General features: G+C 50.2%; 1 pseudogene; it reads left to right on the plus strand.

Annotated features, from left to right (window-relative positions):
- The first annotated feature begins 8135 nt into the window (after positions 1-8135).
- On the plus strand, positions 8136-36585 carry LOC123935803 (annotated as a pseudogene).
- The last annotated feature ends 35504 nt before the right edge of the window (positions 36586-72089 follow it).

Raw genomic sequence — 72089 nt, forward strand, 5'->3', positions numbered from 1 at the left:
GCCGGTTCATGTCAGTACCGAGCACATGGTATTTCCACTGTGCAGCATCTGACACGAGATCTTCAGCACCTGAGTCAGGGCACGTGACTCACACTGGAGTTTGTGTCCATGATGGCCGACGAGTGGAAGGGTGGCCTCATGAGGCCATGGAGGTCATCCCAGACTAGGCTTGGCAGCTGCTCTGAACAGCAAGCTTTACTTCTGCAGGAGAGGGGGAGTCCCTTTGCATGTCACCAGAGTTCCCCTATGGAAAGACATCGTAGCAGAAGTCACCACATGGATGCCTGGAAAGCCCAGCTCCTCTTAGGCTTCCAGCGCAGGTCAAGGCCCTTTGGATCTGGTGGCTCTGTGGCAAAGTACCCACGGTACTAAGGTGACAGGGAGCCTCATTCTGATGGGTCACAATGCTGGCTTGTGTCCAGGGAGACTTTAAATGTGGTAGGGACTCTGGCGCCATGCAGGATTCTCTTCCCCTGAGGGTTAGACACAGCTCCCAAGAGCCAGGTTGCCTTTTGGAGGCAGGCGTGTTCTGTTTTGTGGCTCAGGGATCAAGTGCTGGACCATATGTAGGTATTCCAGAGTTTGCCTCTGGAGGCAGATGCCTGCAAGGCTAATCTATGGTTCCATTGAGGTCTTAGGGGTATGTCATGTTTGATTTTCTGACTCAGGGACATTGAGTTAGGTGTCTGTCATGTGTCTGGATGTTTTCCAGACATCTATCCATCCTGTTTGTTTTCCAAAGCGGCCAACAAATTTGGGGTGGGCTCAGTGGCACTGCATGTGTCTGCCAATCTGGAGTGTTTGTGCTAATGTGACAGGCATAATTTCCTTCGGGTGGGCAGGAAGAGACTGGCGTTGTGACTCCAGAGGCCCCATCCTGGAAGGCCTCTCTGCCAGGCCTTGGGGACAAAAGTCTGCAAACACAAACTCTGGATAGGGTTCGGGGTGAGGTGACAACAGTCCTGATCTGCAGACTGTGAAGGCATTGCCGTGGGATCTGAAATGAGGGTGACAGGGAGGCGGGATTGCAGGCTTTTCTGTCTCGGTTGTGTGTCTCAGTAGGCCACGGAATGTAGTGGTAACATCATGGGGCCCAGCTCCCAAGGGTTTGGTGTCTTTCGGGGGAAGGGAAGAGTGGTGTTTTCCATCTCCGGGGTCCTATCTTCTGACTCAAAGCCATTGCCCTGGGTCTCTGCCTGGAGGTAGGTTTCTGGCCTGTGTCCAAATGCGCCTGTTTTCCAAGGCAGCCAACGAATTTGGGGTAGGCTCATGGACAATGTAGGTGTCTCCCAATCTGGAGGTTTTGTGCAAAAGTGACGGGCAGAGTTTCCTTTGGGTGGGCATTCAGAGTCCTGTGCTGTGCCTCCAGAAGCCCCATCCTGGAGGGCCTGTCAGCCAGGGCTCCGGGGACAAAAGTCTGCAAACACAAACCCGGGATTGGTTTCTGGGTGAGGTGATGGCAGGCCCGATCTAGGGACAGTGAGGGCAGTGCTGCGGGATCTGAAATGAGGGCGATGGGGAGGCTGGAGTGCAGGCTTTTAGGTCTGGGTTGTGTGTCTAAGTTGGCCACAGAATGAATTGGTGGCCTCACGGGGCCATGGGATATTGTGCCTCTGTTAGGATTCTGCCTGACTCCCAAGGGTTTGGTGTATTTCAGGAGGAAAGTTTTCTGTCTCAGTGTTCCCACTATAGCAGGGATTCCAGAGTCAGCTTCTGTGTCCTGGCACCAGGAGAAAGCTACCTGGTGTGAGGATTTGTGCCTAGGGGCATGTCAGTCCCAATATGCGAGCCCATGGTCCAGGTAGCGAGGGAGCTGGTTTGAAAGCGGGCAGAGGCTGAGGATCACAATGCCTGTTTGTGTCCAGGGCAGCCTTCCTGGGTGGGCGTGGTCTCATGGGTTATTCTGAGGGTTAGATCCCCTTCTCTAGAGCAAGCTTTTCCCATCATGGGGAAGGAGGACTGCTCTTTTATGCTTGAGGTTCCCCCATATGCAGAGATTTGAGCTATGATCTTTGCGGAGATGCCTGACTACCCAGGTTTGGGTGAAATGACAATCTCTGGCCATGGCAGGTCGCACTGGAAGGATATAGGGGCAGCTACCTGGAGGGCTGATTGGAGGTCGGGGTTCAGGCTGCATTGGATAGAGGATTAGTGCACTGGGTGGCCTAGGACATTGGGGTGCCATCAAGGTCCGTGCAGGTTGACCCTCACATAGATATTCTCGGCAGACACCTAGGGCCCTTCTTCTTACTGGAGGGCAGGCAGAAGGCTGCGTTGTGGCTCCAAAATGAACAATCTGGGGTTCTTGCTGTCCAGGAGGCTGAGGACAGAATTCTGAACGCACCAGCGCTGGTTCAGTTCAGTGCAGAGCACATGACATTTCCACTGCACAGGGTCTGATCAAGATCTCCAGCATCTGAGTCAGGGCACATATCAGATGGTTGCTCACACTCAAGTTTGTGTCCATGATCGCCGACGAAGGGAGGGTTGGCCTCATGAGCCCATATAGGTCTTCCCAGGCTGGGACTTGTGAGCTGCTCTGAACAGCAAGCTTTCCTTCTGTGGGACAGGAGGAGTCCATTGTGATGGCACCAGGGTCCTCCATATGGAAAGACGTCAGAGCAGAAGTCACCACATGGATGCCTGGAAAGCCCAGCTCCACTTAACCTTCCAGCCCAGGTACAAGGCCGTTTGTATCTGGTTTCTCTGGGGCAAAGTGACCAAGTGGCTGAGGTAACAGTGAGCCTTATTGTGATGGGTCACAATGCTGGCATGTGTCCAGGGAGACCTTACAATGTGGCGTGGGCTCAGGTGCAATGCAGGAATCTCTGCCCTTGAGGTTTGGACCGAGCACCCAAGAGCCAGGTTGTGTTCTGGGGAGAAGAGGTGTTCTGTTTTATGGCTAAGCGATCAAGTGTTAGACCATATATAGGTATTACAGAGTTTGCCTCTGGAGGCAGATGCCTGCAAGGCTAAGCTACAGTTCTGTTGAGGTCCTAGGGGTATGTCAGGTTCCATCTTCTGACTCAGGGCCATGGACCTGGCTATATGCCAGGTGGTAGGTATCTGGCATGTGTCCAAATGCGCCTTTTTTCCAAGGCAGCCAACGAATTTGGGGTGGGCTCATGGACATTGTAGGTGTCTCCCAATCTGGAGGTTTTGTGCAAAAGTGATGGGCAGAGTTTCCTTTGGGTGGGCATTCAGAGTCCTGTGCTGTGCCTCCAGAGGCCCCATCCTGGAGGGCCTGTCAGACAGGGCTTCGGGGACAAAATTCTGCAAACACAAACTCGGGATATGTTTCTGGGTGAGGTGATGGCAGGCCCGATCTAGGGACAGTGAGGGCAGTGCCTCGGGATCTGAAATGAGAGCGATGGGGAGGCGGGAGCGCAGGCTTTTCTGTCTGGGTTGTGTGTCTCAGTTGGCCACAGAATGAAGTGATAGCCTCACCGGGCCATGGGAGATTCTGCCTCTGCGTGGATTCTGCCTGGCTTCCAAGGATTTAGTGTCTTTCGGGGAGAAGGGAAGAGTGCTGTTTTCCGTCTCATGTGTACCACCATAGCAGGGATTCCACAGTCGGCTTCTGGGTGCAGATGCCTGGAGAGTCTGACCGAGGGTGAGGATTTGGGCCTAGGGGCATGTCAGGCCCGATATGCGGGCTCCTGGTCCAGCTAGCGAGGGGGCCTGGTTTGAAAGTGGACTCAGGCAGAGGGTCACAATGCCTGTTTGTGGCCAGGTCAGCCCTCCGGGTTGGGCGTGGTCTCATGGGCCATGCAGCTGGCTCCTACTCTGAGGATTAGACCCCTATCCTCACAGCAAGCTTTTCCCGTCATGAGGAAGGAGGAGTGCTCTTTGGTGCTTGAGGTTCCCGCATAGGTCAGGATTTGAGATATGGTCTGGACACAGAAGCCTGAATACCCTGGTTGGGTAGAGATTACAGTTTCTGGCTTTGGCAAGTCCCACGTGCAGTATATGGGGCGCACTACATGCATGGCTGATGGGAGGTCAGCTCTCAGTCTGTGTCAGACAGAGCATTATAGCACAGGGCCGCCTAGGACATTGGGTGCTGTCGAGGTTCCTGCAGGTTGATCCTCACATGGGCATTCTGGGAAGACCCTTAGGTCACTTCTTCTTTCTGGAGGGCAGGCAGAACACAGCTTTGTGGTTCCAGAATGAACAATCTAGTGGGCTTGTGGGCCACGAGGGTGAAGACAGAAATCTGAAAGCACAAGCGCCTGTTCACTTCAGTGCCAAGCACATATCATTAAAAATGTGCAGCGTCTGACTTGAGATCTCCAGCACCTGAGTCAGGGCAACTGTCAGATGTTCGCTCACGCTGGAGTTTGTGCCCATGGTGGCTGACGAATGGAGGGGTGGCCTCATGTGGCCATGGAAGTCATCCCAGTCCTGGGCTTGTGAGCTGCTCCGAACAGCAAGCTTTCCTTCTGCGGGACAGTGGGAGTCCATATTGATGGCACCAGTATTCCCTGTATGGAAAGACATCATAGTAGAAGTCACCACATGGATGCCTGTTATGCCCAGTAATACTTACCCTTCCAGCCCAGGAACAAGGACATTTCGATCTGGTGGCACTGGGTCAAAGTGTGCAGGGGGCTGAGGTGAAAGGGAGCCTCATTCTGATGGGTCACAATGCTGGCTTGTGTCCAGGGAGACCTTAGAATATGGCGGGGGCTCAGGTGCCATGCAGGATTCTCCTCCCCTGAGGGTTGGATGCAACTCCCAAGGTCCAGGTTTCATTCCTGGGACAGGAGGTGTTCTTCTTTGTGGCTCAGGAATCAAGTGTTGGACCATAAGTAGGTATTCCAGAGTTTGCCTCTGGAGACAGTTGCCCGCAAACCTCAGCTAGGGTTCCGTTGTGGTCATAGGGGTATGTCAGGTTCCATCTTCTGACTCAGGGCCATTCTCTTGAGTGTCTCCCTGGAGGGAGGTGTCTGGCTTATGTCTGAATGCGCCTTTTTTCCTTAGCGGACATTGAATTTGGTGTGGGCTCCAGGGCATTGCAGGTGTCTCCCAATCTGGAGGGTTTGTGCAAATGTGACGGGCAGAGTTCCCTTTGGGTGGGCAGGCAGAGTCCTGCGCTGTGGCTCTAGAGACCCATTCTAGAGGGCCTGTTGGCCAGGGCTTTGGGGACAAGTCTGCAAACACAAACTCGGGATACTATCAGGGGCTAGGTGATGGCAGCTTAATCTGTAGATTGTAGGGCAGTGCCTCGGGATCCAAAATGAGGGCGATGGGGAGGCGGGAGTGCAGTCTTTTTTGTGTGGGTTGTGTGTCTCGGTTGGCCATGGAATGTAGCCATAGACTCATGGGGCCATGGGCGATTCTGCCTCTGTGAGGATTCTGCCCAGCTCTAAAGGTTTAGGTGTCTTTACGGGGGAAACAAAGAGTGTTGTTTTCGTCTCAGAGGTACCGCCATAGCGGTATTACATAGGGATTACATGGTCGGCTTCTGGGTCCTGGGCGCCTGGAGAACCCAACTGAGCATGAGGATTTGGGCCTAGGGTCATGTCAGGCCTGATATGCGGGCTCCTGGTCCAGCTAGTGAGGGGGCTGGTATGAAAGCAGTCTCAGGCTGAGGGTCACAATACCTATTTGTGCCCAAAGCAGCCTTCCTGGGTGGGTGTGGTCTCATGGAAAAGGCAGCTGGCTCCCACCCTGATGTATAGACCCCCATCCCCACATCAAGCTTTTCCCGTCATGGGGAAGCAGGAGTGCTCTTTATGCTTGAGTCCCCCCCACTCCCGTATACTGGGATTTGAGCTATGGTCTGGCCACAGACAGGTGAATATCCAGGTTGGGCAGAGATGAAAGTCTCTGGCCATGGCAAGTCACACCTGCAGGATATGGGGCCCGCTACCTGGGGGGCTGATGGAAAGTCGGGTCTCAGGTTATGTCAGACAGAGAATTAGTGCACAGGGAGGCCCAGGAAGTTGGGTTGTCATCGAGATTTGTGCTGGTTTATCCTCAGGTGGGGATTCTGGGCAGACCCCTAGGGCCCTTCTTCTTTCTATAGGGCAGGCAGAAGACTGCGCTGTGGATCCAGATTGAACAATCTGGCCAGAAGAGTGAGGATGGAAATCTGAACACACAAGCGCTGGTTCAGTTCAGTGCTGTGGACATGGCATTTCCAATGTGCAGCCTCTGACTCCAGATCTCCAGCACTTGAGTCAGGGCATATGTCAGATGGTAGCTCACGCTGGAGTTTGTGTCCATGCTGGCTGAAGAATGGAGGTGTAGCCTCGTGAGGCCATAGAGCTTTTCCGGGCAGGCGCTTGTGGGATGCTCTGAACGGCAAGCTTTTCTTTTGCGGGACATGGGGAGTCCATTTTGATGGCACCAGTGTGTCCCATATGGAAGGACGTTGTAGCAGAAGTCAGCTTGGGCAAATGTGATGGGCAGAGCTTCCTTCAGGTGGGCAGCAAAGTCCTGCTCTGTGGCTCCAGAGGCCCCATCCTAGAGGGCCAGTTGGCCAAGGCTTTGGGGACAAAAGTCTGCAAACACAATCTCGGGATAGGGTTAGGGGCTAGGTGATTGCAGGGGCGATCTGCAGACAGTGAGAGCAGCGCCACACAATCTTAAATGAGAGCTATGGGGACGTGGGAGTGCAGGCTTCTCTGTCTGGGTTGTGTGTCTCTGTTGGCCACAGAATGTAGTGGTAGCATCATGGGGCCATGGGAGATTCTGCCTCTGTGAGAATTCTGACCGGCTCCCAAGGGTTTGGTGTCTTGCGGGAGGAAGGGAAGAGTGCTCTTTTCCTTCTCAGGGGTCCCACCATAGCAAGGATTCCAGAGTCAGCTTCTGGGTCCAGGCATCTGGAGAACCCGACCAAGGGTGAGGACTGGGACCTAGGGTCATGTCACGCCCGATATGCGTAGTCTTGGTCCAGCTAGCCAGGGGTGGTTTGAAAGCATGATCAGGCTGAAAGTAACAATGCCTGTTTGTGGCCAGGGCAGCCCTCCTGGGTGTGTGTGGTCTCATGGGCCATGCAGCTGGCCCCCACACTGAGCATTAGACCCCCATCCCCACAGCAAACTTTTCCCATCGTGGGGAAGGAGGAGTGCTCTTTTATATTTGAGGTTCCCCCATAGGCTGCTATTTGAGCTGTGGTCTGGGCACATACACCTGAATACCCAGATCAGGTGGAGTTGACAGTCTCTGGCCATGGCAGGTCCCACCTGCAGGGTATTGGGCCCACTACCTGCCGGGCTGATGGGAGGTCAGGGCTCAGGCTGTGTCAGAGAGTGCATTAGTGGACAGGGAGGCCTAGGATATTGGGGTGCCATTGAGGTCCGTGCAGGTTGATCCTCACGTGGGGATTCTGGGCAGATCCCTAATGTAGGGACCTGGTTGGGTGGAGGGAGCCCTTTTGTTGTTGGCTTGGATTGACCCTGTCCTTGCGGAGGAACTTGCTTGCAGACCCCAGACGTAGAGGCAGGCCAGTTGGATGGAGACGTCCAATCAGTTGGGCGCACACATATTTACTATGGTAAATTGGAATTCTATTCGCCACCTGTACTGATGACGGAGCGTGACTGTGCAGGTTTCCCTGTGTGCTGAAGTCCTATTGGCCACCTGTGAGTGGGCCGGGCTCTGCCATCCCTATGAAGGTCAGTTTGTGAGGTAGTGTGGGGCCGTTTTTATTTTATTTTTTTTTATTTTTAATTTTTGCATTTGTCGGTTCATCAGGAGCAGCATTTCTTGGTTTGTCGGGAGCAGCATTTGTCAGTTTGTCGGGACCAGCATTCGTCGGTTCGCCGGGCAGTGGCCTTGCCAGCCTGGCAGCAGCCTCTCCAGCCAGGGAGCATCCTCGCCAGCCTGGCAGCAGCCTCACCAGCCAGGGAGCGGGATCGTCAGCCAGGGAGCGACCTCGGCAGCCCAGCAGTGGCCTCGCCAACGGGGGAGCAGCGCTGCCAGAGCGTCATGAGTGTTGCTGGGCAGCGGCCTCACCAGCTGCGGAGCAGCCTTGCCAGCCAGGGAGCGGCCTTGCTGGCGAGCAGCGCTGCCGGAGCATCATCATCAGGAAGTGGCCTCATGGGGGAGCGGTGCCACCAGTAGTGCCATCATTGGTCTCGTTCCTAACAGTAGGAGACTGCTCTCCCCTCTCTCTTCATCTGGAAGCCACCCTTGTAGTCCTGCATCACCATGGTGCTCCAGGGTGGCCTACTAACCTGCAGAGAGGAACCAATACCCCTGAAGAGCATCTCTGTGACCTTGTCCATTCGTGAGTTTGTGGCTCGTGTGTCTGCTACCTTAAACTACAAGAATGAGGAGGAAGTTCCTTTGGAGACCTTCTTTGTGTTCCCCATGGATGATGACTCAGCTATCTACAGCTTTGAGGCCAAGTTGGATGGGGAGAAAATTAAAGCAGAATTAAAGGAGAAAACAAAGGCCCACAGCATCTATGATAGTGACATCAGCAACCGCCGCCATGTTTTCCTACTGGAGGAGGACAAGTACTCCAAGGACGTCTTCTGTTACAGTGTGGGGAACCTGGACCCAGGGTCGAATGTAGAAATCACCCTGAAGTATGGGCAGGAGCTCCCCTTGGAAGTAGATAGAGCCCTGCACTACGTGCTCCCAGCTGTCTTGAATCCTTGATACCGTGGCTCTGGATCATTTGAGGACAGTTGCCTTGATATGGTCCTGTCGTTCCTTTGGAGGACCTAACCTCTACACTCAGCATGGTTGCCACCATCAATTCCCAGCATGGTATTGAGAGGATCCAGTCCAACTGTCCCTTCAGTCCTACCAAGTACCTTGGAGAAGATAAGACTTCTGCCCAGGTTTCCTTGGCTGATGGACACAAATTTGATCAAGATGTGGAAATCCTGATTTACCACAGTGAGGTGCATACCCCCACTGTAGCTGTGGAGATGGGGCAACCTGGAGACAACTCAGATGGTTTCATGAAAGATCCGTCTGTGATGGTGTATTTCTGCCAAAATATCCCAGGATCTCAGTCACCTGTCATCTCTGGAGAATTCATCTTCCTCATGGACCACTCAGGAAGTATGCAGTCCCCCATAAGTATACAGGATAACTCTCAGCTATGCATACAGGCAGCCAAGAAACACTGATTTTGCTGCTGAAGTGTTTGCCTATGGACTGTTACTTCAATATCTATGGATTCGGATGTTCCTATGAGGCATTCTTTCTGAACAGTGTGAAATCCACTCAGCAGACCATGGAGGAGGCACTGAGAAGAGTTAAGCTTATGCAGGCTAACCTGGGGAGCCCTGGGGTAGCAGCCGTTGTTAGGTAGCAGGAATCGTGGGGTAGCGAGAATCATCGGGTTAGGGGAATTGTCGGGTAGCGGGACTCGTGGAGTAGCGGCAATTGTCGGGTAGGGGAAATCGTTGGGTAAGGGAAGTAATCGGGGTTGCTGTCCTGGTCATCGTCACCTCTTTGTAAGAGAAGGCCCTGACTGGTTGGTTTGATTTTTGATGCATGGGGCAAAATAAAACTTTGGTCTTCACTTTGTGTCAGTCTTGTTCCTTTGATCATGGACCCTAATACCCTAGAGCCCTTCTTCTTTCTGGAGGGCAGGCAGAAGGCTGTGTTGTGGCTCCAGCGTTCCCAATCTGGACGGCTTGCTGACCGGGAGGGTGAGAACCGATGTCAGATCACAGAAGTGCCGGTTCATGTCAGTGCCAAGCACATGGCCATTCCAATGTGCAGCATCTGAATTGAGATCTCCAACACCTGAGTCAGGGCGAGTGTCAGATGGTCTCTCAAGCTGGAGTTTGTGTCTATGATGGCCAGCGAATAGAGAGGTGGCCTCATGAGGCCATGAAGGTTTTCCCAGGCTGGGGCTTGTGAGCTGCTCTGAACAGCAGTCTTTCCTTCTGCAGGACAGGGGGAGTCTGTTTTGATGGCTCCAGGTTTCCCCCATATGGAAAGACAAGGTAGCAGAGATCACCGCATATATGTCTGGAAAGCCCAGCTCAGCTTATAATTTCAGCCCAGGAACAAGGTCGATTCGATCTGGTCACTCGGGGGCAAGGGCCCAGGGGCTGAGTTTACAGGGAACCTCATGCTGATGGGTCACAATGATTGCTTGTGTCCAGGGAGACCGTAGAATGTGGCGGGGTCTCAGGCGCAATGCAGGATTCTCTTCCCCTGATGGTTGGGCACAGCTCCCAAGAGCCAGGTTGCCTTCTGGGGACAGGAGGTGTTCTGTTTTGTGGCTCAGGGTCCAAACGTTGGATCATATGTAGGAATTCCAGAACCGGCCTCTGGAGGCAGATGCCTGCAAGGCTAACCTAGGGTTCCATTGAGGTCCTAGGGTCATGCCATGTTCCTTCTTCTGACTCAGGGCCATTGATGTGGGTGACTGCCTGGAGGTAGGTGTCTGGCATGTGTCAGACTGCGCATTTCTGTCCAGAGCGGCCAACGAATTTGGGGTGGGCTCAGGAGCCCTGCTGGTGTCTCCCAGTCTAGAAGGTTTGTGCAACTATGATGGCCAGAATATCCTTCAAGATGACATGCAGATTCCTGTGCTGTGGTTCTATATGCCCCATTGGAGGGCCTGTAAGCCAGGGCTTTGTGGACAAAAGTCTGGACACAAACTTGGGTTAGGGTGAGGGGGAAGGTGATGGCAGGCCCAAGCTGCAGACCATGAGGGCAGTGAATCAGGATCTGAAATTAGGGCGATGGGGATACGGGAGCACAGGCTTTTCAGTATGGGTTGTGTGTCTCGGTTGGTAACGGAATGGAGGGGTCTTTTTTGTCCATGGGAGATTCTGCCTCTGTGGGGATTTTGCATGGCTCCCAAGGTTTTGGTGAATTTCTGGATGAAGGGAAGAGAGCTGTTTTCCATCTCAGGGGCCCGCCATAGTAGGGAATCAAGAGTCGGCTTCTGGGTCCAGGCATCTGGAGAACCCGACCATGGGTGAGGATTTGGGCCTAGGGGCATGGCAGGCCCAAAATGTGGGCTCCTGGTCCAGCTATGAGGGGGATTTTTTGAAAGCTTGCTCAGGCTGATGGTCACAATGCCTGTTTGTGGCCAGGGCTACCCTCATAAGTGGTCGTGGTCTCCTGGCTATGGAACTGGCTCCCACTCTGAATGTTTGACCCCCATCCGCACAGCAAGCTTTTACTGCCATGGGGAAGGAGAAGTGCTCTTTTGTGCTTGAGGATCCCCCATTGGCCGGGATTTGAGCTATGGTCTGGGCACAGATGCCTGAACACCCAGGCTGGGTAGAGATGACAGCCTTGGGCCTGTTCCCATCCCATCTGCAGCGCATGGTGCCCACTATCTGGGGGGCTTTTGGGAAGTCAGGTCTCAGGCTCTGTCAGACAGATCATTAGTGCACAGTGCGGCCTGGATATTGGGATTCCGTCTAGGACCGTGAAGGATGATGCTCACTTGGGGATCCTGGGCAGACCCATAGGGCTCTCCTTCTATCCGGAGGGCAGGGAGAAGGCTGCGTTGGGGCTCCAGACTTCCCAATCTCGAGGGTTTCCTGTACAACTGTGACGGGCAGAATTTCATTTGGATGGGCAGGCAGAGTCCTGTTCTGTGCTCCAGAGTTTCCATCCTGGAGGGCCTGTCAGCCAGGGCTTCAGGAACAAAACTCTGCAAACACAAACTTGTGATAGGGTTAGGGTTGAGGTGATGGCATGTCCTATCTGAGGACCATGAGAGCAGTTGCACGGGATCTGAAATTATTCGGGAGGCGGGAGCGCAGGTTTTCTGTCTAGGTTGTGTGTGTCTGTTGGCCACAGAATGGAGCAGTAGCCTCCTGGGGCCATGGGAGATTCTGCCCCTGTGAGGCTTCTGCCTGGCTCCCAAGGGTTTGTTGTCTTTCAGGGGAAAGGGAAGAGTGCTGTTTTCTGTCTCAGGGGTCCGGCCATTGCGGGGATTCCAGAGTTGGCTACTGGGTCGGCACACCTGGAGAACCAGACCAAGGGTGAGGATTTGGGCCTACAGGAATGTCACGCCTGATATGCAGGCTCCTGGTCCAGCTAGCGAGTGGGCTGGTTTGAAAGCGAGCTCAGTCTCTGGGTCACAATGCCTGTTTGTGGCCAAGGCGGCCCTCCTGGTTGGGCTTGGTCTCATGGGTCTCATGATCTTCATGGAGGGATTCTGGGCAGACCCATAGGGCCTTTCTTCTTTCTGGAGGGCAGGCAGAAGCCTGCGTTGGGCTCCCGAATGAAAAATCTGGGGAACTTGTGGCCCAGAAGGGTGAGGATGGAATTCTGAATGAACAAGAGCCGGTTCAGTTCAGTGCCGAGCATATGGCATTTCCTTTGTGCAGCATCTGACTCGAGATCTCCAGCACCTGAGTCAGGGCACATGTCAGATGGTCACTCATGCTGGAGTTTCTGTCTATGATGGCTGACGAATGGAAGGGTGAATCACGAGACCATGGAGTTTTTCCAATGCTGGAGCTTGTGAGCTGCTCCGAACAGCAAGATTTACTTCTTCAGGACAGGGGAAGTCCGTGAGGATGGCACCAGGAAACCCCTTATGGAAAGACATCGCAGCAGTAGGTAGCGCCTGGATACATGGAAATTCCAGTTCCATTTACCCTTCCAGCCCAGGAACAAAACCGTCTCTGTCTGGTGGCTCTGGACCAAACGCCCTAGGGGGCTGAGGTAACAGGGAGCCTCATTCTGATGAGTCATAATGCTGGCTTGTGTACAGGGAGACCTTAGAATGTGGCGCTGGCTCAGGCGCCATGCAGGATTCTCCTCCCCTGTGGTTGGACGCAGCTCCCAGGAGCCAGGTTGCCTTCTGGGGACAGGAGGTATTCTGTTTTGTGGCTCTGGGATCAATGTGGACCAAATATAGTTATTCCAGAGTTTGCCTCTGGAGGCAGATGCTGGCAAACCTAAGCTAGGGTTCCGTTGAGGTACTATGGTATGTCAGGTTCCATCTTCTGACTCAGGGCCATTGACCTGGCTGTCTGCCTGTAGGTAGGTGTCTGACCTGTGTCTGAATGCACATTTTTCCAAGGCGGCCAAGAATTTGTTGTGGGCTCAGGGGCAGTGCAGGTTTCTCCCAATCTGGAGGCTTTGTGCAAATGTGACAGGCAGAGCTTACTTCAGGTGGGCAGGCAGCGTCCTGAGCTGTGGCTCCAGAGACCCCATCCTAGAGGGCCTGTCGCCCAAGACTATGGGGACAAAAGTTTCCAAACACAAACCTCGGGTTAGGTTTAGGGGCGAGGTGATGGCAGGCCTGATCTGCAGACCATGAGGTCAGTGCCTCGGGATCTGATTAGGGGGATGGAGAGGTGGGAATGCACGCTTTCCTGTCTGGGTTGTATGTCTCAGTTGGACATGGAATGGAGGAGTGACCTCATGTGGCCATGGGAGATTCTGCTTCTCTTGGGATTCTGCCCAGCTCCCAAGGGTTTTGTGTCTTTCACGGGGAAAGGAAGAGTGATGTTTTCCGTGTCAGGAATCAGGCCATAGCAGGGATTCTGAGTTGGCTTCTGAGTCCGGACGCCTGGAGCACCCGACTGAGGGTGAGGATTTGGGTAATGGACATGGCAGGCCTGATATGCGGTCTCTTAATCCAGCTAGCAAGGGGGCTTGTTTACATACAGGGTCAGTCTGAGGGTCACAATGCCTGTTTTTGCCCAGGGTGGCCATCCTGTGTGGGCCTGGTCTAAAGGGCCAAGCACCTGACTACCTCTCTGAGGGTTTGACCCCCATCCCCACAGCAAGCTTTTCCTGCTGTGGGGATGGTGTAGTGCTCTGTTGTGCTTGAGGTTTCCTCATTGGCTGTGATTTGAGCTAAGGTCTGAGCACAAATATCTGAATACCCCTGTTGGGTAGATATGAAAGCCTCGGGCCATATCTGGTCGCACCTGCATGATAAGGAGCATGCTACCTGGGGTATGATATGAATTTGGAGCTCTGGCTGTGTCAGACAGAGCATTAGTGCTCAGGGAGGCCTAGCATATTAGTGTGCTGTTGAGGGCCGTGTAGGTTGACCTCACGTGGAGATTCTGTGCAAACCCATAGGTTCTTTCTATCTCGATGGCAGGCAGAAGGCTGCGTTGTGGCTCCAGAATTCCCTATCTGGAGTGCTTGCAGGCCAGAAGTGAGAGGACGGAAGCAAGAATACACAAGCATCGGTTCATTCAGTTCCAAGCGCCTGGCAGTTCCAGTGTTCAGCATCTGACTCGAGATCTGCAGCAGCTGAGTCTCGGTGAGTGTAAGATGGTAGCTCACGCTGGAGTTTTTGTCCATCATGACCGAAGAATGGAGGGGTGGCCTCAGGAGGCCACGGAGGTTTTCCCAGACTGGGGCTTATGAGCTACTCCGAACAGCAACCTTTCCTTCTCCGGGATAGGAGGAGTACGTTCTGATGGCTCCTGGCTCCCCCATATGGAAAGACTTTGTAGCAGAACTTACCACATAGATGCCTGGAGAAGCCCAGCTCAGCTTACCCTTGTAGCCCAGGAACAATGCAGTATCGATCTTGTGGCTCTGGGGCGATGAACCCTGGGGGCTGAGTTGACAGGCAGCCTCATGCTGATGAGTAACCATGCTGGCTTTTGTCCAGGGAGACCTTGGAATGTGGCGGGGGCTCAGGTGTCATGCAGGATTCTCCTCCGCTGAGGGTTGGACCAGCTCCCAAGAGGCAGGTTGCCTTCTGGGCAGAGGAGGTGTTCTGTTTTGTAGCTCAGGGATCAAGCATTGAAACATACGAAGGTATTTCAGAACTTGCCTCTGGGGACAGATGCCTGCAAACCTCACCTAGGTTTCCGTTGAGGTCCTAAGGGCATGTCAGGTTCCATCTTCTGACTCAGGGCCATTGACATGGGTCTCTGCCTGGAGATAGGTGTCTGGCATGTGTCAGAGTGCGCATTTCTATCCAGAGTGGCCAAAAAAATTGGTTGGCTCAGGGCCCTTGCAGGTGTCTCCCAATCTGGAGGGTTTGTATAACTGTGACGAGCACAGTTTCCATCGGGATGGAAGGCAGGGTCTTGCACTTTGGCTCCAGAGGCTGTGTCCTGGAGGGCCTGTCAGCCAGGTCTTTGTACAAAAGTTTGCAAACACAAACTAAGGTTAGGGTGAGGGTCGAGGTAATGGCAGGCCCAATCTGCGGACTGTGAGGGCAGTGCCCCGGGATCTTAAATTAGTTGGACGGGGAGGCAGGAGTGCAGGCTTTTCTGTCTGGGTTGTGTGTCTCGGAAATGAGGGGTGGCTTCATGGGGGCAATGGGATATTCTGCCGCTGTCGTGATTCTGCCCAGCTCCCAAGGGTTTGGTGTCTTTCGGGGGAAAGGGAAGAGTCCTGTTTTTGTCTCAGGGGTCGGGCCATATCAGGGATCCCAGAGTCGGCTTCTGGGTTCGTGCGTCCTGAGAATGAGATGGAGGGTGAGGGTTTGTGCCAAAGGGCATGGCAGACCCGCTAGGCGGGCTCTTGGTCCAGCTGGAGAGGTGGCTTGTTTGAAACCGGGCTCAGGCTGAGGCTCAAAATGCGTGTTTGTGGCCAGGGCCACCCTAATATGTGGGCATGGTCTCATGGGCCATGCAGATGGCTCCCACACTGAGGGTTTGACCCCATCCCCTCAGCAAGCTTTTCCTGCCGTGGGGAAGGAGGATTGTTCTTTCGTGCTTGAGATTCCCCCATAGGCCAGGATTTGACTCATGGTCTCTGTACAGATGCCCGAATACCCAGGTTGGGTAGAGATGACAGTATTTGGCCTTGGCACATTCCACCTGCAGGATATCGGTCCCGCTCACTTGGGGCTGATGGGAGGTCAGGGCTCAGGCTGTGTCAGACAGAGCATTAGTGAACAGGGCAGCCTAGGATATTGGGGTGCTGTCGAGGGCCATGCAGGTGGATCCTCTCGTGGAGATTCTGCACAAAGCCATAGGGCCCTTCTTCTTTCTGGAGGGCATGCAGAAGGCTGTTTTGTCTCTCCAGAGTTCCCAATCTGGAGGGCCTGCTGGCCATGAAGTTGAGGAAGGAAATCTGAACGCACAAGCGCTGGTTCAATTCAGTGATGAGCACATGATAATTCCAATGTTCAGCATCTGACTCGAGATCTCTAGGACCCAAGTCAGGCCGAGTGTCGGATGGTCACTCACACTGGAGTTTGTGTCCATGTTGGCTGACAAATGGAGGGGAGACCTCAAGATTCCAGGGAGGTTTTCCCAGGCTGGGATTTGTGAACTGCTCCGAACAGCAAGCTTTCCTTCTATGAGACAGGGGGAGTCCGTTTTGATGGATTCAGGATCCCCCATATGGAAACACTTGGTAGCAGAGCTCACCACATGGATGCCTGGAAATCCCAGCTCAGCTTACACTTGCAGTCCAGGAACAAGGCAGTTTCGATTTGGTGGCTCTGGGGGAAATTGCCCAGGGGGCTGTGTTGACAGGGAGCCTCAAGCTGATGGATCACAATGCTACCTTTTTCCCATGAGACCTTAATATATGGTGGAACTCCAGCATCATGCAGAATTCTCCATTCCTGAGTGTTTAAACACAGCACCTTAGAGCCAGGTTGCCTTCTGGGGACAGGAGATGTGTTGTTTTTTGCATAAGGGACCTAGCGTTGGAACATAAGTAGATATTCCAGAACTTTCTTCTGGGGACATTTGCCTGAAAACCTAAACTAAGATTCCATTGAGATCCTAGGGGCATGTCTCTTTCCATCTTCTGACTCAAGGCCATTGACCTGGATGTCTGCCTGGATGTAGGTACCTGGCATGTGTCAGAATGTGCATTTCTGTCTAGAGCGGCCAATGAAATTGGGTGGGCTCAGGGTCCTTGCAGGTGTCTCCAATCTGGAGGGTTTGTGCAACTGTGATGGGCAAGTTTCCTTCGAGAGGGCAGGCAGAGTCCTGCGCTGTGGTTTCAAAGGCCGTGATGGGCAAGGTGATGTCAGGCCTGAGCTGCAGACAGTGAGGGCAGTGCCGCAGTATCTGAAATGAGGGCAACAGGGAGGTGGGAGTGCAGACTTTGCTGTCTGGGTTGTGTGTCTCGGTTGTCCACGGAATGCAGGGGTGTCCTCATGGGTCCATGGGAGATTCGGCAGCTGGGGGGATTTTGCACAGCTCCCAAGGCTTTGGTGTCTTTCTGAAGGGAAAGAGAAGAAGGGAAGAAGGGAAGAGAGCTGTTATCCGTCTCAGGGGTCCCGCCATAACACTGATTCCAGAGTCGGCTTTGGGTTCTGGGTGCCTGGAGAAACTGAACGAGGGTGAGGATTTGGGCCTAGGGGCATGGCAGGCCCGATATGCAGGCTCCTAGTTCAGCTAGCGAGGGGGCTTGTTTGAAAGCAGGCTCAGGCTGATGGTCACAATGCTTGTTTGTGCCCAGAGCGTACCTCGTGGTTGTGCATGGTCTCATGGGCCATGCTGCTGCCTCCCACTCTGAGGGTTAGACCCCCATCACCACAGCAAGCTTTTCTGACCGTGGGGAAGGAGTGCTCTTTTGTGCTTGAGGATCTCCCATAGACTGGGATTTGAGCTATTATCAGGGCAGAGATGCATGAACACTCAGGTTGGGTAGAGATGACAGCCTTGGGCCATGGCTGGTCCCACCTGCAGCAGATGGCTCCCGATATCTGGGGGGCTGACTGGAAGTTGGCCCTTAGGCTGGGTCAGACAGAGCATTAGTGCACAGTGCAGCCGGGTTATTGGTGTTCTGTCTACGGCAGTGCAGATTGATCCTACATGGGGATTCTGGGCAGACCCATAGGGCCCTTCTTTCTGGAGGGCAGGCAGAAGCCTGCATTGTGGCTCCAGAATTCCCAATCTGGCAGGCTTGTGGGCCAGTTGGGTGAGGACTGAATTCTGAACACATGATCGCTGGTTCAGTTCAGTGTCAGATGTTTGCTCACGCTTGTGTTTGTGTTCATGATGGCTGATGAATGGAGGGTGGCCTCAAGAGGCCATGGAGGTTTTCCCGGGCTGGGGCTTGGAACAGTTCCAAGTAGAAAGCTTTCCTCCTGCAGGACAGGAGGAGTCCATTTTGATGGCTCCAGTGTCCCCCAGATGGAAAAACTTGTTGGCAGAGCTCACTGCATGGATGTCTGGAAAGCCGAGCACAGCTTACACTTGCAGCCCAGGAACAAGGCAGTTTCGATCTGGAGGCTCTGGGGTGAAGTACCCAGGATGCTGAGTTTACAGGGACCCTCATGCTGATGGGTCACAAAGCTGGCTTGTGTCCAGGGAGAACTTAGAATGTCATGGGTCTTCATTCGTCATGCAGGATTCTCCTCCCCTGAGGTTGCATCCAGCTTCCAAGATCCAGGTTGCCTTCTGGCAACAGGGGGTGTTCTATTTTGTGTCTCAGGGATCAAGTGCTTGACCATATATATGTATTCCAGAACTTGCCTCTGTTGAGATGCCTATAAACTAAGCTAGGTTTCCATTGAAGTCCTAGGGTCATATCAGGTTACATCTTATGAATCAGAGCCATTGACCTGGATGTCTGCCTAGATTTAGGTGTCTTGCATGTGTCAGACTGCACGTTTTCCTCCAGAGCATCCAACAAATTTGGTGTGGGCTCAGGGGCCTTGTAATTGTCTCCCAATATGGAGAATTTGTTCAACTGTATTGGGCAGAGTTTCCTTCGGGAGGGCAGACAGAGTCCTGTGCTGTGGCTCCGGAGTCCGTATCCTGAAGGGCATGTCGGCCAGGGCTTTGGGGACAAAAGACTGCAAACTCAAACTCGGGTTAGGTTTAGGGGCAAGGTGATGGCAGGCCCGATCTGTAGACCAAAAGTCAGTGCCTCAAGATCTGGAATTAATGTAACGGATAAGTGGAATGCAGGCTTTTCTAACTGGGTTGTGTGACTCGGTTGGACACAGAATGGAGTGGTAGCCTCATGTAGCCATGGGAGATTCTGTCTCTCTTGGGAAATTAGGGGTGGCTTCATGGAGATTTGTGTGGAGTTTGTGTGCATGATGCTAGATCAATTGAAGTGTGACCTCATGAGTCCATGGAGGTTTTCCCAGGCTGTGGCTTGTGAGCTGCTCCGAACAGCAAGCTTTTCTTCTTCAGGACAGTTGGAGTCCAATTTGATGGCTCCATATTCCCCCATATGGAAAGACATGGTAGCAGAGCTCACCCCATAAATGTCTGGAAAGCCCAGCTCAGCTTATCCTCTCAGCCCAGGAACAAGCCAGGTTCGATCTGATGGCTCTTGGGCAAGTACCCAAGGGGCAGAGTTGACAGGAAGCCTCATGCTGATGGGTCACCATGCTGGCTTGTGTGCAGGGAGACATTAGAATGTGGCAGGAGCTCAGGTGGCATGCAGGATTCTCCTTCACTCATGGTTGGACTCATCTACTAAGAGCCAGGTTGCCTTCTGGGGACAGGAGGTGTTCTGTTTTTTGGATCAGAGACATAGCATTGCGACATACGTAGTACTAATGTAGGGGCCTGGTTAGCCAAGGAATTTACTTGTAAACCCCGGTTATTGGGGCGTGCCTGGCCAGATTGCCTTATCCAATCAGTGGGGCGTGCATATATTAAATGGGGTGAGTTGAAATCTCATTGGCCTCCTGTGTGTGGGCCGGGCTCAACCACCTCTATAAAGGTTAGTCTGTGAGGCTGGCAGGGGGTGGGATAAGTAGGAGGAGTTAGAATAGCCGTTAGAGAATAGAAGTTAGAATAGCCATTAGAGAATTAGGAAGAGTTAGAATAGCCTTTAGAGAAGTAGGAGGAGTTAGAATAGCTGTTAGAATAGTAGAAGGAGTTAGAGTAGCCATTAGTGTAGCCATTGGGAGTTGTTAGAGTAGTCGTAGGAGTGATAGCATCAGGGTCATAGGGAGCGTCGGAGTTTCAGGATCATCAGGAGCATTAGGAGCGGCATTGCTGGTAGCGGCCCCGCCTCGAACGGCCTCGCCTCCCCGAGCAGCAATGCCGCCCGCGACCGGCCTTGCCGTGGCCTTGCCGCGACTTGCCTCACTGCCCAGTGCTGTGGTCTTGCCAGAGCAGCATCATTCCAGAGAGCGGCCTCGTCAGTTTGCGGCCTCATCAGAAAGCGGCCTGGTCTGGAGCAGCCTCTACATCACCAATTGTGGCATTCGTCCAGCATGTGGCCTTGTCCAGAGCGGCCTCGTCTGGGAAGCAGCCTTGTCGGAGTGGCGTCATGGGGAGCAGAGTCTGTGTCATCAGTGTTGTCGTTCTCGTCGTCCTCGCCTCTTTGTCATCGGGAATGGTGTCTTCATCGTTGTCGCCACTACGTAAGAAATGGACCCAACTGGTTGGTTTGATTTTTGGTGCTTGGTGTGAAATAAAACTTTGCTTGATTTTCGCTTTGTGTCAGTCTCCTTCCTTTGATCAGGGACCCTAACACTGGGGACAAGCCCAGGATCAATCAATGAGAACTGGGCCAGCATTGGAATTTATGGGAAAAGCCTCTGGAGGTGTTGTGATCTTGTGCGTCTGTCTGGTTGGAGCTCCAGGGTATGGACCACCGGGGAGAAGCTGGACGCAGCTAAGCTCCCCAGGGCTGGAGTGGAAGCGGGGATTCCCCATTCCTCTGTTGGTAGATCAACATGGGGTTTGAGTCCCCCTTGGCATTCTAGGGGGTTCAAGTCCCCCAGATGATCAGGGAGTTCGAGTCCCCCTAGATGGTCACCAGGGGATTCGAGTTCCCGTATGCAGTCACCAGGGGGCCTGAGTCCCCCTAGGCAGTGAGGGTGTTCGCGTCCCCCTAAGCAGTCATTGGGGGTTCGAGTTCCCTTAGGCTGTCAGGGAGTTTGAGTTCCCCTAGAAAATCCCCACCGGTGGCAGGACCGCTGGACCTGCAGTGTCTTTGTCTTGTCTTTTTGTTGTCTGCTGTTTTGTTTGTTGTGTTTGGGGGAATGGGACAGGAAGAGAGTAAGGGGACTCTGACTTTGATCTCTCTGTACCTCATAATAGATGGGGGGCTTCTTCCTCACTCATTTCATGGGTTAAGGGCTATAACCGAAGCCAACTGGGTTTAGTCTAACATGGGACAGAGACTTTAAGGAATATTCCCAAACAGCTGCCGAAACTCCATTTGTTTGGGAGAATTCCTTGCCTCTCTGGCCCGACATGGACTGCCTAGCCACTCCCCCTGGCTGGCGCGAAAGCGTGGCATCTGAAGTGGAATGGGCCCAGGTGGAACATGAAATCTGTTAGCAAAGTGATGACTGAACTGATGGTTAATTGTCTGTCTCAGGGTTTTAATGCGTAATTGTTAAAGTAGCTTTCAGAGTCTTTGGTAACCTGAAGCTTTGAAGTTTTGCTTGGATGACAAATGGGAGGATGTGCTCCAGAGCTGGTTTCTGGAACTAGGTTTGTGCTTCATCTCCCTGTCACCTCAGCCCCCCGGGGCCTTTGCCCCAGAGTCACCATATCCAAATGGCCTTGTTCCTGGGCTAGAAGAGTATGTGGAGCTGGGCTTTCCAAGCGTCCATTCAGTGACTTCTGATAAGACTTCTTTCTGTACGGGGGACCCTGATGCGATTCAAATGGACTTCCCCTGTAGGGCAGAAGGAAATCTTGCTGTTCAGAGAAGCTTCCAAGACTAAGCCTTGAAAGACCTCCATGGCCTCATGAGGCCACCCCTCCATTCATTGGCCATCATGGACACAAACTCCAGTGTGAGCGACCATCTGTCACTTGGCCTGACTCCAGTGCTGGAGATCTCGAGTCAGACGCTACACATTGGAAATGGCAGGGGCTTGGCACTGAAGAGAATGGTGTGTTCAGAATTCCGTCCTTACCCACCTGGGCCACAAGCCCTCCAGATTGTTCATTCGGGAGCCCCAATGCTGGCTTCTGCCTGCCCTCCTGAAAGAAGAAGTGACCTTGGGTTCAGCCCTGAATCCCCAATTGAGGATCAACCTGCACGGAACTCGATGGCACCCCAGTATCCTAGGCCACCCTGTACACTAATGCTCTGTCTGACACAGCCTGAGTAACGAACTACCATCATCTCTCCAGGTAGCGGGCCCCATATCCTGCATGTGGGACGTGCCAAGGGCAGAGACTCTCATCACTACCCAACCTGGGTATTCAGGCTTCTGTGCCTAGACCATAGCTCAAATCACAGCCAATGGGGGAACCTCAAGCGTAAAGAGCACTCCTCCTTCCCTATGACGGGAAAAGTTTGCTGTGGGGATGGGGGTCTAACCATCAGAGTTGGAGCCAGCTGCATGGCCCATGAGACCCTGCCCACCCAGGAGGTCTTCCCTGGCCACAAACAGTCATTGTGATCCTCAGCCTGAGCCCGGTTTCAAACCAGCCCCCTTGCTAGCTGGACCAGGTGCCCTCATAAAAGGCATAACATGCCCCTAGGCCCAAATCCTCACCCTCGGTCGGGTTCTCCAAGCACACGTCAAAGACGCCAACTCTGGAATCCCTGCTATGGCGGGGCCACAGAGAAGGAAAACAGCGTTAGGGTCCATGATCCAAGGAACGAGACTGACACAAAGTGAAAATCAAGAAAAGCTTTATTTCACGCCAAGCATCAGAAACCAAACAGACCGGTCAGGGCCATCTCTTACGTAGAGGAGACGATGATGAGGATGACGCTCCCGATGACAAAGAGGCGAGGATGATGAGTACGAATATCCTGATGACACAGTCTCTGCTTCCCATGAGGCCACTCCGACAAGGCAACTCCCCGGAGGAGGCCGCTCCCCAGATGAGGCCCTACACCAGACAAGGCCACTCCCAACAAAGAAGAGGCCGCTCCGGACAAGGCTGCTCCCGATGATGAAGAGGCTGCTCTGGAGGAGGTCGCTCGATGACAAGCCCACATGCCAATGAGGCCGCTCCCTGGAATGACCCCACTCTGGCGAGGCCACTCCAGCCAGGCCACTCCAGTGAGGTGGCAGCCCGCGGTGGCAAGGCTGCTGCTGGGAGGGACGGTGCTGCTCCTGACGAGCCCAATGCTATGACTCCTATGACTACCCTAATGGCTCCCAATGGCCACTCTAACAGCTATTGTGTTATTCTAACGGCTGTTCTAACTCCTCCCACTTCTCTAATGACTATTCTAACTCCTCCTACTTCTCTAATGGCTATTCAAACTCCTACTTCTCTAACAGCTATCTAACTCCTCCTACATCTCTAACGGATATTCTAACTCCTCCTACTTCTCAAATGGCTATTCTAAATCCTCCTAGTTCTCCCCCCTCCCAGCCTCACAGACTAAAATTTAGAGAGGTGGTTGAGTTGGGCTCACATGCAGGTGGCCAATTAGATTTCAACTCATCACAGTTAATATATGCGCACCCCAATGATTGGATATGGCTATCTGGCCTGGCCTGCCCCTATGTCCAGGGTTGACAGTTTCTTTGGCTAATCAGGCCCCTACAGTCCCCCCTTCTCTTTGGAAATTAGTCAAATCCTTGACTTTTCAGCCAGTTCTATGTTCTCCTGTTGTAAGGGGGTTTATTAACATGTAAGACTAACATTTTTAGCGCTCCAATTTTCGTTAGTACAAATGACATTAGGGTGTTTATAACACAGGGGCCAAAACATAACCGTAATGCACAGTCAGCTGATGAGTTAGCCATTCAATGCTTTGTATAACCATTTCCATTTATTTCCTAATTCCGTTCATTTAATTTCCCACCTATACTTTACATAAACAGGTAACAATAGGAGCAAAAATAAACTCAAAGTTTTTTAGTCTGAGCTTTAGTCCATGGTCACCAGGGTCCATTGGCTGCAGCTTCCATCTCTGGGGGGCATCTTCATCCTTGGCTCATTTGACATGACCCACGTGAATCCAGGCCCTGATGATTTCTAATTTTACTGCCATGGGGTGGTCAGGACAACAGTAAATTGTCCCTTCCAGAGAGGCTCCAAGTTTCCCCCTTGATAGAGACATATGCAAACAAGTCCCCAGGTTGGTAAGGATGGGGTTCCACCTCCGTCTCCATCCCAGTGTGGGCCGTCCAGATCCCTGAGTGGGCTTTTTTAAAGACAGACTGTAATGCCTGCAGTGGCTGGAGTACAGATTCATCAGTCATTTCTGCTAGGGCAACCTCTTGTAGTAGAGACAGAGAGGGGAGTCACCCAAACATTATTTCAAATGGGATCACCTTGCTTAAATAGGGTGTACACTGTGCCCTGAGGAGGGCAAAAGGAAGGAGATCCACCCATCCACCGCCAGTCTCCAGAATTAGTTTTGTCAAGGTCTCTTCAAGAGTCCAGTTCATTCTCTCTACTTGCCCAGAACTCTGGGGCCGGTAGGCACAATGTAGTTTCCAATAAGTGCCCACGGTCTTGGCCAATGCCTGTGAGACTGAATTCACAAATGCAGGGCCATTGTCTGACCCGATTGCGAGAGGCAGCCCAAACCTAGGAATTGTTTCTTCTAGTAGCTTTTTGGCTACCACATCTGCCGTCTCATGTTTGGCAGGAAAAGCCTCTACTCAGCCTGAAAATGTATCTACAAAAACTGACATGTACTTGTGCCCATATTTTCCAGGTTTCATTTCTGTAAAATATATTTCTTACCTTACCAATTTTAGTTCTTCCTACATTAACTACCTGGCACATCTATTAACTACATACTGAACCACACGCCCTAAGTTAGAAACCTGGAACTGCTAGCCTATAAGCTCCTTGAGTTTGCATGTCCCCAAATGAGTACCCTGATGTATCTGGTCTACTAACTTTTTGCCTAGTCTTCGAGGAAGAATGATTTTTCCTGCTTTAGTCTTAGCCCCTCCCCTTCATAGTCCAATCTAACCTATTTCTGTAAATACTTTAAATCTTCTTCTGAATAATTCAGTTTTTCTGGTAGACCTAGAGTCAGGAGTGTAACTCTTTATTGTACTGTTTCTTGGGCTGCTTGCTTTGTGGCTTGATTTGCTAATTGCTTTCCTTTTGAAATCAGATCAGTCCTCTTTTCTTGTCCTAGGTAATGCATAACAGCCACAACTTTTGTGTCACAAATAGCCTGGAGGAGAGCCAATATTTCTCCTCTGTTTTTAATTCCTTTTCCTTCTGCTGTTAATAGGCCCCTTTCTTTATAAATAGCCCCATGTATATGGAGAGTAACAAAGGCATACCTGTTGTCCATATAGATGTTGGCTGTTTTACCTTTGGCCATCTGCTGTGCCTTAGTGCCTGCAATCAGTTCCACTTTTTGTGCCAAAGTTTCATGTGGCAGGGCTGCTGTAAAGAATTTCTGGATAAACCCCCGCAACCCCCGCATACCTCTTTCCATTGACCACGTAGCTATTCCCATTTGTGAACAGAGTCGTCTCGGCATCCGGGAGGGGAATGTCTCTGAGATTCGATATTATTCCTGCAACTTGGGTTAGGACATCCCCGCAGTTGTGTGGATGGTCAGCCAGTTCCTCTGGCAGCAACGTGGCTGGATTTAGCAATTCCAGGGGTCGTAAGGTCACTCTTGGTACATTGAGGAGGAGGGCCTGATACCCCGTCTCTCAGGTGTTTGTCATGCATCGGTCTGGTCTAGTCGGAGAAGGCCCTTGATAGCGTGGGTGGTGGTCAAGATGAGATTTTGCCCCAAATTCAATTTACTTGCATCCTTGACCAAGAGGGCCATGGCAGCAATTATGCAGAGGCAAGAGGGAAACCCCGCCACTACTGGATCTAGTTTCTTGCTAAGATAGGCTACTGGCCTTTGCCAAGGCCCCAGATTCTGAGTCAAAACTCCTTTGGCCATGCCTGCATTTTCATCCACATTCAAGTGAAAGGGCTTGGTAACATCTGGGATGGCCAATGCACTCAGTACAGCTGTTTGTAATTCCAGAAATGCTCCTTCTGCCTCAGCTGTCCACTCTATCATAGTGAGCTCCCCCTTTTGCCATTTCAAAGGGAGGTTGGGCAATCTCTGCAAACTGCAGTATCCACAGCACAGAGAAGTCCATCATCCAAGAAACTCTCTGACTTGTCACGACGTGGTTGGGTGGGGGTATCAGGTGATCACCTCTTTCCTGGACTCAGTGAATTCATTTCCTCGTGGAGATCAAAGCTTAGCTTAGATATGTGGCGGGGCGTCTGGGTAGCTCAGTGGATTAAGCCGCTGCCTTCGGCTTGGGTCATGATCTCAGGGTCCTGGGATCGAGCCCCGCACCTGGCTCTCTGCTCAGCAGGGAGCCTGCTTCCCCCTCTGTCTCTGCCTGCCTCTCTGTCTACTTGTGATCTCTCTCTCTGTGTCAGATAAATAAATAAAATCTTAAAAAAAAAAAGCTTAGATATGTGGCATGGCTCTGACAGTGCTGTGCTTTCTTTGCTGACCCCCGATACCCTTTTTCTTGCAGAGTCTGTAAGAGAGTACTTGTCCCCCTCAAACATGACTCATCATCCTTAGCGGATACTAGCAAGTCATCAACATACTGTAGCAGAGTGACTACTGGGTTGGAGGTTCTGTACTCATGCAAATCCTCGTGTAGTGCCCCATTAAAAATTATGGAATCCTGACTGAGGGTTGGACCACTCAAAAGCAAAAAGTGGTTGAGATTCACATGCTAAAGATATGCAGAAAAATGCATCCTAGAGATCTGAGATGGTATACACAGTTCTTTTGGGGCCCAGGAGGGAGAAGAGAGTATACAGGTTAGTTACCTTTGGGTGGATATCTTCTACCCGTTTATTAACTTCCCACAATTCCTGAATGTGTCAGTACTCTACAGTCTCAGCCTTTTTGATGGGCATCAAAGTTGTGTTCCATGGAGATTTGCAAGGAACTAGGATCGCTTCTCCTCGGAGGTGGTTAATGTGCTTTTTGATCCCTTCCATTGCTTCCCGGCGAAGGGGTGCTGCCAAAAATGAACAGCCATAGCCATCACCTTTAATTGTACCACCACTGGAGGTTGTCCCCTGGCAAAGCCATGGGGCTTCCCTTCTGCTAAGACCTTGGGAAACTTGACCTGTAGGATTTGGAGAAGGCTCTCCACCTTTATCTCCTCTGATTTTGAGACTGGCTTGTAAAGGAGGTATTCATCTACTGCTGCCATAAGCACCTGTACAGGGTGTTGTCTCAAGGTTACAGTCACATCTACTTCCGAGAACTGAATGCCAGCTCATAACTTGTGGAGGAGGTCTCTTCCCATCAAATTATATGTGGCATTAGGGTGGACCAAAAACCAATGTTTTACTACTCTTGAGGCCAGATTTAAAGTCCTTTCTGTTGTCCATTTATGTCCTTGTACCCAAACTTCCTCTCCAGAGAGTTTTCCCATAGGTTTAAGTAATGATGAAAATTTGGCTCCCGTGTCCACCAAAAAAAATCAACTGATTTCCCCTCCACTTCATTTTTTACTCTGGTGGCCAGCATTGCCCTCCCTGGCCCACTGTCTTTATTCCTTACAGAAACACACTTATCTGAATCTAAGACTTCCCAGCTGCCTTCTCTGTGCTTAGGCTTTTCCTTCTATTTACTATCCTCTACCTATCTCATGTAATGTCAAAACCTTAACCAGCTTTTTGTCTGTTTTTCATCCCCCTGTGCATCTTTTCTGCTATTCCCAAGCTCAATCAGATTCTTCCCTTGAAATCCTTCAATTTCCTGAAGTTTCCTCCTTAATCCGGGGCTGACTGACTGGCAAAAGCAAGATTCACTGCCCCCTGATTTTTGGGTGCCTCAGGGTTGATCGGGCTATACATTTTTAGGCTTCAATGAGCCTTTCTTGGAAAGCTCCTGGAGACTCATTCTTACCTTGAGTCACCGTATTAATTCTGGTTTAGTGCGAGTGAAACTTTTACTTCTTGAAATTCATTCCCAGGATTTCAACATATCAAAGAACCATATTTGATCTTAAAGTCTCATATATGAATTTCCTTTAAGGTGGACTTCATCTGACAAGAGAATTAAATCAATTACAAATGACAAAAAACTCAGAATAGATATGGTTAAAAATCAAATTATGACCCTTATCAGCAAGGTGAGGGGCTAGGCAGTCCACGTCGGGCCAGAGAAGGCAAGGAATTCCCCAAAACAAAGGGAGTTTTGCCAACTGCTTGGGAATATTCCTTAAAGTCTCTCTCCAAGTTAGAATAACCCCAGTTGGCTCTAGTTATAGCCCTTAACCCACGAAATGAGTGAGGACAAATCCCCACATCTATTATGAGGAACAGAGAGACGAGAGTTCCCTTACTCTCTGTCTGTCCCATTCACCCAAACACAACAAGCAACACAGATGACAACAAAAAGACAAGACAAAGACAACTGCAGGCCCAGTGGTCCTGCAACTGGTGGGGAATTTCTAGGGGGACTCAGACCCCTGACCACCTAGGGGGATTCGAACCCCTAATGACCACCTCGGGGGATGTGAACCCCCGAAAATTGATTAGGGGGATGCAAACCTCCTGACTGCCTAGGGGGATCAAACCCCTTGGTGACAACCAAGGGGGACTCGAATCCCCAGGTGACCATCTAGGGGGACTCGAACCCACTGTCTATCTAAGGGGACTTGAAATCCCCCAACCGCCAAGGTGTACTTGAACCCATGTCAATCTACCAACAGAGGAATGGGCCATCCCTGCATCCACTCCATCACTAGGGAGCATGGCTCCATCCAGCTTCTATCCAGTGGGTCATGCACTGAGCTCCAACCAGACAGACGAACAAGATCCCAAAACCTCCGGAGGCTTTTCCCATAAATTCTGATGATGGCTCAGTTCTCATTGTTTGATCCTGGGTAAGCCCCAATGTTAGGGTCTGTGATCAAAGGAACCAGACTGACACAAAGTGAAAATCAAGCAAAGCTTTATTTCACACCAAGCATCGAAAATGAAACTGACCAGTGGGGGCCATTTCTTATGTAGAAGAGATGATGATGAGTTCGCTGCTCCTGTTGACAAAGAGGTAATGATGACGAGGACGACAACCCTGATGACACAGACTCTGCTCCCAATGACGCCACTCAGAAAAGGCCGCTCCCCAGATGAGGCCGCTCTGGACGAGGCCAAATGCTGGACGAAGGCTGCAACCAATGATGAAGAGGCAGACCTGATCCAGGCTGCTCTCTGACGAGGCCACACGCCGACGATGCTGCTCCCCAGAATGACGCCGCTCTGGAGAGGTCACAGCTCTGGGAAGCGAGGCAGTTTTCTATGAGGCAGGGCGCCGGCAGCTCTGCTGCTCGGGGAGGCGAGGCCACTCCTGGCGGTGCCGCTCCCAGCAATGCCGCTTCCAATGCTACCGATGATCCTGAAGCTCTGACGCTCCCGACAACCCCGATACTATCATTCCTACGACTACCCTAACAGCTCCCAATGGCTACTCTAATGGCTATTCTACCTCCTTCTACTACTCTAACAGCTATTCTAACTCCTTCTACTTCTCTAAAAGCTATTCTAATTCCTCCTAATTCTCTAATGGCTATTCTAACTCCTCCTATTCTCTAAGGGCTATTCTAACACCTCCTACTTATCTCCCACCACCACCAGCCATACAGACTAACCTTTACAGAGGTGGTTGAACCTGGCCCACACACAGGTGGCCAAAGAGTTTTCAAGTCACCACATTTACTATATGCACACCCCACTGATTGGAAAAGGCAATCTGGCCAGTCCAGCCCCAATATCCAGGGTTTATAAGTAAGTTCCTCTGGCTAAGCAGGCCTCTACATTAGTACCTACATATGTTCCAACACTAGGTCCCTGATCCAAAAAACAGAACACCTCCTGTCCCCAGAAGGCAACCTGAATCTTGGGAGCTGCATCCAACCCTCAGGGGAGGGGAATCCTGCATGGCGCCTGAGCTCTTGCCACATTCTAATGTGTCCCTGGACACAAGCCAGCATGCTGACCCATCAGCATGAGGCTCCTCATCAACTCAGCCCCCTGGGCACTTGCCTAAGAGCCATCAGATTGAAACTGCCTTGTCCCTGGCCTGAGAGGATAAGCTGAGCTGGGCTTTCCAAACATCCATGCGGTCGGCTCTACTACCATGTCTTTCCATTTGGGGGACCATGGAGCCATCAAAACAGACTCCTCCAGTCCCACAGAAGAAAATCCTGCTGTTCAGAGCATCTCACAAGCCCCAGCCTGGGAAAGCTACCATGGCCTCATGAGGCCACCCTTCCATTCATCTAGCATCATGCACACAAACTCCAGCATGTGCGACCATCAGATACTCGCCCTGAATCAGGTGCTGGAGATCTGGTGACAGACGATGGACATTGGAACTACCATGTGCTCAGCACTGAACAGAAATGGCGCTTCTGCATGCAGACTTCCATCATCACCCTCCTGGCCAACAAGCTGTCCATATTTGGAATTCTAGAGCCACAACGCAGCCTTCTGCCTACCCTCTAAAAAGAAGAAGGGTCCTATGGGTCTGCCCAGAATCGCCATGTGAGGATCAACCTGCACGGCCCTAGATGGAAACCAATATCCAGGCCGACTGTACACTAATGCTCTGTGTGACAGACTGAGCCATTACCTCCAGTCAGCCCCCAAGGTAGCAGGTGCCATCTCCTGCAGGTGGGACTGGCCATGACCCTAGGCTGTCATGTCTACCAAACCTGGGAGTTCAGGCATTTGTATGCAGACCATATCTCAAATCCCGGCCTATGGGGGAACCTCAAGCACAAAGGAGGACTTCTCCTTCCCCATGGCTGGAAAAGCTTGCTGAGGAGATGGGGGTCACACCCTCAGAGTGGGAGCCAGCTGCATGGCCCATGACAACACGCCCACCCAGGATGTCTGCCCTGGGCAAAAACAGGCATTGTAACCATCAGCCTAAGCATGCTTTCAAACAAGTCCCCTCACTAGCTGGACCAGGAGCCCGCATTTCAGGACTGGCATGCCTCTAGGCCCAAATCCTCACCCTCGGTCGGGTTCTCCTGGCGCCCGGACACAGAATCCAAATCTGGAATCCCTACTATGGAGGGACCCCTGAGACGGAAAACAGCTCTCTTCCCTTCATCCAGATACACACCAAAACCTTTGGAGCCATGCAAAATCCCCACAGAGTCAGAATCTTCCATGGAACGTGAGGCCATCACTCTATTCCTTGGCCAACCGAGACACACAACCCAGACAGAAGAGCATGCACTCTCGCCTCACCATCGAAATAATTTCAGATCTCGAGGCACTTCCCTCACCGTCTGCAGATCGGGCCTGCCATCACCTTGCCCCTCATCCTAAACTGAGTTTTTGTTTGCAGAATTTTGTCCCCAAAACCCTGGCCCACAGGCCCTCCAGGATGGGGTCTCTTGAGCCACAGTTCAGGACTCTCCTGCCCTTCTGAAGGATATTCTGCTCATCACAGTTGCACAAACCCTCCAGATTGGGGGAGACCTTCAAGGACCCTAAGCCCACCCAATTTCGTTGGCCACTCTAGTCAGAAATGCACATTCTGACACATGCCAGACACCCAATTCCAGGAAGACATCCAGGTCAATGGCCCTAAGTCAGAAGAGGAAATTGACATGCCCTTAGGATCTCATTGGAATCTTAGCTTAGGTTTGCAGGCATCTGTCTCCAGAAGAATATTTGGAGTACTCACCTATGTTCCAAGGCTAGGTCCCTTATGCAAAAAACAGCACATCTCCTGGCCCCAAAAGGCAACCTGGCTCTTGGGTGCTGTATCTAACCCTCAGGGGAGGAGAATCCTGCATGGTGCCTGAACCCGCCCCACATCCTAAGATCTCCCTGGGCTCAAGTCAGCATTGTGACCCATCAGCAGGAGACTCCCAGTGACCTCAGCTCCCTGGTCACTTTGCCCCACAGCCAACAGATCAAAACTGGCTTATTACTGGGCTGGAAGTGTAAGCGGAGCTGGGCTTTCCAGGCATCCATGTGGTGACTTCTGCTATGATGTCTTTCCATACGGGGTATGCTGCTGCCATCAAAAAGGACCCCCCGTCCCACAGAAGGAAAGCTTGCTGTTTGGAGAGTTCACAAGCCCCAGCCTGAGATGACCTCCATGGCCTCATGAGACCACCCTTCTATTCGTCGGCCATCATGGACATAAAACCAACATGAATGACCATCTGACATTTGCCCTGACTCAGGGGCTGGAGATCTCGATTCAGATGATGCACATTGGAAATGACATTGTTAGGGTCCATAATCAAAGGAACGAGACTTACACAAAGCGAAAATCAAGCAAAGATTTATTTTGTGCCATGCATCAGAAACCAAAGTGACGAGTAGGTGCCTGAGCCCCATGCATTAGAAATCAAAGTGACTGGTAGGTGCCCGAGCCCCTGCATTAGAAACCAAACTGACCAGTAGGTGCCCGAGCCCCATCCATTAAAAACAAAATGACCGGTAGGTTCCTGACCCCTATGCATTAGAAAAGAAGCTGACCAGTAGGTGCCTGAGCCATGCCTGAGCCATACTGGGGCCACTGTCTCCCAGACAATGGGGTCCCTCCTGGAGGCTCCCTGCCCCACCCTCACTGTACCACAGTCCGCTCCCGGTGAAGCCGCTCCCCAGATTAGGCTGCAGCCAACGAGGCTCCCACCAATGCTGCTCCTGATGAGGCTGCACCGTTGGCTCCTGAGAGGCTGCGTCCGGTGGTGGCACTGCCTGAGGCAGCGAGGCTGCTTGCGATGGCGCTGCTGCTGTTGCTGCTGCTGATGCTCCTGCTCAGGGCGGCGAGGCCACTGCTGGTGCTACTGCCCGCGGTGGTGCTGCTGCTGATGGTGCTACTGCTCAAGGCGTCAAGGTCACTCACGGTGGCGCTGCTGCTGCTGCTGGTGCTACTGCTCAAGGCAGTGAGGCCAATTGCGGCAGCGCTGCCGCTGCTGGTGCTGCTGCTTGAGGCGGCAAGGCCACTCACAGTGGCGCTGCCGCTGCTGCTGCTGGTGCTACTGCTTGGGGCGACAAGGCTGCTCCCAATGACTCCCCTAATGGCTACTCTGACTCCTCCTGCTCCCCTCTGCAATCTCACAGACCTCACAGCTTTTAGAGAGGTGGTTGAGCCCAGCCCACACACAGGTGGCTAATGGGATTGCAATACACAGAGAAAACTGCACAGGCATCCTAGGTTGCCACACAAACACACACACACACACACACACACACACACACAACTGTTAGGTAACACAGAGGTGGCCAGTTGAATTTCAATTTGCCCTAGTAGATATATGTGCTCCCCACTGATTGGATGTCTTCACCTGGCCTTACCCGCCCTTGTATCTCGGCTTTGCAAGTAAGCTCCTCTGGGAGGGTTGGGTCAATCTAAGTTCACTACATAAACACAAAATGACTCCCTATGGCCAACCAGGCCCTTACATTCCCCCCTTTTCTTTGGAGATTAGGCAAATCCTTGACTTTTCAGCCAGTTCTATGTTCTCTGGTTATAAGGGGTTATACTGAGCATGTAAGTCTACATTTTTATCCCTCTAGTTTTCTTTTGTACAAATGACACTCATGCACAGTTGGCTAATGAGTTAGCCATTTACCACTTTGTATAACATTTTCCATTTTTCATAATTTCGTTCATCTAATTTCCTACCTATACTTAACATAAACAGGTAACAATAGGAGAAACAATAAACTCACAGTTCTTTTAGTCTTAGCTTTAGTCCATGGTCAGTGGGGTCTGTTGACTGCACCTTCCATCTCTGGGGGGTGTCCTTGTCCTCGGCTCGTTTGACAGGACCCGCATGAATCTAGGCCCTAATTCCTTCTACTTTTATTGCTGTGGGGGTGTTCAAGATAACAGTAAATGGTCCTTCCAGCGAGGCTCCAAGTTTCCTACTTGATCCCGACGTATCCAAAACAAGTCCCCGGGTTGTTAAGGATGTGGTACCACCTCCGTCTCTGTCCCAGTGTGGGCAGTCCGGATCCCTGAGTGAGAATTTATTTGACAGACTGTAATGCCTGCAGTGACTGGAGTACAGACTGATCAGTCATTTCTGCTAGGGCAACCTCTTGTAGTCGAGGATGGGGGGGTGTCTCCCAAATATTATTTCAAATGGGGTCACCTTGCTTAAATGGTGTATATCATGCCCTGAGGAGGGCAAAAGGAAGGAGATCCACCCATCCACTGCCAGTCTCCAGAATTAGTTTTCTCAAGGTCTCTTCAAGAGTCCAGTTCATTCTCTCTACTTTCCCAGAACTCTGGGGCAGGTAGGCACAATGTAGTTTCCACTTAGTGCCCATGGCCTTGGCCAATGCCTGTGAGACTGAACTCACAAATGCAGGGTCATTTTCTGACCTGATTGCGTGAGGCAGCATAAACCTAGGAATTATTGCTTCTAGTAGCTTTTTGGCTATCACTCCTGCTGTCTCATGTTTGGCAGGAAAAGCCTCTACCCAGCCTGAAAACGTATCTAACAAAAACTAACATGTACTTGTGCCCATATTTTCCAGGTTTCATTTCTGTAAAATCTATTTACCAGCAAATTCCTGGTTCCTAAGCTCTTTCTCTTTTCCCACTTCCCATTTTAGTTCTTCCCACATTAACTGCCTGGCATTGAGCATATCTATCAACTACATCCTGTACCATATACCCTAATTTAGAAACCTGGAACTGCTTGCCTATAAGCTCCTTGAGTTTGCATGTACTCAAATGAGTACCCTGATGTAACTGGTCTACTAACTTTTTGCCTAGTCTTCGGGGAAGAATTATTTATCCCGCTTCAGTCTTAGCCCAGTCCCCTTCATAGACCAATTTATCCCATTTCTGTAAATACTTTAAATCATCTTCTGAAAACTTTGGTGTTTCTGGTATGGCTGGAGCCAGGAGTGTAACTAGTTCTTGTACTGTTTCTCGAGCTGATTTCTTCGCAGCTTGAACAGCTAATTGGTTTCCTTTTGTGATCAGATCACTCCCCTTTTGGTGTCCCAGGCAATGCATAATGGCCACCTCTTTTGGGTCATAGATAGCCTGGAGGAGAGCCAATATTTCTCCTCTGTTTTTAATTCCTTTTCCTTCTGCTATTAAATGGCCCCTTTCTTTATAAATAGCCCCAGGTATATGGAGAGTAGCAAAGGTGTACCTGCTGTCCATATAGATGGACACAAACTCCAGCGTGAGCGACCATCAGACACGTTCCCTGACTCAGGTACTGGATATCTGGACTCAGACGCTGCACATTGGAAATGCTATGTGCTCAGCACTGAACAGAACCGGCGCTTCTGTGTTCAAAATTCCGTCTCCACAGACCTGGCCCACCAGTCCTCCAGATTGTTCATTCAAGAGCAACAACACAGTCTTCTGCCTGCCCTCCAGAAAGAAGTAGGTCCCAAGGTGTCTTCCCAGAATCCTTAAGTGAGGATCAACCTGAAGGGACCTCGACGGCATCCCAATATCTCTGGCCGCTCTGTACAGTAATGCTCTGTCTGACACAGCCTGAGTCTCGACCTCCCATCAGCCCCCCCAGGTAATGGGCCCCATTACCTTCTGGTGGGACATGCCAAGGCCATAGACTGTCATTTCTACCCAACCCAGACCATAGCTCAAATCCCCAATCATGGGGGAACCTCAAGCATAAAAGAGCACTCCTCCTTCGTCACAGAGGGAATAGCTTGCTGTGGGGATGGGAGTCAAACCATCAGAGTGGGAGCCAACAGCATGGCCCATGAGACCACGCCCACCCAGAAGGGCTGCCCTGGACCCAAACAGGCATTGTGACCCTCAGGTTGAACCCACTTTCAAACCAGCCCCCTTGCTAGCTGAACCAGGACCACTGAGACAGAAAACAGCACACTTCCCTTCCCCCCGAAAGACAACAAACCCTTGGGAGCCAGGCAGAATCCTCACAGAAACAAAATCTCCCATGGCCCATGAGGCTACTGCTACAATTTGAGGCCAACCAAGACAATAACTCAGACAGAAAAGCCTGCACTCCTGCCCCGTGTCGCCCTCATTTCAGATCCCACAGCACTGCCCTCATGGTCCCTAGATTGGTCCTGTCATCACCTCGCCCAAAAACTTATCGCAAGTTTGTGTTTGTGGGCTTTTTTTCCTGAAGCCATGGCAGACAGGCCTTCCAGGATGGGGCACCTGGAGGCACAGTGCAGGACTCTGAATACCCACCTGATAGAAACTCTGCCCATCACATTTGGAAACGCCACCCAGATGGGGAGTCACCTGCAATGCTCCTGAGTCCACCACAAATTCGTTGGATGCCTTTGAAAATAGTGCATTAGGACATATGCCAGACACCTACCTCCAGGCAGACATCCAGGTCAATGTCGCTGAGTCAAAAGATGCAATCTGACATACTCCTAGGACCTCAATGGAGCCCTAGCTAGGTTTGCAGGCATCTGCCTCCAGAGGCAAACTCTGGAATACCTACATATGGTCCAACACTTGACCCCTGAGCCACAACACAAAACACCTCCTGTCCCCAGAAGGCATCCTGGCTCTTGTGAATTGCGTCCAACCTTCAGGGGAAGAAAATCTTGTATGATGCCTAAGCTCCTGCCACATTCTAAGGTCTCCCTGGACACAAGCAAGCCTTGTGACCCATCAAAATGAGGCTACCTGTCACCTCAGCCCCCTGAGCACTTTGCCTCAGAGCCACCAGATCCAAACGGCCTTGTTCCTAGTCTGGAAGGGCAAGTGGAGCTGATCCGTCCAGGCATCCATGCGGGGACTTCTGCTACAACGTCTTTCCCAATGCTGCCATCAAAATGGACTCCCCCTGTCCCGCAGGAAGAAAGGTTGCTGTTCGGGGCAGAACAAAAGCTCCAGCCTAGGAAGACCTCCATGGCCTCATGAGGCCACCCCTCCACTCGTCGGCCATCATATACACAAACTCTAGGGTTGCCAACCATCTGACACGTGCCCTAACACAGGTACAAAAGAACTCGAGTCAGACGCTGCACATTGCAAATGCAAGGTGCTCGGCACTGAACGGAACTGGCGCTTTTGTGTACAGAATTCCTTCCTCAATTCGTGGTCCTCCAGCCCTCCAGATTGTTAATTCGGGAGCTCCAACGCAGTCTTCTGCCTGCCCTCCAGAAAGAAGAAGTTCCTTAGGGGTCAGCTCAGAATCTCCAAGTGAGTATCAACTTGCACGGACCTCGAAGGAACCCCAATATCTTCAGCCGCCCTCCGCACTAATGCTCTGTCTGACACAGCCTGAACCACAACCTCCCATCAGCCTCCCAGGCTGCAGCCCCTACATCCTGCAGGGGGGACCTGCCATGGCCAGGGACTGTCATCTCTACCCAACCTGTGTTGTCAGTCGTCTGTGCCCAGACCAGAGCTCAAATCCCATCCTATGGGGGAACCTCAAGCAATAAAGAGCACTCCTCCTTCCCCACAACGGGAAAATCGTGCTGTGGGGATGGGGGTTTAACACTCAGAGTGGGAGCCAGCTGCATGGCCCATGAAACCTCGCCCACACAGAAGGGCTGCCCTGGCCAAAAACAGGAGTTGTAACTCTCAGCCTGAGCCCAATTTCAAACCAGCCACCTCGCTAGCTAGACCAGGAGCCTGCATATCGGGCGTGACATGTCTCTAGGCCCAAATCCTCACCCTCGGTTGGGTTCTCCAGGCGCCAGGATCTAGAAGCTGACTCTGGAATCTCTCCTATGGCAGGACCCCTGAGACAGAAAACTGCATTCTTCCCTTCCCCCTGAAAGACAACAATCCCTTGGGAGCTGGGCAGAATCCTCACAGAGGCAGAATCTCTCATGGGCCCATGAGGCCACCACTCCATTCCGTGGCCAGTCGAGACACACAACACAGACAGAACAGCCTCCGGCCACAACTCCCTGACGCCCTAATTTCCGATCCTGAGGCACTGCCCTTATGGTCTGCAGATCGGGCCTGCCATCACCTCGCCCCTCACTCTAGCCCGAGTTTGTGTTTGCAGACTTTTGTCACCCAAGCCCTGGCCGAAAGGCCCTCCACGATGGGAAGTCACCTGTAACAGGCCTCCGATAGGGCCTCAGGAGCCACGGCACAGGACTCTACCGACCCTCCCGAAGGAAATTCTGCCCGTCATATTGGAGAAATCCTCCAGATTGGGAGACACCTGCAAGGCCCCTGATCCCACCCAATTTCCTTGGCCACTCTCGACAGAAATGCACAGTATGACACATGCCAGATACCTACCTCCAGGTAGGCACAATGGCGCTGAGTCAGAAGATTTAAACTGACATGCCACTATGACCTCAACGGAACCCTAACTGAGATTTGCAGGCATCTGTCCCCAGAGGCAGGTTCTGGAATACTTACATATGGGCCAACACTTGGTCCCTGAGCCACAGAACAGAACACGTCCTGTCCCCAGAAGGCCGCCTGGCTCCTGGGAGCTGTGTCCCACCCTCACAGGAGGTGAATCCTGCAAGGCGCCTGAGCCCTCACCACATTCTAAGGTCTCCCTGGACACAAGCAGCATTATGTCTATCAGAATGAGGCCCTCTGGGCACTTGCGCCAGAGCCAGCAGATTGAAACTGCCTTGTTCCTGGGCTGAAAGGATAAGCTGAGCTGGGTTTTCCAGACATCTATGGGGTGAGCTCTGCTACCATGTCTTTCCATATGGGGGACTCTGGAGCCATTAAAACGGACTCCCCCTGTCCCACAGAAGGAAAGCTTGCTGTTCGGAGCAGCTCAAAAGACCCAGTTTGGGAAAATTTCCATGGCTTCATGAGGTCACCTCTCCATTCATCTGCCATCATGGCCACAAACTCCAGAGTGAGCGACGATCTGACACTCGCCCTGACTCAGGTGCTGGAGATCTTGAGTCACACGCTGTACATTGGAACTGCCATGTGCTCGGCACTGAAATGAACCGCGCTTCTGCGTTCAGACTTTCATCCTCACCCATCTGGCCTGAAAGCCCACCAGATTGGGAATTCTGGAGCCACAACACAGCCTTCTTCCTGCCCTCCAGAAAGAAGAAGGGCCCTATGAGCTGCCGAGAATCCCCATGTGAGGATCAACAGCATGGTCCTAGTCGGAACCAAAATATCCAGGACACACTGTGCACTAATTCTCTGTGTGACACAGCCTGAGCCCCGACCTGATGTCAGCCCCCCAAGTAGCGGGCGCCATCACCTGCAGGTGGGACTGGCCTTGGCTCCAGGCTGTTATCTATACACAACCTGGGTGTTCAGGCATCTGTGCCCCGACCATAGCTCAAATTGCGGCCTATTGGGGAACCTCAAGCACAAAAGAGCACTCCTCCTTTCCCATGGCCAGAAATGTTTGCTGTGGAGATGGGGGTCAAACCCTACGAGTGGCAGCCAGCTGCATGGCCCTTGAGACAATGGCCACCCAGGAGGTCCACCGTGGGCAAAAAAACAGGCATTGTGACCATAAGTCTGAGCCGCTTTTCACTGAGTCCCTCTCAGGAGCTGGACAAGGAGCCCGCATCGATTCTGCCATGTCTCTAGGCCCAAATCTTCACCCTTGGTCAGGGTCTTCAGGCACCCATACCCAGAACCCAACTCTGGAATCCATGCTATGGTGGGACCCCTGAGAAGGAAAATAGCTCTCTTCCCTTCATCCAGAAAGACACCAAAACCTTGGGAGCCATGCAAAATCCCCACTGACGCAGAGTCTCCCATGCACCAATGAGGCCACCCATCATGCCATGCAAACGGAGACACAAAACCCAGATGAAAACCCTTCACTCCTGCTCCCCGTCACCCTAATTTCAGATCCCAAGGCAATGAGCCCACCCAATTTCTATGGCCACTCTGGTCATAGACCGCAGTTTGACACATGCCAGACACCTACCTCCAGGCAGACACACAGGTCAATGGCCCTGAGTCAGAAGATGGAATCTGACATGCCCCTAGGACCTCAACGGAACCCTAGCTGAGGTTTGCAGGCATCTGTTCCAGAGTAACTTTATGGATTACCTACATATGTTACAAAACTTGATCCCTGAGCACAAAACAGAACACCTCTTGTCCCCAGAAGGCTACCTGGCTCTTGGGCGCTGCGACCAACCCTCAGGGGAGGAGAATCCTGCATGGCGCAATGAGCCCCTGCCACATTCTTAGGTCTCCCTGGACACCAGCCAGCATTGTGACCCATCAGAATGAGGCTCCCATTCACCACAGCCCCCTGGGCACTTTGCCGCACTTCCACCACATCGAAATGGTCTTGTTTCTGGGTTGGAAGGCTAAGCGGAGCTGGGCATTCTAAGCATCCATGTGGTGACTTCTACTATGAAGTCTTTACATACGGGGGACCCTGGTGACACCAATATAGACTCCCCCTGTCCCGCAGAAGGAAAGCTTGCTGTTCGGAGCAGCTCACAAGCCCCAGCCTGCGGAGACCTACATGACCACATGAGGGCAACCCTTCCTTCCTCGGCCACCATCGACACAAACTCCAGCGTGAGAGATCATCTAACACGTGCCCTGAATCAGGTGCTGGAGATCTCCAGTCAGACGCTACACATTGTTAATGCCATGTGCTCGGCACTGAACTGAACAGGCACTTGTGCATTCAGAATTCTGTCCTCACCCTCTTAACCCGCCAACCCTCCAGATTATTCATTCTGAAGCCACAACGCCATCTACTGACGGCCCTCCAGAAAAAAAAAAAAAAAAAAAAAAAAGCCCTAGTGGTCTGCCCAGAATCCCCACATGAGGATCAACCTGCAAGAACCTCGATGGCACCCCAATGTCCTTGGCCGCCCTGTGCAATAATGTTCTGTCTGACACAGCCTGAGCCCTGACCTCCCATCAGCCCCCTAGGTATCAGGCACCATATTCTGCAAGTGGGACATGCCAAGGCCAGAGACTGTCATCTCTACCCAACCTGGTTATTCAGGCGTCTGTGCCCAGACCATAGCTCAAATCCCAGCCTATGGGGAACCTCAAGCATCAAAGAGCACTCCTCCTTATCCACGACAGTAAAGCTTGCTGTGGGGATGGGGCTCTAACCCTCAGAGTGGGAGCCAGCTGCATGGCCCATGACACTACACAAACCCAGACGGCTGCCCTGGCCACAAACAGGCATTGTGACCATCAGCCTGAGTCTGCTTTCAAAACAGCACCCTCTCTAGCTGGACCAGGAGCCCGAATATCTGGTCTGACATGCCCCTAGACCCAAATCCTGACCCTTGGTCAGGCTCTCAAGGCACAGGCACCTGGAACCTGACTCTGGAATCTCTTCTATGGTGGTACCCATGAGATGGAAAACAGAACTCTTCCTTTCCCCCCAAAAGACACCAAACCCTTGGGAGCCGGGCAAAATCCTCACAGAGGCAGAATCTCCCATGTCCCCATGAGGCTACTGTTTCATTCCGTGGCCAACTGAGACACACAACCCAGACAAAAAGCCTGCACTCTTGCCTCCGCATTGCCCTCATTTCAGATACCGCGACACTGCCCTCACTGTCCCTAGTTTGGGCCTGCCATCACCTCGCCCAAAACCCTATCCCGAGTTTGTGTTTGCAGACTTTTGTCCACGATGCCCTGGCCGATAGGCCCTCCAGGATGGGGCCTCTGGAGGCATAGCACAGGACTCTGAATTCCCACCAAAGGAAACTCTGCCAGTCACATTTGCACAAACCCTCCAGATTGGGAGACACATACAATGACCCTGAGCCCACTGCAAATTCGTTGGCCACCTTGGAAAAAAGGAGTATTCAGACACAAGCCAGACACCTACCTCCTGGCAGACACCCAGGTCCATGGACTTGAGTCAGAAGGTGGAACCTGACATACCCCTAGGACCTGAATGGAATCCTAGCTTAGCCTTGCAGGCATCCGACTCCAGAGGCAAACTCTGGAATACCTACATATGGTCCAACACTTGATCGCTTAGCCACAAAACAGAAAACCTCCTGTCCCCAGAAAGCAACCTGGATCTTTGGTGCTGTGGCCAACAATCAGGGACAGAGAATCCTGCATGGCGCCTGAGCCCCCGCCACATTCTAAGGTCTCCCTGGACACAAGCCAGCATTGTCACCCCACAAGCAATGAACAGGAACTGGTCATGGCCAAGAAACCGAAGTGAAACCTGTATATGTCATGTGCCAGGTGGAGGATTTAAGCAGCAGCCAGGATACTCACACCTGCTGGGACTAATTTCCTCAGGCCACGTTGCTTAGTGCCAGGAGAACAGACCCTCCATTGGGGACTAGAAGAAAGCCCTGCTCACATCCTCTCTCTTGACCACAGCATTCAGCAGGCCTTAAAGGTTGAGTGGGTTGAAAGTCTCCATTCACAGGCACACCAGAGCTGACCAAGCTAAACCTCACCATATGTGGTCCAGACACCAAGCCAGCTGAACAGCAGGCAATGAGGGCCTCTGCAGTGGACTAGTCCAAAAGAGAGTGGACAGCCACAACCCAACCCAGTGGACATGCCACATATACCGGAGACTCTATCAAGGGTTAGCCAGTGGCACTCCCTAACACCTTCATCCTAAAGAAATTCCTGTCAGGATAGAAAACTGAAGGCGCTTTTCGAATACAGAGAAGAATACAGAGACCTGAACTAAGGCAATGATGGAAGAATCAATTGATGCCACGGCAAAAGAACAGGAACTGGTCATGGCTAAGAAATCGAAGTGAAACCTGTACATGTCACATGCAGCTGGAGGATTTAAGCAGCAGCCAGGGTATTCACTCTGGATCAGAAAAACCTAAAAGGAATCAGGGAGTCTCGGACCACAGAGATAAAGGTGATTAAAAAAAATAAATAAAATGAAGAGGCCCTTCTGAAAAGATTTCTTAGAAGACTGGATGCAAAGTTCAGGAAGTTTGCAGAACCAGAGGATCCAATGAGGTACCTGGAATACAAGTACTGGGAAAAAAAGACACGAAGGAAAGGAGAGAAGGAAGAATGATGGAACATGACAATGGACATAGGGAAATCCTTGACTGCTATGAATATCTATGGGTGCTTATTGTAGGAGACCTAGAAGAGAGAGAAATAGTGGGTGCAACATTTCTTTGAGAAATCTGAGCTGCAAACATCCCTCATCTGTGGGCAGAAAGAGAGATCCAGATTCCGATGCACAGAGGACTCCCAGCACCATCCAAAGAAGCAGAGCAACACAAGACATAGTGTAATTCACCCTTCCAGAGCTAACAATGGAGGAATTCTCTTCACCCAAATATGCTTGGGAGAAGAGTGTTTCTAAATCCAAGTTCCTTACTTGGTGCAACCGGCTATGCCAGCTCTAGCAACACGTTGTATAGAGCAAGCCACACCAGTTCAAGCCAAAACCCTACCCCCTGCATTTCTAAAGAATGACAGAGCAGGAGTTCTTGTCTAGTTCTTGTCCAGTAAAATGAGGTGTTAAGCAGACAAAGATTGTGTCCAGGGGTGTCTCCATCAGTTCAGAAGCAGCCATCAGCTCTTCTCCTTATCCCAGGCTCATTGGAATGGCTCCGACCTCAGGTTCCCAACTCAGATGCAAGTCTTCTTCTCCCTCCACAGCTCCCTCACTGATTGTGTTCTCGCTCTCTATCTCTGTCCCATACGTGCAATCACATCGTTGAAAAACAACAACAGCAACAGCAAGAAACAGTAGATAAGGACTCACTGGGGCCAGAGGATGCTTTATTCAATTTGGACCTTTGCCCCTATGGAATACAGCCAGGCCCAGAGCACATCCCACCATCTTAAAATGCCAGACCTTGGCTCTGAGCTACCTTTTTTGTTCTCCTCTTCTTCGTCGTCTTGCATCTCCCCACCAACATGGAGCATCTGCTCTCTGTTCCGCTGCTATTGCCCCTTGTTATCTCATTGTTCCTCCTCACCTGCCTCCTTTAGAACATGCCCATCATCCGCAACATGCACTGTGTGTTTATCCCATGAAAACCATTGTGGAATGAAAATGGGAGGCTTAAGGAGCCTTGTGCTGCAACATCTCCATTTAGTTCCACAGAAGGAAGCTTCAACACCCTGCGGGAATGCTCAGGGATCTTAGGCCGTTGAATCCTCTTCAAGGCGTCCTTTTGTAAATACATGTTGTCTTCCTGAAACTGGCATGGAATCCTTTCCAATCTCTTCACATGGGCAATGGGCCTGCTCCACCAGGCTCCGTGCTTGCTCCTGTTGGCTCCATACCTATGAGTCCCTCCTGGGCCTATGGTTCTAGGGTGTGGGTTCTGCCTTTGGTGCTTGGTCGGCTTGGATGATAGGGAGGCCTTCTTGGTATGGTTACTGGAGATGCTAGAGGAACTCGTGTCCTCGCTGTTGAAGACTACAGGCATGTCTTTGGCATGGTTGCTGGTGTTCACTGGGAATTTTCCTCGGGTGGCCCTTGTCCTGGTCACAAGGGTACTGAATGGGTCAGTACTCCACACATGTGTGGAGTGTGGAGTTCCTGTCCTGAGGCTTGGTTGTAGTATTGAGCATTTCTTGACCTTTCGGGGGTAAGCTGGAATTGTGGATCCTTGCCCGTCTCAGGAGTGCAGAGGGCTGGTGGTGAGAGTCCCAGCCAAAGACTATAAATTCGGCCATGGAGAAGGTGACAAGGACTCACCAGGTGTTCATATTTCCACTGCAACGTTTAGAGATCTCAATCAACAGGGAGGCCTCTTGGGTATCATGAGATCTCTGGGAGGTTTGACCACCGGGTGCAGATATTCTGTAAAGGGGCTCAGGCTGAGGGTCACAATGCCTGTTTGTAGCCAGGGCAGTCCTACTGGGTGGGCGTGGTCTCATGGGACATGCAGCTGTCTCCCACTCTGAGGGTTAGACCCCCATGCCCACAGCAAGCTTTTCATCTTGTGAGGAAGGTGGAGTGCATTTTTATGCTTGAGGTTCCCTCATAGGACCGATTTGAGCTCTGGTCTGGGCACTGACGCCTGAGTACCCAGGTTGGGTAGGAATGACAGTCTCTGGCTATGCCAGATCCCACCTGCATAATATGGGGAGCGCTACCTGGAGGGCTGATGCGAGGTCAGGGCTCAGGCTGTGTCAGACAGAGCATTAGTGAACAGGGCAGACTAGGATATTGGCATGCCGTAGAAGTCCATGCAGTTTGATCCTCACGTGGGGATTCTGGGCAGGCCCCTAGGGAACTTCCTCTTTCTGAAGGGCTGGCAGAAGTCTGCATTGTGGCTCCCAAATGAACAGTCTGGAGAGGTGGCATGCCAGGATGGTGAGGACAAAATTCTGAACGCACACGTGCCGGTTCCTTTCAGTGCCGAGCACATGGCATTTCCAATGTGAAGCATCTGAATTGCATTCTCTAGCACCGGATTCAGGGCACGTGTCAGAATGGGGCTCACACTAGAGTTGTGTCCATGATAGCCAATGAGTGGAGGGATGGCCCCAGGAGGCCATGGAGGTCTTCCCAGGATGGGGCTTGTCAGCAGCTCCAAACAGCAAGATTTCCCTCTGCGTGAAAGGCGGCGTCTGTTTTGATGGCAACAGTGAACCTAAATGGAATGATATTGTAGCAGATGTCACCCATGGATGCCTGAGAAGAGCAGCTACACTTACACTACCAGCCCAGGAACAAGGCCATTATGATGTGGTAGCTCTTGGGCAAAGTTCCCAGGGGGCTGAGGCGACAGGGAGCCTCATACAGATTGGTCACAATGCTGACTTGTGTCCAGGGAGACTTTAGATTGTGGTGGGGTCACAGGCGCCTAGGAGGATTCTCCTTCCCTGAGGGTTGGACGCAGCTCCCAAGAGTGAGTTTGCCTTCTTGGGTCAGGAGGTGTTCTGATTTTTGGCTCAGGGATCAAGTGTTCGACCATATGTATGTATTGCAGAGTTTGACACTGGAGGCAGATGCCTGCAAAGCTCAGATAAGTTTCCTTTGTAGTCCTAGGGGTCAGTCAGTTTCCACTTCTGACTCAGGGCCATTGACCTGGGTATCTGCCTGGAGGTAGGTGTTTGGCATTTGTCGGAAGCGCATTTTTCCAAGGTGGTCAACGAATTTGGGGTTGGTTCAGGGGCATTGGAGGTGTCTCTCAATTTTTTGGGTTTGTGCAAATGTGACAGGCAGAGCTTCCTTTGGGTGGGCAGGCAGAGTCCAGCGCTCGGACTCCAGAGACCCCATCCTGGAGGGCTTTTTGGCCAGGGCTTTGGGGACAAAAGTCTGCAAACAAAAACTCGGGATAGGGTTCTGGGCGAGATGATGGCAGGCCTGATCTGCGGACCATTGGCACAGTGCCCGGGATCAGAAATGAGTTGGATGGGGAGGTAGGAGCGCAGTGTTATCTGTCTGGGTTGTTTGTCTCAGTTGGCCATGGAATGTAGTGGTAGCCTCATGGAGCCATAGAATATTTTGCCTCTGTGAGGATTCTGCACAGCTCCCAAGGTTTTGGTGTCTTTCAGGGGAATGCAAGAGTGCTGTTTTTCATCTCAGGGGTCCCGCCATAGCAGGGATTCGGAGTCAACTTCTGGGTTCCGGTGCCTGGAAAACCGACCAAGGGTGAGGATTTGGGCCTTAGGGTATGGCAGGCCCTATATGCGGGAACCTGGTCCAGCTAGTGAGGGGCCTGGTTTGAAAGCGGGCACACCTTGAGGGTCACAATGCCTGTTTGTGCCCAGGACAGCCCTCCTGGGTGGGCGTGGTCTCATGGGCCATGCAGCTGGCTCACACTTGGAGTTAAGACCCCCATGCCACAGCAAGCTTTTTCTGTCGTGGGGAAAGAGGAGTGCTCTTTGATGCTTGAGGACTGTCTGGAGCCTTCAACAGCGAGGACATGAGTTCCTCTAGCATTTTCAGAAAACATCCATGATGGCCTCCCCATCTTCAAAGCTGACAAATCACCAAAGACAGACCCTATACCCTAGAACCTCAGGCACAGGAAGGACACATGGGTTTGGAGCCCACAGCAGCAAGCACAGAGCTTGTAAGAAGAGACCCATTGCACAAGTGATGTCATCAGAAAGGCTATCATGCTAGTTACAGGAAGACAACGTGTATCTGCAAAAGGACGCATTGAAGAGGATTCAACAGCCTAATATCCCTGAGTATTCCCAAAGGGTGGTGTAGCTTCCCTCTGTGGAACTGAATGGAGATGTTGCAGCAAGCCTGCCTTAACCCTCCTATTTCCATTTCCAAAAGTTCTTCATGAGATAAACAAAAAATGCCTGCTGTGAAAGATGATTATGTTCTAATGGAGCCCGGTGTGGAGGAACAATGGGAGAACAAGGGGCCATTGCACTGGGACAGACAGAAGATGCTCCATGCTGGTGGGTAGAGTCAGGACGACGAAGAAGTGGATAAAAAACAAGGGAGCTCAGAGCCAAGGTCTGGATTTTTAGAATGGTGGGAAGTGCTCTGGACCTGGGTGCATTCTATAGAGACATAGGTCCAAATTCAATAAACCATACACTGGCCCCAGTCAATCCTTAGTAACTGTTTGTTGTTGTTGTTGTTTTTCAATGATGTGCATGCATGCATTTGACAGAGAGAGACAGAGAGATCATCATCAGTGAGGGAGCTGGAGAGGAAGAAGGAGACTTGCTGCTGAGCAGGGAAACTGAGTTGGGAGAGGATCCAATAAGACTGGGATCAGGAGCTGAGCTGACATCCACCTCTGAAATGATGGAGACACCCCGGGACACAATCTTTGTCTTCTTAACACCTCATTGTTCTAGACAAGAACACCTGCTCAGTCTTTTTTCAGACAGGCAGGCTATATGGATTTTGACTTGGGCTGGTGTGGCTTGTCTATTCAACGTGCTTCTCAATCTTACATAGCTGGTCGCCTTGAAGTCAGGGACTTAGATATAGAAATACTCTTCTCCCAAGCATATTTGGGTGAAGAGAATTCCTCCATTGCTAGCTTTGCAGGGTGAATGACACTATATGTTGTGTTGCACTGCTTCTGTTGATGGTGCTGGGAGTCCTCTGTGCCTCAGAATCTGGATCTCTGTTTCTACCCTCAGAGGAGGGATGGTTTCAGCTCTGATTTCTCAAAGAAATCTTGTGCCCTCCTTTTTCTCTCTCTTCTAGTTTTCCTAAAATAAGCATCCATTACATAATTTCACTTAAGGATTTCCCTAAGTAAGTTGTCATGTTCCTCATTCTTCCTTCTCTCCTTTGCTTTTCTTCCTTTTTTCCCAGTACTTGTCTTTCGGGTAACTCATTGGATCCTCTGGTTCTGCCAGCTTCCTGGACTTGGCATCCAATCTGCTACTAAAATTTTTCATCAGGTTCTCTTTATTTTATTTTTTATTAGTTTTTCTTTGTGGTCCAAGAGTTCCTGATGCCTTCTAAGTTTTTCTGATGCAGAGTATTTTGGTTACTGCCTTAAATCTACCATTAGGCATGTGACATGTTTAGGTTTTACTTTGATTGTTTGGCCATGATATATCTTGTTCTTGTTCTTTGGTATCAATTGATTCTTCCATCATTAAATTGTTCTAGGTTTCTGTCTTCTCTGTATTCTAGAAAAGCATTCTATTTTCCACCCTGAGGGTAATTTCTTTGGGAAGAGGAGCTCATGGAGTGAACAAGGGCTGGGACTTGAGGGGATTTCGGGTGTGTGTGGCATGCCTTCTGGGGTTGTGTTGTGGCTGTCCACTCTTCTCTGGTCCAGTCCTCTGCAGTGGCTCTCTTTGACGGCCATTCGAGTGTTGGGTGTCTGGACTGAATACGGTGAGTTTTAGATTGGTGGGCTCTGGTGTGCCTGTAAAAAGAGACTTTCATCCCAATCAACCTTACTAAGGCCAGCTGAATGCTATGGTCAGGAGATAGGATGTGGGCAGAGGTTTCTTCTAGTCGTCTGCAGGATGGTCTGTTCTTTGGGACTAAGCAACATGGCCTGGGGAAGGAAGTCTCAAAAGTGTTCCAGGTTTGAGACTTCGTGTTTGCAGGTTACGCCGCTAATGTCCTCAGCATTCTCTGGTGGCCACTAGCTCGGTCTTTATGCTGGCGGTGGGAGAGCCCCAAGTTCTGTTGGCCCCCATCAAGGCATTTCCATGAACAGTGCCTATCATGGATGCCCAGCAAGAAACAATAATCATACCACTCCGTCAACAGTTATTGTCTCTGATCAAGGTTTCCAGGCTGTCTGCACCTGGTTGGTTGCTGGTGTCTTCCTGAGGAGAAACACAGTGTTCTTTGGTGTCTATGTCTGCCAAGCCTGATTTTCTGAGATACCCAGGCCTCAAGACCCTTTGGTTGCAAGAACTCATGCAATTAGAACCCTCTCCATTTCTCTGCCAGAGCTATGGGTCAAAATTCAACTTGTGGAATCTCAGTGTGCTCCTCTCTCCTGTGCCTTTGTCTTTGGCCTTGGTTCCCTCCTTCTGAAGCGCAAACAATCTACTTCTCCTCTAAGCCATGTTGACACAATTATCCCATGGTCTCTTCGACTTAATCTCTTTCGCTCTGTAGTGTGATTTATAGGCTTCAGGTCCATTTACTCCATGTTTACGGTGATGTGGTCATCTTCCATGTGTGCATATGACTGAAGACAAGTCTGGACCTCCCAAACACTCCTAACATCACCATGTCATCCAAAAGCACCGCAGACTCTTATCCAGCCATAAGCAAGAAGCAATTATTGCTATTTGCCACATGTGGCTGAAAGGTGCAGAGCATTGGGCTGCATCATATCTGTCAGTCACAGAAAGACAATTAACATATGATCTCACTCATTCATGGAAGTAAAGAAACATGTGGAAAAGCAAGAAAAAAAAGGCACAGACAATGAGATTCTAAATGGGCACACAAAATTTGCTGTTTGTTCCAAGGCAGGTTAGTGAGAGTCTGTGTTTCTAAAAGAGGATTAAATGGGACATTCATTGGAGGAAACGTGGTCAAAAGGGATGTATCGTAAGTAACCAATGCGTTTGATAATGAATCATGATCCAAAAAAGTGTTGCTTCACATCGAGGACACGAGTGCTAGCTTCATCTCTAGCATCTCCAGAAACCATGCCCAAAAGGCCTCCCCATCTTCCAAGCTTACCAAGCACCAAAGGCAGACCTTGCACACTAGAACCTTAGGCCCAGGACAGACTCATCAGTTTGGATCCCACAGGCACAAGCACAAAGAATGATTGAAGAGAACCATTACTCAACTGAAGCCATCAAAAAGCTTCCGTGCCAGTTTCAGGAAGACAACGTGTATCTACAAAAGGACGCATTAAAGAGGATTCAACAGCCTAAGATCCCTGAGCATTCCCACAGGTCTGTGAAGCTTCCCTTAGTGGTACTGAATGGAAATATTGCAGCAGAAGTCTGCCTTAACCCTATCATGTCCATTCCCCAAAGGTTTTCATGGCATAAACAAACAGTGCCTGTTGTGTAAAATGGCATGTTCTAATGGATCCAGATCAGGAGGAAAAATGGGAGAACAACAGGCCATTGCAGCGGAACAGACAGTGGATGCTCCATGTAGGAGGGGAGATGCACAAGGAAAAGAAGAGGAAAACAAACAAGGGAGCTCATAGCCAAGGTCTGGCATTTTAGGATTATGAGAGGTGCTCTGGACATGGCTGCATTCCATAGGCACATAGGTCGAAATTCAATAAACCATCTGGCCCCAATCAATCCTTATCAACTCTTTCCTGTTGTTGTTCTTTTTGTTTTTCAACAATGTGAATGCATGAATTTGACAGACTGACAGAGAGATCATAATCAGGGAGGGAGCTGGAGATGGAGAAGCAGACTTACCTCTGAGCAGGGAACCTGAGGTGAGAGATGATCCAATGAGTGTGGGATAAAGAGCCGAGCTGAAGGCCGCCTCTGAAATGATGGAGACACACCGGGACACAACATTTGTCTTCTTAACACCTCATTGCTCTAGACAAGGTCTGCCGCTCTGTCATTGTTCAAATATGCAGGGAATATGGATTGTGCTTGGGCTGGTGTGGCTGGCTCTATACAACGTGCTGCTAGAGCGCTCATAGCTGGTCTCCTTGAAGTCAGCCAATTGGCTTTAGAAACACTATTCTCCCAAGCATATTTGTGTGAAGATAATTCCTCCACTGCAAGTTTTAGCAGGGTGAATGACATTATGTCTTGTGTTGCTCTGCTTCTGTGAATGGTGCTGGGAGTCCTCTGCACCTTGGAATCTGGATCTCTGTTTCTGCACCCAATGGAGAGATGTTTTCAGCTCTGATTTCTCAAAGAAATGTTGGGCCCTCTTTTTTCTCTCTCTTCTAGTCTCTTACAATAAGCACCCATAGACATTCATTGCAGTCAAGGATTTCCCTTAGTCCATTGTCATGTGCCATCATTTTTCCTTCTCTCTTTTCCTTCACTTCTTTTTTTCCCAGTAATTTTCATGGGGGAAACTCATTGGATCCTCTGGTTCTGGAAGCATCCTGGTCTTTGCATCTTGTCTTCTAACAAATCATTTCATCAGAGCCTCTTATTTTTTTTTATCACCTCTATTTCTGTGGTCCGAGACTCCCTGATTCCCTCTCTGTTTTTCTGATGCAGAGTGAGTATCCTGTCTGCTGCTTTAAATCCTCCATCGGGCATGTGACGTGTATAGGTTTGACTTAGATTATGTGGCCATGACCATTTCTTGTTCTTTTGCCTCGGCATCAATTGATTCTTCCATCATTGCTTTAATTCTGTCTCCTTCTTCTTCTTTGTATTCGAAAAGTGCATTCTGTTTTCTACCCTGAGGGTAATTTCTTTAGAAAAAGAGCTCATGGAATGCCCTAGCGCTGGCCTTTGAGGGAGTCCCCAGTGTGTGTGGCACGCACTCTGGGTTGTGTTGTGGCAGTCCAGTCTCCTCTTGGCCTGTCCTCTGCAGACGCTCTCATTGCCTGCTGTTCAGAGTGTTTGGTATCTGGACCGAATACCGTGAGCTTGGTGGACGATGGTGTGCCTGTGAAAGGAGACATTCAATCCACTCAACAGAAATAAGGCCTGCTGAATGTTGTGGTCAGGAGACAGGATGTGCCCAGGGCTTTCTTCTAGTACCTTCAGGAGGGTCTGTTCTCCTGGTAGTAAGCAACGTGGCCTGAGGATGGCAGTCGCAACAGTTTTCGAGGGTTGGGACTTCCTGTTTGCAAGTTAGGCAGGTAATGTCCTCTCCATCCTCTCTGTGGCCACTATCTCAGTCTTTATGCTGGTCGTGGCATAGCACCAAGTTTGCTTTGCCCACAACGTGGCATCTCCACGAACAGTGCCTATCATGGATGCACAGCAGGAAACAATAATCATAGCATTGTGTCAACAGGTATTGTCTCTGATCATGGTTTCCAGGCTGTTTGTACCTGGTTGGTTGCTGGTGTCTTCTCCAGGAGACACAGAGTGTTCTCTGGAGTCTAATTTAATATTTTTTATCACCTTTATCTCGGTGGTCTGAGACTCCCTAATTCCATCTATGCTTTTCTGATGCAGAGTGTGTATCCTGGCTGCTGCTTTAAATCCTTCATCGGGCAAGTGACATGTATACGATTCACTTTGATTGTGTGGCCATGATAATTTCTTGTTCTTTTGCCTTGTCTTCAATTGATTCTTCCATGGTTGTCTTTGTTCTAGGTCTCTGTCTTCTCTGTATTAGAAAAGACCATTCTTGGGGCACCTGGGTGGCTCAGTGGGTTAAAGCCTCTGCCTTCGGCTCACGTCATGATCCCGGGGTTTTGGGATCAAACCCCATATTGGACTCTCTGCTCAGCAGAGACCCTGCTTCCTCCTCTCTCTCTGCCTGCCTCTCTGCCTGCTTATGATCTCTCTCTCCCTCTCTCTCTCTCTCTGTCAGATCAATAAATAAAATCTTTAAAAAAAGAATAAAGAAAAAAAGAAAAGCCCATTTTTTTCCTACAGTGAGTGTAATTTCTTTATGAAGCACAGCTCATGGAGTGCCCAAGGACTGGCGCTTTAGGGAGTCTTGGGTGTGTGTGGCCTGCCTCTGTGGTTGTGTTGTGGCTGTCCACACTCCTCTGGGCCAGTCCTCTGCAGAGGCTCTCCTTGCCTGCCATTCGGAGAGTTTGGTGTCTGGACCGAATATGGTGAGGTCTAGATTGGTGGGCTCTGGTGTGCCTGTGAAAAAATCCTTTCAACCTGCTAACAGAACTAAGGCCTGCTGAATGCTCTTGTCAAGAGAGAGTGTGGGCAGGTCTTTCTTCTAGTGCCCTATGGGAGGGTCAGTTCTCCTCGGACTAAGCAACTTGGCCTGAGGAATGCAGTCCCAACAGTGTTCCAGGGTTGGGACTTCGTTTTTTCTGGTTATTTCCTCACCGTCCTGCCTGTGGCCACTAGCTCTGTCTTTGTGCTGACAGTGAAGGCATCTCAATGAACACAGTCTATCATGGATACATAGCAAGAAAAAATAATCATACCACTGTGTTAACAGGTATTAGCTCTGATCATGGTTCCCACGCTGTCTGCACTTTGTGGCTTGCTGGTTTCTGCTCTAGGAGAAACACAGTGTTCTCTGGACTCTATGCCTGCCAAGCCTGCTTATCTGAAATATCCTGGCCTCACGACCCTTTAGTTGCAAGAACATGAGCAATCCAGAGCCTCTCCTTTTGTCCACCAAATCTGTGGGTCAACATTCAACTTGAGCATTACCAGTGTGCTCCTCTCTACTGGGCCTGTTTCTTTGGCAATGGTTCCCACCCTCTTCAGCCCAAATCATCCACTTCTCCCCTAAGCCATATGTATACCCTTCTCCCATGGTCTCTGCAATTTTTTCTCTCTTTCACAGTGGATTTTGTTTTCAATGCATCAGGTACACTTACGCCATGTTTACATAGATTTCGTCATCTTCCTGTGGTGCTTATGGCTGAAGACATACCAGGAGCTCCCAGACTCTTCTAACATCTCCCTGTTTTCCAAATGCACTTCAGACTCTTCTCCATCCATATGCAAGAAGGAATTCATGCCACTTGCCACATGTGGCAGAAAGGTGGAGACCATTGCGTTAAGTCCCATCTGTCAGTCACAGAAAGAAAAATCATATATGATTTCACTGACTCATGGAAGTAAAAAATAACATGTGAAAAAGAAAGAAAAAAGGGACAGACAATGAGACTCTAACCGTGCACACACAAAAAATTTGGTGTTTATCCCAAGGCAGGTTAGTGAGAATCTGGTTTTCTAAAAGAGGAGTAATTGGACATACCATGCAGGAAATATGGCCGTAAGGGATGTAACATGAGTTTCTAATGCGTTTGAAGGTGAATTGTAATCTAAAAAAGAGCAGCTTCATATCTCTTAAAAATCATTCTAAGCGTTATGTGTCATGATCATACACATCTGACGTCTCAGGTAATGATGAAAGCGTTTGAAGCAGTCCTCAAACACTTCCCAATGCAAAAAAAAGCCAGGTTCAAATCAATTTCCTGGCCCACACTTAGAGACATTAAATGAAGGCAATGTCAGTTCGTCTCATTTATTTCCAAAATGTAGGAAGAGGGAAAACTCTAAGTTACAATGTCCAAAGACCCAATTCAATAAGGACCTTATAGGAAACAAATTGTATGCCATTTTAATCAGTAGGTTAGTAAAACTATAATTCATGTCTTTCCTCTTTCTTTCTTCATTTACATGTGAAACGGCCTGTTTTTCTTTCTTTTCAAAACTTATTCTTATACTCGGGAAGCCAGCCTTTCATTCCACATACTTTTGTGAGACACTGTTCCCGGATTCTTTAGTTGCATATACCACAGAGTGATCATCATGATATATGCCACACATCCTCCATACCATAACCAATTCCCTCATTCCTGGCACGTCTCATCCTTCTGTAACCCTTAGCTTGGTTCCCAAAGCTCTGAGTCTCTCCTGGTTTGTCCCTGTCTTACTTCTTCTCTTTCTGTTTTCCCGTGATTCTATTAATGTCCATGGTATACCTCATGGGCCATATATGAGTGAAACCATATGACATTTCCCTTGGACTGCTTCCGTTTTCACTGACAATAAGCCAGTCCTGTGCCACTCATGTCAAGGCGAGTATTGGGGCTTCATCCCAGTCGCTGTTGGAGGTATCATCTGTGGCCTGGATGGACCACACCTTCTTTATCCAGCAGCATATTGAAGGGCATCTTGGCTCCTTCCATAGTTCTGCGAGAGTGGGCATGGCAGGCCATCTATTTAGGCAGTTCCTTTTCCTCTGAATTAAGAGTGCTGATCAACATGGCTCTCCCTATGACCTCAGCATGTAATGTTAACTGATGATGATAGGTGTGCTGTCCAGGGCTCTTCTTTCAGGGGTAGGGGTCATGCAGAATGTCACTCTCCTTGAAGCTTTTGCAAAGGTGTTTCAGGTAAAGTCAGGTAGACAGAGCTCTTATCCCTTAGGACTGGTGTTTCAGAATACTAGGGGATTAGGACACGAACAGCACAATGCATCCATGCCCTAGCACGCTTCCTTGAAATGTGACTTTCCTTCCCTTATTCCTTCCCTTATCTTCCAAGCTGACCAAACACCAAGGGCAGACTCTTCTCCCTAGAACAAATTGGGGAAAGAACCTATGAAAGTACGCTCTCACCCATAGGATGTCAAACCTCTCAGAGACCTCATGATACCCAAGAGACCTCCCTGTTGATTCAGATCTCTAGACGTTGCAGTGGAAATAGGAACACCTGGCTCTCTCTGAAGAAATGTTGGCCGAAAGGATGGTACATCAAATGTCATGTTCTTGTCTCTTTGTATCAAAAGGTGAAGTGGGAAAGAAACCACAAAGACCATATGAGTTCATGAGCAGGCAATCAGGGCTCTTTTTTGGTCCTTCCCAGGGCTTCCTACCTAAAGCCATAGGACTCATAGCTCATGAGAGAGGGATTGCTGCTTCAGTGAAGTCAGCTTCTGTGACGTCACAAAGTTTTGAGTTCCCAGCAACCACTCTTCCCCAAACCATGTCTAATCATTCCACGTGGCTTTTGTCGTCATGGGTCAGCCAGGAGGTGCCAAAGCCCTCCCAAACCATTGGAGCCACCTCGGTATTTCACCAAGACAGTTTGCGAAGGAAGTCGGTGTCACCTTTTCCGTCGCCGAATTTATAGTCTTGGTCCGGGACTGTCACCAGCAGCCCTCTGACTCCTCAGAAGGGCAAGGATACACAATTGCATCTTACCCCCAAAAGGTCAAGGGATGGTCAGGACTACAACCAAACCTCAGGACAGGAACTCCACGCTCCGCACATGTGCATCGTCCTTTGACCCAATCAGGACCCTTGTGACCAGGACAAGGGCCACCCGAGGAAAGCTCCCAGTGAACACCAGCAACCATGCCAAAGACATGCCTGTAGTCTTCAACAGCGAGGACACGAGCTCCTCTGAGCATCGCCAGTAACCATACCAATAAGGCCTCCCCATCTTCGAAGCTGACCAAGCACAAAGGCAGACCCTACACCCTAGAACCTTAGGCCCAGGACGGACTCATCGGTTTGGAGCCAACAGGAGGAAGTATGGAGCCTGGTGGAGGAGACCCATTGCCCATGTGAAGCCATCGGGAAGGCTTCCGTGCCAGTTTCAGGAAGACAACATATATCTACAAAAGTAGGCCTTGAAGAAGATTCAGTGGCCTAAGATCCCTGAGCATTCCCACAGGGTGGTGCAGTTTCCTTCTGTGGAAATAAATGGAGATGTTGCAGCACAAGGCTGCCTTAAGCCTCCCGTTTTCTTTATGCAATGGTTTTCATGGGATGAAAAAACATTGCATGTTACATATGATGGGCATGTTCTAAAGGAGCCAGGTGAGGAGGAACAATGGTAGAACAAGGGGCCCTTGAAGCGGGACAGAGAGTGGATGCTCCATGATGGTGTGGAGATGCAGGAAGACGAAGAAGAGGAGAACAAGCAAGCGAGCTCAGAGCCAAGGTCTAGCATTTAGGGTGGTGGGAGGTGCTCTGGACCTGGCTGGGTTCCACAGGGGCATAGGACCAAATTGAATAAAGCATCCTCTGGCCCCAGTCAATCCTTATGTGCTGTCTCTTGTTGTGTTGTGTTTCAAAGATGTGCTTGCATATATGGGACAGAGAATGACAATGAGAACATTATCAGTGAGGGAGGTGGAGAGGAAGAAGCAGACTTGCCTCTGAGAGGGGAAACTGAGATGAGAGACATTCCAATGAGCCTGGGATAAGCAGAAGAGCTGAAGACCACGTCTGAACTGATGGAGACACCCCTGGACACAATCTTTGTTTTCTTAACATATCATTGTTCTAGACGTGAACTCCTGCTCTGTTATTGCTCAGAATGTAGGGGATAGGGTTTTGGCTTGAACTGGTGTGGCTTGCTCTATACAACGTGTTGCTAGAGCTGGCATAGCCGGTTGCACCAAGTAAGGAACTTGGATTTAGAAACACTCTTCTCCCAAGCATATTTGGGTGAAGAGAATTCCTCCATTGTTAGCTCTGGAAGGGTGAATTACACTATGTCTTGTGTTGCTCTGCTTCTTTGGATGGTGCTGGGAGTCCTCTGTGCATCGGAATCTGGATCTCTCTTTCTGCCCACAGATGAGGGATGTTTGCAGCTCAGATTTCTCAAAGAAATGTTGCACCCACTATTTCTCTCTCTTCTAGGTCTCCTACAATAAGCACCCATAGATATTCATAGCAGTCAAGGATTTCCCTATGTCCATTGTCATGTTCCATCATTCTTCCTTCTCTCCTTTCCTTCGTGTCTTTTTTTCCCAGTACTTGTATTCCAGGTACCTCATTGGATCCTCTGGTTCTGCAAACTTCCTGAACTTTGCATCCAGTCTTCTAAGAAATCTTTTCAGAAGGGCCTCTTCATTTTATTTATTTTTTTTTTAATCACCTTTATCTCTGTGGTCCGAGACTCCCTGATTCCTTTTAGGTTTTTCTGATCCAGAGTGAATACCCTGGCTGCTGCTTAAATCCTCCAGCTGCATGTGACATGTACAGGTTTCACTTCGATTTCTTAGCCATGACCAGTTCCTGTTCTTTTGCCGTGGCATCAATTGATTCTTCCATCATTGCCTTAGTTCAGGTCTCTGTATTCTTCTCTGTATTCGAAAAGCGCCTTCAGTTTTCTATCCTGACAGGAATTTCTTTAGGATGAAGGTGTTAGGGAGTGCCACTGGCTAACCCTTGATAGAGTCTCCGGTATATGTGGCATGTCCACTGGGTTGGGTTGTGGCTGTCCACTCTCTTTTGGACTAGTCCACTGCAGAGGCCCTCATTGCCTGCTGTTCAGCTGGCTTGGTGTCTGGACCACATATGGTGAGGTTTAGCTTGGTCAGCTCTGGTGTGCCTGTGAATGGAGACTTTCAACCCACTCAACCTTACTAAGTCCTGCTGAATGTTGTAGTCAAGAGAAAGGATGCGGGCAGGGCTTTCTTCTAGTCCCCAATGGAGGGTCTGTTCTGGTCCTAAGCAACGTGGCCTTAGGAAGTTAGTCCCAACAGGTTTCCAGGGTTGGGACTACCTGATTGCAGGTTAGGCAGCTAATATCTGCACCATCCTGTCTGTGGCCACTAGTTCGGGCTTTATGCTGATGTTGGTAGAGCCCCAAGATTCTTTTTCCCCCATAGAGGCATCTCCACGAGCAGTACCTAACACGGATGCACAGCAAGAAACAATCATCATACCACTGTGTCAAGTATTGTTTCTGATCATGGTTTCCAGGCTGTCTGCACCCTGTTGCTTGCTGGTGTGCTCTGCAGGAGAAACACAGTGTTCTCTTGAGTATATGTCTGTCAAGCATGCTGAGGTGAGATACACAGTCCTCAGGACCCTTTGGTTACAAGTACTCGTGCCATTCAGACTGTCTCCATTTCCACACCAACAGCAATGGGTCAGCATCCAACTTGTGGTTTCCCAGTGTGCTCCTCTCCTGGGCCTTTGTCTTTGGCCATGGCTCCCTGCCCTCTGAAGCACCAACCATCCACTTCTCCCTGAAGACATGTCTACACCCTTCTCCCATGGTCTCTGCGACTTCTTCTGTCTTTTGCCTTGGAGTATGATTTCAAGGATTCAGGTTCATTGACACCATGGTTCCATTGATGTGGTCATCTTCCTGTTGTGCTGATGGCAGAAGACAAGCCTGGAGCTCCCAGACATTTCTGCAAGCTCCCTGTCCTCCCAATGCACCACAGACTCTTATGCAGCCATAGGCAAGAAGGAATCTTGAAACTTGCCACATGTGGCAGAAAGGTGGCTAGTATTGGGCTGCGGCCCATCTGTCAGTCAGAGAAAGACAAATAACATACGATTTCACTCACTACTCTAAGTAAAGGATCATGGGGAAAATAAAAAAAAAAATGTGGGGGGGGGCACACAATGAGACTCTATCCGGGCACACAAAATTTGGTGTTTGTTCCATGGCACGTTAGGGAGAGTCTTTGTTTCTAAAAGAGGATTAAAATGGGACATTCAATGCAGGAAATGTGGCTGAACAAGATGGAACATGAGTTTCAATGCATTTGAAGGTGAACTGTGATCCAAAGAAGAGCGGCTTCATATCTCTTAAAATATCATTCTAAACATTTTTGTAAAACACACCCTCCCTCCCACCTCGCCCCCCCACACACAATTAAAAGGATCCCACAGATTTCAGGGAGCAAGTGAGGAGTAGCTCATGGAAACAAACCTCAGAGAAAATACCTTAATGAAAAAAAGTATCAACGTCAGAAACCGACAAAACTGGAAAAGTTAACTTCCTACCTATCAAGAATTATTAAAGTATTCAGGACTAAAATCTCCTAAACAACCTATCCTAAAAGTCCCCTACACACAAGTATGCCAGCAAATCCAAGACCTGAGAGAAAAGGATAAATTCCAAGACACATACCCACTACCAAGACTAGGTCATGAACATACACATCTGACGGCTCAGGTAATGACAAATGTGTTTGAAGCATTCCTCTAACACCTCCCAACCCACAAAAAGCTAGGTCAAAAACACCAGTTTGCTGGTCAACACTCCGAGACATTTAATGAAGGCAATGCCGGTTCTTCTCATCTACTCCCAAAATGTAGGAAGAGGGAAGAATCTAATATGCAATGTCCAAAGACCCAAATCAGATAAGGACCACATAGGAAACCAATTGCATACCACTTTAATCAGTAAGATAATAAAACTATACTTCATTTATTGCCTCTTTCTTTCTTCCTATACATGTGATACAACCTGTTTTTCTTTCTTTTCAATATTTTTTTCTTTTGTTCGGGAAGCCAGCATTCCATCCCTCATATTTTTGTGAGATAGTGTTCCCTGATTCTTTAGTTGCATATACCACCAAGTGATCATCAACAGCATATATGCCACACCACGTCCATACCATGAACCAGATCCCTCATTCCTGGCATGTCTCAGCCTTCCGTAACCCTCAGCTTGGTTCCCAGAGTCATGAGTCTCTCCTGGTTTGTCTCCCTGTCTGACTTCTTCTCTTTCCATTTTCCCTTGCTTTTACTCATGCCCATGGTATTCCTCATGGGCCACATATGAGTGAAGCCATATGATATTTCCCTTGGAATCCTTAGATTTCATTGAGAATAACCCAGCACTGTGTAACTCATGTCAAGGCGAGTATCAGGGTTTCAGCGAAGGACTCTGCCTGCCCACCTGAAGTAAACTCTGAACGTCACAAACCCTCTAGATTGGGAGACACATGCAATGCTACTGAGCCCACCCCAAATCCATTGGCCACCTTGGAAAAAAAAAAGGCGCATTCGGACCCATGTCAGACACCTACCTCCAGGCAGACAGCCAGGTTAATGTCCCTGAGTCAGAAGGTGGAACCTGACATACCCCTAGGACCTCAGTGGAACCCTAGCTTAGGTTCACCGGCATCTTTATCCAGAGGCAAACTCTGGAATACCTACATATGGTCCAACACTTGATCTCTAAGCCAATACCAGAATACCTCCTGTTCCTAGAAGGCCACCAGGCTCTTGGGAGCTGCATCCAACCCTCAGGTGAGGAGAATCCTGCATGGCTCCTGAGCCCCTGTTACATTCTAAGGTCTCCCCGGAAACAGGCCAGCATTGTGACCCATCAGAATGAGGCTCCCTGTCACCTACGCACCCCTGGGAATTGCCCCAGAGCCACCCAATCAAAATGGCCTTGTTCCTTGGGCTGAAAGGGTAAGCGGAGCTTGGCTTTCCAGGCATCCATGCAGTGACTTCTGTTACTACGTCTTTCCATATGGGGTACCCTGGCGCCATCAAAACGGACGCCCCCTCTCCCGCAGAAGGAAAACTTGATGTTCGAATCAGCTTACAAGTCCCAACATGGGAATGCCTCCAAGTCCTCATAACGCCACCCCTCCATTCGTCAGCCATCATGGACAGAAACTCCAGCATGAACGAACATCTGACACAGGCTCTGACTCAGGTGAGGAGATCTCGAGCCAGACGCTGCACATTGGAACTACCATTTGCTTGGCACTGAACAGAAATGGCGCTTGTGCGTGTAGACTTCCTTCCTCACCCTCCAGGCCAACAAACCCTCCAGATTGTTCATTTGGGAGACAAAACACAGTGTTCTGTCTGCCCTCCAGAAAGAAGAAGGGCCCTAGGTTTCTGCCAAGGATCCCCACGTGAGGATCAACCTGCACGGACCTCGACAGCATCCCAATGTCCTAGGCCTCCCTGTGCACTAACGCTCTGTCTGACACAGCACGAACCCCGACCTCCCATCAGCCCTTCAGATAATGGGCCCGTATCATGCACATGGGTATGTACCAAGACCAGATACTGTCATCTCTACCCAACCTGGGTATTCAGGCATCTGTGCCCAGACCGTAGTTCAAATCCTGGCCTATGGGGGAACCTCAAGCATAAAAGAGCTCTCTTCCTTCCCCACGATGGGAAAGCTTGCTGTGGGGATTGGGGTCTAACCTCAGAGTGAGAGCCAGCTGCATGGCCCATGAGACCACACCCAACCAGGAGGGCTGCCCTGGCCACAAAGAGGCATTGTGACCCTCAGCCTGAGCCTGATTCAAACCAGCCCTCTTACTAGCTGGACCAGGAAACTGCATATCGCCCTCATATGTCCCTAGGCCTACATCTTCAGCCTGGGTCAGGTTCTCCATGGGCACAGATCCAGAAGATGAATATGAAATCCCAGGTATGGCGGGACCCTGAGACGAAAACAACACTCTTCCCTTCCCCCGAAGGACACCAAATCACTGGGAGTTGGACAGAATCCTCACAGAGGCAGAATTTCCCATGTCCCAATGAGGCTACCGCTCCATTCCGTGGCCAACCGAGACACACAATCCAGACAGAAAAGACTGTGCTCCCGCCTCCACAAGGCCCTCATTTCAGATCCCATGGCACTGCCCTCATGGACAGCAGATCGTGCCAGCCATCACCTCGCCCAGAACCCTATCCCAAGTTTGTGTTTGCAGAATTTTGTCCCCAAAGCCCTATCCAATAGCCCCTCCAGGATGGGGCCTATGGAGACACAGTGCAACACTCTGCCTGCCCACCTGAATTAAATTCACCCCATCACATTTGCACAAATCCTCCAGATTGTGAGTCACCTGCAATGTCACTGAGCCCAACCCAAATTCATTGGCCACCTTGGAAATAAGGTGCATTTGGACACATGCCAGACATGTGGTCCATAAAACAGGCATTGTGACCATCAGCCTGAGACTGCTTTCAAAAAGGCCCCTCGGTAGGTGGACCAGGAGCCCGCATATCATACTGCCATGACTCTAGGCTCAAATCCTCACCCTCAGTTGGGTTCTCCAGGAGCCCAGACCCAGAAGCTGACTCTGGAAACCCTGCTATGGCAGGAGCCCTGAGAAGGAAAACAGCACTCTTCCCTTCATCCAGTAAGACACCAAAACCTTGGGATCCATGAAAAATCCCCACTGAGAGAGTATCTCCCATGGACGAATGAGGTCACCCATCCATTCCATGCAAACCGAAACACACAACCCAGACAGAAAATCCTGCGCCCCCACTCCCTATCACACTAATTTCAGATCCAGAGGCACTGCCCTCATGGTCTGCAGATCGGGCCTGCCATCACATTGTCCCAGACCCTATCCCGAGTATGTGTTTGCAGACTTTTGTCCCCAAAGCCCTGGCCGACAGGCTGTCCAGGATGGTGCCACTGGTGCCACAGCGCAGGACTCTGCCTGCCCTCCTGAAGGATACTCTGCCCGTCATATTTGCAAAAACCCTCCAGATTGGGAGACACCTGCAAGGCCCCTGATCCCACCCAATTTCCTTGGCCGCTCTGGACAAAAATGAACATTCTGACACATGCCAGACACCAAACTCCAGGCAGACACCCAGGTCAATGGCCCTGAGTCAGAAGATGGAAATGACATGACTCTAGGACCTCAACGGAACCCTAGCTGAGGTTTGCAGGCATCTGTCCCCAGAGGAAAGTATAGGAGTGTAAGGGTACATGATCAATGTTACGAGACTACACAAAGGAAAAATCAAGCAAAGCTTTATTTCATGTCAAGCATCGAAAATCAAACTGATAGTTTAGGGTCATTTCTTACGTCCATAGATGACGATGGGACACCACTTCCGATGACACAGAAGCGTGGATGACGAGGACGACAACCCTGACGACACAGACTCTCCTCCCCATGACGCCACTTTGACAAGGCTGCTCCCTGCTAGAGGCCACTGTAGACAACGCTACATGCTGGATGAAGTCTGCACCCAATGATAAAGAGGCCGCTCTGGAGCAGGCCACTCTCCGACGAGGCCACATGCGGATGATGCGGCTCCCCAGAATGACGCTGATCTGGTGAGGCTGTGCCTTGTGGCAGCGTACCAGTCTCGGCAGGGCCAATGTGAGGCGGTTCGCGGACTGTGCTGCTGCTCATGGAGGCAAGGCCGCTCGTGGTGCCGCTGCTGCTTGGGGCAGGGCAGCTCCAGCAATACTGCTCCTGATGCTCCCGATGATCCTGAAGTTCTGACGCTCCCGACGACCCCAAAGCTATCACTCCACAACTACCCTAATTGCTCCCAACAGTTACTCTAATGTCTACTCTAACTCCTCCTACTACTCTAACAGGTATTCTAACTACTTTTACTTTTGTAATGGCTATTCTAACTCCTCCTAATTCTGTAACGGCTATTCTAAATCCTCCTACTTCTCTAATGGCTAGTCTAACTCCTCCTAATTCTCTAACACCTATTATAACTCCTCCTACTTCTCCCTCGCCAACCTCACAGACTAACCTTTATAGGGGTGGTTAAGCCTGGCCCACACACAGGTGGCCAATGAGATTTCAACTCACCACAATTAATACATGCAAAACCCACTGCTTGGATACAGCTATCTGGCCTGTCCCACCACTATATCCAGGGATTACAAGTAAATTCCTCTGGCTAAGCAGGCCCCTACATTCCCCCCTTTTCTTTGGAAATTAGTCAAATTCTTGACTTTTCAGCCAGTTCTATGTTCTCCTGTTGTAAGGGGGTTATATTGAGCATGTAAGACAAACTTTTTTATCGCTCCAATTTTCTTTGGTACCCATGACATTAGGGAGTTGTTAATACAGGGGCCAAAAAGTAACAGTAGTGCACAGTTGGCTGATGAGTTAGCCATTCAAAGCTTTGAATAACCTTTTCCATTTTTTTCCTAATTCTGCTCATCTAATTTACCACCTATACTTTACATGAACAGGTAACAATAGGAGCAAAAATGAACTCGCAGTTTTTTTTAGTTTTAGCTTTAGTTCATGGTCAGTGGGGTCTGTCAACTGCAGCTTCGATCTCTGGGGGGCGTCCGTGTCCTTGGCTCATTTGACATGACCCGCATGAATCCACGCCCTAATGCCTTCTACTTTTACAGTAAATGGTCCCTTCCAGCAAGGCTCCAAGTTTCCCCCTTGATAGCGATGTATCCAAACCAAATCCCCAGGTTGGTAAGGATGTGGTTCCACCTCCGTCTCCATCCCAGGGTGGGAAGTCTGGATCCCTGAGTGGGCTTTTTTTTTAAAGGACAGACTGTAATAGTTGCAGTGACTGGAGTACAGACTGATCAGATATTTCTTCTAGGACAACCTCTTGTAGTCGAGGACAGAGAGGAGGGTCTCCCAAACATTATTTCAAATAGGCTCACCTAGCTTAAAGAGGGTGTACATCGTGCCCTGAAGATGGAGAAAGGAAGGAGATCCACCCATCCACCGCCAGTCTCCAGAATTAGTTTTGTCAAGGTCTCTTGAAGACTCTCTACTTGTCTGGAATTCTGGGGCCGGTATGCACAATGTAGTTTCCAATTAGTGCCCATGGCCTTGGCCAATGCCTGTGAGACTGAACTCACAAATGCAGGGCCATTGTCTGACCCGACTGCAAGAGGCAGCCCAAACCTAGGAATTATTTCTTCTAGTACCTTTTTGGTTTACCACTCCTGCCATCTCATGTTTGGCGGGAGAAGCATCTACCCAGCCTGAAAACGTATCTACAAAAATTAACATGTACTTGTGCCCATATTTTCCAGGTTTCATTTCTGTAAAATCTATTTCCCAGTAAATTCCTGGTTCCTTATCTCTTTCTCTTTTCCCTCTTCCCATTTAAATTCTTCCCACATTAACTACCTGGCACTGAGCACATCTATCGTCTACATCCTGAACCATATGCCCTAATTTAGAACCCTGGAACTGCTTGCATATAAGCTCCTTGAGATTGTGTATCCCCAAATGAGTACACTGATGGATCTGGTCTACTTTTTCCTAGTCTTCGAGGAAGAATTATTTTTCCTGCACCAGTCTTAGCCCAGTCCCCTTCATAGTCCAATTTAACCCATTTCTGTAAATACTTTAAATCGTCTTCTGAATTATTTGGTTTTTCTGGTAGGGCTGGAGCCGTGAGTGTAACCAGCTCTTGCACTGTTTCTCAGGCTGCTTGCTTTGCGGCTTGATCTGCTAATTGGTTTCCTTTTGAAATCAGATCAGTCCCCTTTCGGTGTCCAGAACAATGCATAACGGCCACCACTTTTGGGTCCCAAATAGCCTGGAGGAGAGCCAATATTTCTCCTCTGAATTTAATTCCTTTTCCTTCTGCTTCAATAGGCCCCTTTCTTTATAAATAGCTCCATGAATAAGGAGAGTAACAAAGCATACCTGCTGCCCTTATAGATGATGGCAGTTTTACCTTTGGGCATTTGCAGTGCCTTAGTGAGTGCAATTAGCTCTGCTTTTTGTGCCAAAGTTCCATGTGGCAGGGCTGCTGTCCAGAGTTTCTGCTCAGGAGAAACTACCGCAGCCCCCGCATAGCTCTTTCCATTGACCATGTAGCAAATCCCATCTGTGAACAGAGTCATCTCGGCATCAGAGAGGGTAATGTCTCTGAGATCTGGCCTTATTCCTGCAACTTGGGGTAGTACCTCTCTGCAGTCGTGTGGGTGGTCAGCCAGCTCTTCTGGCACCAGTGTGGCTGGATTTAGCACTGTCAGGGGCCTGAAGGTCACTCTTGATTCATTGAAGAGGAGGACCTGATAACCCATCACTCAGGCGTTTGTCATCCATTGGTCTGGTGGAGTCCGGAGGATGCCCTCAATAGCATGGGTGGTGGTCAAGATGATATTTTGACAAATATTCAATTTACATGCATGCTTGACCAGGAGGGCTGTGGCAGCAATTATGCATAGCCAAGAGGGGACTCCAGCCACTTCTGAATCTAGTTTCTTAATAAGATAGGCTATTGTCCTTTGCCAATGACCCAGATTCTGAGTCAAATCTCCTTTGACCACCCCTGCATTTTTTTTAAAGATTTTATTTATTTTATTTGACAGACAGAGATTACAAGTAGACAGAGAGGCTGGCAGAGAGAGAGAGGAGGAAGTAGGCTCCCTGCTGAGCAGAGAGCCCGATGCGGGGCTCGATCCCAGGACCCCAGGATCATGACCTGAGCTGAGGGCAGAGGCTTTAACCCACTGAGCCACCCAGGCGCCCCACCTCTGCATTTTTTATCCACATACTAGTGTAAGGGCTTGGTAACATCTGGGATGGCCAATGCACTCAGTACAGCTGTTTGTAATTCCTGAAATGCTCCTTCTTCCTCAGCTGTCCACTCTATCATAGTGAGTCCACCCTTTAGCCAGTTCGTAGGGGAGTCTGGGCAATCTCCGGAAACTGCAGTATCCACAGTCTACAGAAGTTTTGCTCTGGTGGCCACCATTGCTGTCTTCCTTTTGGAACACTCCCTGGCCCAGTGTCTTTTTTCCTTACAGCAAGCACACTGATCTGAATCTAAGCCTTCCCACCAGTCTTCTCTGTGCTTAGGATTTTCCTTCCTTTACTATCCTCTACCTATCTCATGTAATGCCAATACCTTAACCAGCTTTTTGTCTCTTTTTCATCCTCCTGTGCATCCCTGTTCTTAAACACATTTTCTGATATTCCCAATAGCTCAATCAGATTCTTACCTTCAAATGCTTCAATTTCCTGAAGTTTTCTCCTTATATCCAGGCTGACTGACTGGCAAAAGCAAGATTTACTGCCCCATGATATTTGGGTGCCTCACGGTCGATCAAGGTATATATTTTATAGGCTTCAATAAGCCTTTCTAGGAAAGCTCCTGGAGACTCATTTTTACCTTGAGTCACCGTACTAATTCTGGTTTAGTGCAAGTGCAAATTTTACTTCTGGAAATTCAGCTCCAGGATTTCAACATATCAAAGAATGGTGTCTGTTCTGAACGTCTCCTGTATGAATTTCCTTTAAGGCAGAATTCAACTTACAAGAGAATTAAAACAATTACAAATGACAAAAACTCAGAATAGATATGGTTAAATATCAAATGATGACCCTTATCAAAACATTAAAACTTTAGAAAATGTATAGAACTTCTGGAGTAGTTACAGCATTTACCCAAATGTAACCCAAGGTTTATCATTGATTTAGCACTACTTCCTGAGTAACTTAGCATATCAGGGAAAAGCCTTATGAGTCAAAGAGATCTCATTTACAATTCTGGGTGGGCAAAGAAAACCATTTACATTTTCTTAGAAACATCTCAATCTCTAGTGAAGACTAAATATTAACCAATTGTGAACTGTTGCAATAGCAGTTAAGCACAAAACATGTTTACCAACAGATTTCAAAAGCACAAACCTAGTTCCAGCAACCAGGGCCCTAGCACTTCATCCCATTTGTCATCCAAGCAAAACTTCAAAACTTAAGGTTACCAAAGACTCTGAAAGCTACTTTAACAGTTACCCATTCAAACCCTGAGACAGACAATTAACCATCAGTTCAGTCATCTCTTTGCTAACAGATTCCATGTTCCAACTGGGGCCATTCCACTTCAGTCACCATGCTTTCCTGCCAGCAAGGGGGAGGGACTAGGCAGTCCATGTTGGGCCAGAGAAGGCAAGGAATTCCCCGAAACAAAGGGAGATTTGGCAGCTGCTTGGGAATATTCCTTAAAGTATCTCGCCCAAGTTAGACTAAACCCAGTTGGCTCCAGTTGTAGTCCTTAACACACAAAATGAGTGAGAAAGAAGCCCCACGTCTATTATGAAGAACAGGGAGATGAAAGTAAGAGTCCCCTTACTCTCTGCCTGTCCTATTCCCCCAAACACAACAAACAACACAGCAGAAAACAAAGACAAGACAAAGACAACTGCAGGCCCAGCAGTCCTGCCACCAGTGGGGATTTTCTAGGGGGACTCAAACCCCCTGACCATCTAGGGGGACTCCATCCACATGTCGATCTACCAACCGAGCAATGGGGCAAGCCACTTCCACTCCAGCGCTGGGGAGCATCGCTGCATCCAGCTTCTCCCTGGTGGGCCATACCCTGGAGCTCCAACCAGACAAACGAACAAGATCCCAACACCTCCAGAGGCTTTTCCCATAAATTTTGATGTTGGCTCAGTTCTCCTTGTTTTATCCCCGGTGAGCCTCCAATGTTAGGATCCATGATCAAAGGAACAAGACTGATACATAGCGAAAATCAATTATTTCACGCCAAGCATCAAAAATCAAACCGACCAGTCAGGGACATTTCTTATGTAGAGGCGACGATGACGAGGACGCCGCTCCTGATGACAAAGAGGCAAGGATGACGAGGACGACAACCCTGATGACACAGAGTCTGCTCCCCATGATGCCACTCCGACAAGGCTGCCCCCAGACGAGGCCGCTCTGGACGAGACCACACGCTGGACAAAGACCGCAACCGATGATGAAGAGGCCACTCCAGACCAGGCCGCTCTCTGATAAGGCTGCACACCAATGAGGTCGCTCCCTGGAATGATGCCACTCTGGCGAGGCCGCAGCTCTGGACAGCGAGGCAGGTCGCGGCGAGGCCAGTCGCAGGCGGCACTGCTGCTCTGGGATGCGAGGCCGCTCGTGGCAGCGCCGCTTCCTGCAATGACGCTCCCAATGCTCCTGATGATTCTGAAGCTCCGATGCTCCCAACGACCCCAATGCTATGACACCAATGACTACCCTAAAAGCTCCCGATGGCTACTCTAACAGCTACTATAACTCCTTCTACTACTCGAATGGCTATTTTAACTCCTTCTACTTCTCTAACGAATTCTCTACTTCTCTCTCTTCTTCTCTTCTCTCTCTCTCCTCTTCTCTTCTTCTCTTCTTCTCTTCTCTCTCAGGTTGAGCCCGGCCCACACACAGGTGGCCAATGAGATTTCATCTCACGACATTTAATATTTGCACCCCCCACTGATTGGATAAGGCAATCTGGCCAGGCTTACCCCAATATCTGGGGTTAACAGGTACGATCCTCTGGCTAACCAATCCCCTACATTTGTACCTACATATGTTCCAACCCTAGGTCCCTGATCCAAAAAAACAGAACACCTCCTGTCCCCCAGAAAGCAACCTGGCACTTGGGAGCTGTGTCCAACCCTCAGGGGAAGAGAATCCTGCATGGTGCCTGAGCTCCTGTCACATTCTATGGTCTCCCTGGACACAAGCCAGCATGGTTACCCATCAGCATCAATCTCCATGTCAACTCAAACCCCTGGGAACTTGCCCAAGAGCCATCAGATCAAAACTACCTTGTTCCTGGGCTGAGAGGATAAGCTGAGTTGGGCTATCCAGACATCTATGCGGTGAATTTTGCTACCATGTCTTTCCATATGGGGGACCCTGGAGCCATCAAAATGGAATCCCCCTGTCCCGCAGAAGAAAAGCTTGCTGTTCGGAGCAGCTCACAAAACCCAGCCTGGGAAAACGTCCATGGCTTCATGCCATTCATCTAGCATCATGAACACAAACTCCAGCATGAGCGACCATCTGACACTCACCCTGACTCAGGTGCTGGGGATCTCGAGTCAGATGCTGCACATTGGAATTGCCACGTACTTGGCACTGAACAGAAATGGCGCTTGTGCATGCAGACTTCCGTCCTCACCGTTCTGGCCAACAAGCCCTCCAGATTGGGAATTCTAGAGCCACAACGCAGCCTTCTGCCTGCTCTCTAAAAAAAAGAAGGGTCCTATGTGTCTGCCCAGAATCTCCATGTGAGAATCCACCTGCACAGCCCTAGTTGGAACCCCAATATCCAGGCCAACTGTGCACGAATGCTCTGTGTGACACAGCCTGAGCCCCGACCTCCAGTCAGCCCCTAAGGTTGCGGGGTCATCTCCTGCACGTGGGACTGGCCATGGCCCTAGGCTTTCATGTCTACTCAATGGTGCTCAGGCATCTGTGCCCAGACCATATCTCAAATCCCGACCTATGGGGTAACCTCAAGGACAAAGGAGCACTCCTCATCCCCCATGGCTGGAAAAGCTTTCTCTGGAGAGGGGAGTCACACCTTCAGAGTGGGAGCCAGCTGCATGGCCCATGAGAACACACCCACCCTGGAGGTCCGCCCTGGGCACAGACAGGCATTGTGACAAACAGCCTGAGCCTGCTTTCAAACAAGCTGTAACAGGAGCCCACATTTCGGGCCTGCCAAGCCCCTAGGCCCAAATCCTCACCCTCAGTTGAGTTCTCCAGGCACCTGGACCCAGAAGCCGACTCTGGAATCCCTGCTATGGCGGGACCTCTGAGACGGAAAACAGCTTTCTTCCCTTCATCCAGAAAGACACCCCAACCTTGGGATCCATGCAAAATCTCCACAGGGGCAGAATCTCCCATGGACCATGAGGCCACCACTCCATTCTCTGGCCCCCCTAGACACACAACCCAGACATAACAGCCTGTGCTCCCCCCTCCCCGTCGAACTAATTTCAGATCTCGAGGCACTGCCCTCACGGTCTGTAGATTTGGGCTGCATCACCTCGCCCCTCACCCTAAACCGAGTTTGTGTTTGCAGACTTTTGTCCCCAAAGCCCTGGCCCACAGGACCTCCAGGATAGGGCCTCTTGAGCCACAGCACATAACTCTCCTGCCCTTCCAAAAGATATTCTGCTCATCACAGTTGCACCAACCCTCCAGATTGGGAGACACCTGCAAGGACCTTGAGCCCACCCAATTTCGTTGGCCGCTCCAGTCAGAAATGCACATTCTGACACATGCCAGACACCTACTTCCAGGCAGACACCCAGGTCAATGTCCCTACATCAGAAGGGGAACCTGACATTCCCGTAGGATCTCAATGGAATCCTAGCTTATATTTGCAGGCATCTGTACCCAGAGGAATGTTCAGAGTACTTACCTATGTTCCAACTCTAGGTCCCTTATGCAAAAAAAGCACATCTCCTGTCCCCAGAAGGCAATCTGGTTCGAGGAGCTGCATAAACCCTCAGGGGTGGAAAATTCTGCTTGGTGCCAGAACCTCCGGCACATACTTAGGTCTAATGGGACACAAGCCAGCATTGTGATCCATCAGCTTGAGACTCCCTGTCAACACAGCTCCCTCGGCAATTTGCCCCAGAGCCACCAGATTGAAACTACCTTGTTCCTGGGCTGCATGTGTAAGCTGAGCTGGGATTTCCAGGCGTCCATGTATTGAGCTCTGCTACAAAGTCTATATGGGGGACCCTGAATCCATCAAAACAGACTCCCCCTGTCCCAAAGAAGGAAATCTTTCTGTTCCGAGCAGTTCACAAGTCCCAGCCTGCGAAAACCTACCTGGAATCTTGAGGCCTCCCCTCCATTCTTCGTCCATCATGGATAAAAACTTCAGCGTGAGCGACCATCAGACACTTGCCCTGACTTGGATGCTAGAGATCTCGAGTCAGACGCTGAACATTGCAAATACCATGTGCTCGTCACTGAACTGAACCAGCGCTTGTCCGTTCAGATTCCATCATCAACTTCCTGGACAGCAGGCCCTCCAGATTGGGATTTCTGGAGAGAAAACGCAGCCTTCTGCATGCCCTCCAGAAAGAAGGGCCCTATGAGTTTGTCCAGAATCCCCACGAGAGGATCCAAGGGCATGGCCCTCAACAGCACCCCAATATCCTAGGCCACCCTGTGCACTAAAACTCTGTCTGACAGAGCCTGAGCCCTGACCTCACATCAGCCCCCCAGGTAGAGGGTCCCATAACCTGCAGTTTGGATGTGCCAAGGCCAGAGACTGTCATCTCTACTCAAACTGGGT

This window comes from Meles meles, chromosome Y, assembly GCF_922984935.1.
Source record: "Meles meles chromosome Y, mMelMel3.1 paternal haplotype, whole genome shotgun sequence".
Taxonomy (NCBI): domain Eukaryota; kingdom Metazoa; phylum Chordata; class Mammalia; order Carnivora; family Mustelidae; genus Meles; species Meles meles.